The sequence below is a fragment of the Sycon ciliatum genome, chromosome 11 (genome assembly GCF_964019385.1).
Source record: "Sycon ciliatum chromosome 11, ocSycCili1.1, whole genome shotgun sequence".
Classification (NCBI taxonomy): domain Eukaryota; kingdom Metazoa; phylum Porifera; class Calcarea; order Leucosolenida; family Sycettidae; genus Sycon; species Sycon ciliatum.
In genome coordinates, this window is record NC_088653.1 from 28,894,278 (window position 1) to 28,956,429 (window position 62,152).

General features: G+C 45.8%; 2 protein-coding genes across 5 annotated transcripts; one reads left to right on the forward strand and one right to left on the reverse strand.

Annotated features, from left to right (window-relative positions):
• Window positions 1–27,444: 27,444 nt before the first annotated feature.
• On the forward strand, window positions 27,445–32,365 carry LOC135827423 (uncharacterized). Of its 3 annotated transcripts, XM_065339918.1 has the most exons (7): window positions 27,445–27,893; window positions 28,070–28,716; window positions 28,909–29,153; window positions 29,361–29,878; window positions 30,057–30,201; window positions 30,362–31,035; window positions 31,231–32,365. In XM_065339918.1, exons 2-7 carry the CDS (start codon window positions 28,532–28,534, stop codon window positions 31,990–31,992), a joined length of 2,529 nt encoding a protein of 842 aa, XP_065195990.1. In that variant the 5' UTR covers window positions 27,445–27,893; window positions 28,070–28,531; the 3' UTR covers window positions 31,993–32,365. The 3 variants fall into 3 exon arrangements, with proteins under 3 accessions (XP_065195990.1, XP_065195988.1, XP_065195991.1); XM_065339916.1 differs by having other exon boundaries at window positions 27,445–28,716; XM_065339919.1 differs by having other exon boundaries at window positions 27,445–28,716; window positions 28,938–29,153.
• Window positions 32,366–36,627: 4,262 nt separating this feature from the next.
• Window positions 36,628–41,637, reverse strand: LOC135827388 (uncharacterized). 2 transcript variants are annotated; one of them, XM_065339884.1, is made up of 7 exons: window positions 41,099–41,637; window positions 40,277–40,922; window positions 39,840–40,084; window positions 39,115–39,632; window positions 38,792–38,936; window positions 37,958–38,631; window positions 36,628–37,762 (listed from the first exon to the last, which is right to left on the reverse strand). In XM_065339884.1, the coding sequence occupies exons 1-7, from the start codon at window positions 41,580–41,582 to the stop codon at window positions 37,001–37,003; spliced, it is 3,474 nt and encodes a 1,157-aa protein (XP_065195956.1). In that variant the 5' UTR covers window positions 41,583–41,637; the 3' UTR covers window positions 36,628–37,000. The 2 variants fall into 2 exon arrangements, with proteins under 2 accessions (XP_065195956.1, XP_065195957.1); XM_065339885.1 differs by lacking the exon at window positions 41,099–41,637 and having other exon boundaries at window positions 39,840–40,055; window positions 40,277–40,453.
• Between the last annotated feature and the right edge of the window lie 20,515 nt (window positions 41,638–62,152).

Genomic DNA, 62,152 nt, shown 5'->3' on the forward strand with positions numbered 1-62,152 from the left:
TCTGAGCAGCTGGCTGACCTGACCACGCGTGACACAACTTCTGTCCACATCCGTGGCAATGAGGGAGTAGTAGGATTGGAACAGTGAGCTGGCTCTGCCATGAAGGCAGCGGAAGACGAAGAGAAGCAGACGTTGCACGTACAGCTGGTGGAGCTGAGGCATTGATAGTCTGGCAAATAGGGGAGCAGTGGGGGTCCTTCTGGGGAGTTGGAAGATGGCTCGTATGCCAGACTTAGCAATGCGTAGCAGTCGATATAGCAGCAGTTTGGATAGAGCGGGAAAGAAACAGTTCGAGGCATAGCAGAGAACAGACTGGATCATACTCATGTACCAGGCCCGGCGGGCATTGAGTGAAAGGCACCGTCCATGGCGCCAGAGCTGCCCGATTGTAGTAGCAGTCTTGCTGGCGATAAAGTCCACTTTGGGGCTTCCAGGACAGTTGGTCATCAAGCATGACACCGAGATACTTCGTGACTGGAGTAACATCAAGCACTGTGGTACCACACTTCACTTCAGATGGTCCATCCAGACACCCACGGGGTCTCACAAACATAACTTGGGTTTTACTGGCATTTAATAGCAGACCAATGTTGTCCAAGTACTCAGCGAGTCGTGTTACAGCATTAGAGAGAACAGAGCACACTAAATCAGGCTGATAGTCAGAGTAGTCCAGAGCCACATCATCAGCGAATTCCTGGTGGCATACACTACCTGGTAGAACTGACGACATATCACTGGTGTACAGTACAAAAAGAAGAGGGCCCAGAACGCTGACTTGAGGCACTCCTCGGGAGCATCCAACATATTGCGAAACTGAGTGTTCCACCCGTACACACTGCTGCCGCTCCGAGAGATAACTGAGGAACCATTCCAGTGGTGTGTCACAAATGCCAAGGTCAAACAGCACTTGCACAAGCCTGGCATGCTGGACTCTATCAAATGCCTTCGATAGATCTACCATTACTACCCCGGTGTGTTTTCGTTCCGATTTGGCCAATTTCCAGCGGTTGGAGGCAAGGATAAGAGCATCTTCTGTTGAGTGATTTCTTCGGTATGCAAATTGACTTGAAGGTAACAAGGAGTGATCATCTAGGAAAGTTGTCAGCTGTTTCTTGACAAAGTGTTCCAGTATGCGAGAAACAATAGGCAGTAGCGAGACGGGCCGATAGTTACGAGCTGACAGTGGGTCGCCATTCTTATACAATGGGCTGATAAGAGAATGTTTGAAAGTTGATGGCACTATACCAGACGCAAGAGATAAGTTGACGATCTTCATCAGGTATGGGGAGAGGGTGTCCGAGCAACGTTTCAACACAATACCTGGGATTCCATCACTTCCGGTAGCTTTATGTGGATCCACACATTGCAAACGCTTAGCTCTAGTCCATGGACCCCGTCTAAAAAGTAAGAAATTAACGAAATGTGATAGTAGCTCAAAATTAAAATTTCACACAAAACCTCACAATAATCACAACACTTGAAATGCTGCTTTCAACACTAAACTTGTATTGCACCAACAATTGGCAACATGCATGCATAGGAAAGAGGATCACGAGGGGAAAAAGATCTTCTACATGTAGCTTTTCATTCTGTGTGTGATTATTGTGAGGTTTTGTGTGAAATTTTAATTTTCAGCTATCACATTTCGTAGTATACTGGGATACTAAAATAGCTATTTCAGACCAGTATTTCAGGCCAAAAACGAAGCTAGGTATAAATAGAATAAACACCTCTGTCTTGTGTTTATGGGAATATAAACACTGTCTATAAAAACCTTGGCTACGCCTCGGTTTTTATAGCAGTGTTTATATTCCCATAAACACTACGACATCGGTGTTTATTCTATACGTAAATGATGGCCTCCACATCATAATTATCAATACCGTATTATACGCATTGATGTGCAAGCCTTTTCTTGCAGAAAATGGCACTAGCATATTGCATGTTCTTCTGCGGGGAAACATGTGAGTAGTGGTGGTGATACTTTTTTTTATACGGAGGTCATTCTGTGCATGTTGCTGTTGCAGAATTTCATGACTCAAATTGTCTTGCCTTTCAGATATTTCAGATTTCCCCACCCTCGATCAGATTTATTTGAGAAATGTAGCCATGCGCCAGGTGCGTGTCGCAGATGTTTTTGTTGATTTTGTGTTTATAATGGTTTATAATCATGGGTTATCGTGATAATAATAATAATAAGTGAGGATATGCACGGCCGGAGCATGTGTGGCCTGGCCCGCTACATGAGTACCAGCCCAATAGACAGAATAAGCCTGCTTTATCAGTATCATCAACAAAAACCTACAACAAAAAGCCACTCAATAACTGCAAAGGCCGCTAAGTTCCTGTCGAGTTTGGATCCGCCAGCAGCTGGACCAGCTTTACCCAATAAGCATACCATTAAACAAGCGTGCGCTGAGCGAAAATCCAAAACACTTTCCACTATGCCGCTGCATGGGAGATATTGGAGCCGATTGGAGGAGAATCACCTAGATAAGGAGCTTACCTTCATGTGGTTGAAATCAAGGACACTGAAACCTTCAACTGAAGGCATGATTATGGCAGCACAAGACCAATCCCTCAAAACGAAAAATTACCAATACGCCATAATGAAGTCAATTGCTCGAACTGATGCCAATTGCAGGCTTTGCAAGGGCAGCTTAGAAACAATTGACCACATTGTCAGTGCCTGCCCAGTTCTTGCTCGGACCAGTTACATCGAACGTCATAACCGGATAGTAAAGTATGTGCACTTCGAAATGTGTAGAGCACGAGATCTACCTACTGGTGCTTCACGATTCGGCCACCAGCTCAAGGCATTGGTCAAAAGTGATCGGTATCGCCTCTATTGGGAGTATTCGGTCCCAACTGACCTGAAACTATCAGCAAACAGGCCCGATCTGCTCCTTGTTGATGACAAGGAGCGCATCGCCTACATTATAGACATCAGCGTTCCTGGTGAGAACAACATCAATAAGAAAATGGCTGAAAAGCGCTCGAAATATTATGATTTGAAGCGGGAGATTTCGAGGATTTGGTCCCTCACCCAGGTTGACGTGGTCCCTGTGGTTGTCGGTGCCCTGGGAGGCTTGGTGGGGGAGACTCCTCAATGCCTTGGGACTGTGCAGGGAGGAGACCTGGCTATTGTGCAACAGGAGGCTATACAAGGTTCGATTAAAATACTAAGAACTATCCTTAACATGTAGATGCACCTCTGCTGCGTTTGCATGTTCAATAGCTAAGAGACTTGAATAACGACTGATAAAGACTGATATTTCCTTTGTTTAATACTCCCTTCATTGGTTGATGTATTTTGCCTGTCGCTGCAAATTCTTTATTGTTTTGATGTTGGAGTTCGGATTGAGTTTCTTTCCTTTCTTCCTCTTCCTTCAACTATTTCTTGTCCCTTTGGTTTTTAGGTTTTATTTTTTTTAATTTTTTTATTTGTTTATTTTTTTCACTTTCTTTTTGCTGTCCCACCCATGGAAATATTTCCCGGTGGGTCTGGCTTATCGCCTTCGAAAGAAGTGAATAAAGGAGAGATAATAATAATAATAATAATAATAATAATCAACGAAGTCTGAAGAAACTGTTGAACGGCCTCTGCTGGGATGACGACTACACCATAGCTCAGTGGTTAGAGCATCGCTGGCTACAAGCGAGGGTCCCTGGTTCGAGTCCTGGTGGTGACAGTCAATTTTTTCTTCAGACTTTTCCCGTTTGTCTCTTTCCCTCAAACCAGTTAAAATAATAATCAACGCAATAAATAGAGTAAGCTGCGCACTCAGTACAAACACCATAAGCAAAACTTGTTTTCATGTAAATAAAGAAGCTTGTTCCTAAACGTTTTCGTCGCCATCTCATCAGAGGATTACTGGCAAATCAACAATAGCTATTACTTGAAGAGTGTGAGTGATACAACGTTTTTTTGTTTTTGTTTTGACGATTCCTGGTTTAGTGTTATTCGTTGCGCACGTTTCTTCAAGCAATTGCAGGTGTTGGAAGCTGTGTATATTCGTACTCGTGACCCTGTGCTATGTAAACAGAAAGAAAACGTATCACTCACACTCTTCAAGTAATACACACGCACCATTACATTCATTCACACAGTATCACATTCATCATACTACCTTTCTCACATACACTATATTCACACATTGCAAAGGTGCAAACTTCGCTTTTTGTACTTGTAAGCTGCTGTATTTCTACCTGAAACCATATTAGCTACATGTATATAAGTGTGTGTGTTTTAGTTATTACATTTTTATGTGACGGCGTTCCACTGATGACAGTCACAAGAAAACGTTATGGAACTTGACTTTCTTCATTTTTGCTGTTGTTATGAGTGCACAATTTATCTTATTTATTGCCATTTTACGACTATTGTCTCCTCGTCGATTGTTTGAGTATTCGAATATTCGGTATAATTGTTTCACCCCTAATCGCAACCTACAATTGGAGAGTTCTTGTGCAAAACCTACAAAGAAGGGAGCAGAAATAGCAGAAGTGCAGCGCCAGCAAACTCGTACTTGTCAAGTACTCGTAGATCTGCACCCCTTCCTGTTGTGAACCACCACTTTACACAGTGCTAGTAGCCTGTTGCATGTATCCTACATGTACATGTTTATGTAGATCTACATGTACATGTACATCATTCCAGTGCAAGGAAAAGGGAATGCACATTAGAGAGGTTTAGCACAACGAAATTCGTTATTCATTTTCGTTGTGCCGCCGTACGAAAAAGCCGACCGAAATTCGCTGAATTTTTGTTTAGCAGAACATTCGCAACGAACTTCGGTGTTGCTACTGGATACCATGGATGTCGCGGAAATTCACGCGAAATACAAAATGGTAATCCTCGTCACATCCCGACTTTCGTAAACTGGTGGCCTCCGGCTCCCCACTCGAATGCTTCTTGAGCGGGAGATGAAGCCGATCCACAAGCCCTTTCTTTTTCAGCCCAGCAAATCTCCTATCGCTCTGGGAAAGCAGCTCTAGCGCAGCAGAGCTGCTTCTTCATTCGTGCGTGATTTCCGCAAGAAACATTTCGGCATCGACCTCACAAGGCGGAGCATCATGAGATCCATCTGCGTATCCCACGTAAGTTGTCGTCCCTCCTGATTACCAGAGGCAACAGCAGCAGCAGCAAAAACTGCAGGATTTCAGTTCGGCTCAGACATTCTGCTCGTGAAAACAAGGAACGAAAAGTCGACAGACCAAACTTCGTTCGATTGATGTTTTCCGCGAGTGTGTGTTCGGAAGTTCGTTGTAAGTTTCGTTACTCGTTCCCGGGCTTCAAAATATAACGAAAATTCAGACGAATTTCGTTATGCTAAACCTCTCTATTATCTGATCTACCGTTGATCTGCTGTTTCTCTGAAATCAGTCTGAAGGCAGGCGAGAAATGAGCGAGTACGAGTATGCATTTGTCCGACATGTACAGTAGTCTAGTCGGTTGTTGTTGTTGTTGTTGTTGTGTTTATTTTAATTCGCAAACCAAACGGGCAGATCTGCCCAATGAAAAGGTGGCGAATGCAGATAGAAAGCAGTAATAAATGAAATTGGGGACTGATGTAATTAGGATAGAGGTGGAGAAAAACTAAGCCAGCTGATCATCAAACAGGACGTCTGGTACTCTAGGTGCTAAGGCCAGTAAGTGTGTGCGGGATCATGCTGGCGCGGAACTGGCGGAGCGTGGAGATGGCACGTATATCGCTGGGTAATGTGTTCCACAGCTGGGCGCCCCGGAACGCGAGGCAACCCGGTGAGTCGGCGACTTGACCTTTTGACCCCATGCCATGGGGCCAATTGCACCAAGGTTGCGGAAAAGTTGGGAAATAGTTCGCGAACATGAAGAAAGTTGCGAAAGTTGCGATTTCTTCCTAAACAACGAACAGTTGCGAAAAAAGTGGCGAGCATCTTTGGGAAAGGGCTAGTCATGACATCTAGGTATATGTGCGTGCGTGCGTAAGGGTAATTCTGTTGGTGGACTCTCTCCAAGTGGCCACCACTGCACGGCTTTGTAATGTGAAAGTTTAGTACATGTAATAGTAAGTTAGTTCATGTCAGACCGCAGCCTTAGGGCCCAACCCCAGGCCGACCGGATACGACAGGGGTAAGCGGATTATGCTCGGGAAATGACCAGATTATGCTCTACGAGACTTAGTGTTGTAGAGGATGCTCGCCGGATGCTCGAGAAAGCAGCCAATTATTGTAAGTCGCACCTTTTTATACTAAACTTCAAGGGCAACTAATATTACTTGCAATCGAATGTGATTTCTTACTGATGTTAATGCATTGAGACGATTTCGTTCCGACGTGAGAATGGGCTGCGACTTATAATCAAGTGCGACTTATAATCGGGGAAATACGGTATGCTTTTGTATGCTTCACCAAAAAGACCAAATTAACAGATAACGGTGACTAACCGTCATGAAAAAAGGATTATAACCGGTTATTGGACTCCAGCACACAACAACAACATGTACACGAACATGAACTATCGCACCACACACCATTTTATTACACACAATTGAGACATATTGTCAAAACGAGGCTTCCTCAGCTTCTAGCTGAATCACTAGTTTGGCTATGAAGGCGTTTTCGTCTTCAGAGCCGAAGAAAAATTCTAGAATTTCCTTCCCACTAGATCAATAACATGACCGTAGCCTTCGCTACATCCCTCTCCAAATCCAAAGCTCCTGCCAATGCGTGAACAGAAAAATAGTCTTCAATGTAAGCATGTGCCAACGGTTGAGATTTGAGAGTGACCTGCTATCCTGCAAGTATGGTATATACAGAAGCCTTGCTTGGTAGTTTAAAGGGGAAGTGCATCGATTTTTCAAGTAGGGCTCAGATGAAAGACAATTGGATATCGGTTCCGATGGTATATCTCTCGCTTGCGTACGGCAAGGGAAACTTGCCATATCGCTGATTTCCTGATCCCGTTTCCATGGCGACTACAGGTGATGACGCACATTCTGCTTAGCTCCGTGAGAGAGAAGGTCGATCACTGCAGAATTGTGTCATTTTCAGTTGTCTTCTTGTATTCACGAAGTGAAAGAAGTACTGTGTTCAATGCTGTTAGTGCCGTGAACTGTTTATTAGTAGTCCTATCCGTTGTGTACTGGGACGTGACACCGACAGGGGAAAGCTGGAGTGCGGAGACGTTAGCTGGCAAGCGAAAATCGTGACGAACCAAGTGCTGAAATCTTGGTTGGGACAAATCAAACGTTCATCATTTACCTCAACCAAGGACCATGCCGTTTGCTCTTTCCACTTCCTGAAGATGGATGCGCTGCCTGCTGGAGACTCTCCTATCTCTCGTAACATCTTCTGAAGCCAGGTGAGACGACGAGTAGCGGAGATTAGCGAACGAAATAATGTCGTATGTTTTGAAATTTTTGCTGAACATTTCTAAGGAGAGATGGCGAATACCAAGCATCTTCTCCTAGTCTAGAGAAACCATTTCGTAGGCTACATTCCGCCTAGGGAAATGGCTGGGGAGGACACACTTGGAGGAGAACGAAGTATGTGATCTTGTTTATGTTGTTCTTTGGTATTTTGCAATCTTATGTTTGACGAACATACGGCATGGTGCATAGTTGGTCGTTGAGTGCCTGCATGTGCATGTATAAGTGTGTGCTGATAAACACTTCCTATGCAAGAATCTGACACGCATGCTCTCTTTCTTTCTTGCAGTATGTGCGCACGTGTGTGTGTGCGTGTGTGTGTGTGTGTGTGTGTGTGAGAGAGAGAGAGAGTGTGTGTGTGTGTGTGTGTGCAGGAGCAGCGTGGAGCATGCCAGTGTGATCGCTGTGGCGTTCTTGCCCGTCACAAGTGTGTGGCTCAGCCCCCAACGACAGTGGAGCCGTGTTGTGGTGAATACTGTGTGTCCCGCGACCGCTGCTTCCGTTCGGTCCAGGGCAGGAATAGACACCGCTGCCGAAGCTCTCCCCGGCCGTACGTCAGTCTCGTGGCAGATGACCCGAACTCTCATTTTGTGTGTGTGTGTGTGTGTGTGTGGTGTATTTATGTGTGTTGCTCCCTACGTAGCCGGACAAACTCTTGTTTTTGTGTCCCGGGCGCCATGGGGCGGCGTTCTCCCATTCTCTCTCCACTGCCCCTCCGGGCCCATGTGGCTGTGACTCGACAGGGCAGGGCAAGTGTGTGTATCGCGCATGGTGTGTGCTTGCATGTCTGTATAAATATGTTGGACAGGAATTTGTTCACCCACAACGTTGACGGAAAACCATGCTAGGTGTTGCTGGAATGTATGGAGTCTGCGAGCACTTACAATAACTTGCGTCATGTCACAACAAAGAACGGTGCAGTGTTTGACCCTCATGTAAACATGATGGTGATGGTACCTCACCTACGCTACCCATGAAGCTAGAGAGAACATCAGGTCAACAGAATTGTACCAGAGGAAAGCATCTATTGCCCGAACTTCTTCATATGAAATGAACAATACCCTTCTCCATAGAGACAACATGCAGATGAAGTGTATGGACAAATATTCAAATAATATATAAATAGGCCATTCACTGAGGGCATGGAATGATCTCTACGTGTAGATTGGATAGACACATGCACGTCTGCAAGGAAAGCATTTGTTCATGGGTTAGTTCATGGGCTGATTGAGTTCACATGGACTAAGTTCATAATTATAATGCCATCTCTCCTGAGCAGCAAAATTTCAAAACATACGACATTATTTCGTTCGCTAATCTCCGCTACTCGTCGTCTCACCTAGCTTCAGAAGATGTTACGAGAGATAGGAGAGTCTCCAGCAGGTAGCGCATCCATCTTCAGGAAGTGGAAAGAGCAAACGGCATGGTCCTTGGTTGAGGTAAATGATGAACGTTTGATTTGTCCCAACCAAGATTTCAGCACTTGGTTTGTCACGATTTTCGCTTGCCAGCTAACGTCTCCGCACTCCAGCTTTCCCCTGTCGGTGTCACGTCCCAGTACACAACGGATAGGACTACTAATAAACAGTTCACGGCACTAACAGCATTGAACACAGTACTTCTTTCACTTCGTGAATACAAGAAGACAACTGAAAATGACACAATTCTGCAGTGATCGACCTTCTCTCTCACGGAGCTAAGCAGAATGTGCGTCATCACCTGTAGTCGCCATGGAAACGGGATCAGGAAATCAGCGATATGGCAAGTTTCCCTTGCCGTACGCAAGCGAGAGATATACCATCGGAACCGATATCCAATTGTCTTTCATCTGAGCCCTACTTGAAAAATCGATGCACTTCCCCTTTAACATGTTTTTCGATTTTGGGTTTTCCCGGTTCAAATGGTCGCAAGACCGGGACTCTGCCAACCGGTTTATGGTTGTAGTCAGGAGCACTACGCGTCCTCGCCTTGTAACATGCTGTCAAAATCGAAAAACATGATATCCTACAAGTAGTATGTGACGAGCCGGTTCTGGAGTGTTTTTGACCTTTGACCTTTGTGTCAAATAAGGCGCGCTTGGTCTGGCCCCGCGGGCCCGGGACTAGTAGTATGTGACTTGCGCGACACAGAGAAGGCCTGATGTTAAAATCAACACCCCAATGTGATGGAGAATAGTCACGGAGTACCAGCAACTCCTGGGCGATCGTTCTCGAGTGCCTCCTGGCGGATTGAAATCACTGCAGTCGCTGTTTCCTTCGCAGAATTTCAGTAAACTCGTCATCCAGAAACTCGTGCAGAAAGCACCAGCATCGCGCCGTCCAGTTTGCTGATCTCTCTCGAAGTCGTTCACGATGTGGCGGTTCACGAATCAAGATTACAGAATAGATCGCCGAGAAGTAGTTGATCGAAACAAATAACCACCCCTAAAGTCGCCTTTCAGGCGACAACCTGGCTGGAAAACTGAAGCGCAGAAAGGGTGAATTGTTCTGCGGATACGGTGTGTGAATGGTGTGGAGTTCTCGGAGCCGCGATCGCGATGCGTCATCGCTACATCAAGCTTAGTTATGCTAAAGCTCCGTCACAAGATCTCCCGTCTCCGGCTCCGAGGCCAGTGGATTCGTAAAAGTAAGTTACTAAACAGAGAAGAGCATGCATGGATAGACATGTCGACACAGATCTGATTCAGTACGCGGTGATTAGAAGTGATTTTTTATGCGTGGTGGTGTCGCCTCATTTGAATTGAAGGTGTCGTGGGAGCGTCAGGCGAAAACACCTACAGCCACCATTCTGGCAGTTGTACTGCACGAGGAGGAGGCGAAGCCGATCGTCCAAATCGTGCCTATGGAGTGTAAAAATCAAGGAAGCGCAGCGTAGCTTGGAGGAGATTAAAAAAATGTCGACGTTTTGCAGGGGACGCACTTGCAGATGCGCCCTGGGACACCAGCAGCGATGAAAAACTAGAAGGTCAGACCAAGAAACGACACAGTAGTTATCTATCTACCGTCTCTTGGTTGATTTTTTTAGTACAGGTGCTCCTTTGTACATAATTATGCTTGAGTTTTGAAGTGAAGCGCACATTTTAATAAGTCGGACCATGTAGAATACTGGATATGGGGATCATAAACATAATGAAGATGTTGGTGTTTTTTTCGTGATGGTTGTCTTCACAACATCTTGTTGCATACTAGACTATTGTATACCCTTGGCTCGTTTGCCACTGCTGCTGCCTCCTGTACATTCATATGCGTACATTGTGCTGCAGAGTGCCACAAACTCACAGATCGGCTCACCACCCAACTCATTCTTGAACTTTCCGACTACCTTCTTGTTCGCAGTAGTGTATTGTGGATGATCCTCGGGATAGTTTGATGTCTTGTAGATGACAAGATCCTGCTTCGTGTCCGCGTACAGATCATCAGTTTCCACGGAGAGCACCAGACTATCGGTATCAGGATAGAGTATATAACCCCCCGAGAGTGTGCAACTCCTGACATCCTTTCTAAGGGGTACGCCGACGGTGAAATCTCACTTATTATGTGGTGAAGTGTCGCAGTACGGGTGGGCATAAGATTCCATTAAGAGTACATGAAAACCAGAGTGTGCAGCTCGGATGGGTTGCTGACACGGCGCCGGGAATTCCGTGATTACATCATTTTAGTGATGTAGTGCATACAAGCAGGATTCAAGCAGGTCTCTTTCTACACAACTGCCTCTCAGTTCTATGTACTACATCATTTCCCACCTCAGTTCTGAGCCAAATTTGATGCAATCACGGAATTCCACCGTGACAGACACCCATAATGCATAGCAGAAAAAGCCCCGAGCTGCACACTCTGGTTTTCATGTACTCTTGATGTCATCACTTACACTTTCCAGTAGGGGTCAAAGGGGTGTACCGGGTACCCGGGTACCCGACCGTTAATCTAAGGTACCGTTAGTAAAAGGGTACCCGTTTGGATATTGATGAAGCAGTCAGTACGGAGCAACACTGCTGGGATCGTGTATTCCAGGCGGGAGCCAATTATTTACAACTCCACGCTGGATGTCTGCATTGTTGTTGCATTTTCGCACCTAGTAGATCTACTCCTGCGACTATCAGACACCAATCGATTTGCGAATCACAATGTGATATCAAAATGCAACCCGAAAACATGAATTAAAATCTTGATTCATGTGAAAATTGCGCAAAAAATTAAACATGGCTGCTAAAGGGTACCCGTTAACCCGCCCGTTAAGAAAACTACCCGTTCGTTAGTTAAAGGTACACCTGTTTGACCCCTACTTTCCTGCCCTGGGTACCAATGAACGAGATTTCGGGGTCACAGCTTGCGCAATGGCTTTATATTTTTGGAATGGTCACTCGACATACTCATCACAAATTTTCTATTGCAATTGCATGCAAGTAGAATATGTTTTTACATTCAACATTTCTGAGACTTTTGAATAATTGAGTTTTCAATCATTCATTCTTCATTTCTTCATGTTCACTGCCTCGCTTACCTTCTGATCTGAAGAACGCGATCGAGGTGACCGATGGTTACTGCCTCGTATAGCGGGTGTCGTGCTGTTGCTGTATATCCGTCCTGCCCGCGTCGATGCAGATCACAAACAATTTGAAATCACATGAATTGTACTTACCGTCGTGCGTGCGGTAATAGGAACGTTGTGCAGATTGGATCGTCGCAATTTATCTATATATTTTATTTATCCCATGGTACGAAACGATTTGGGCCATTTCAGCCAATCAGCGACCGTTCTGAGCGGGGGAATATTTTTATTTTTATTTTATTTTATTTTTTATTTTTACTATGTTCACATAACCAGCTCGAAAAGAATAAGGAAAGACAATGGTACGGAGACTAGGACAAACTGACAAGTAATGAACAGGCGCTGTGCCTAGACGCATCAGTGATGGTGGGGCATTGATGACTCTGCCGACCTGAGGTCTCGGCGTCACGACCAAAAACACGCACCAAAACAAGGAAAAAAGAAGATAGAGCTGTACAGGTCAGAAAGATGCGAAAAACCCAAGTCTTAACACGAGTGAGTGTGGGGAGAAACTATCATAGCATCATACTATTCATAGGGAATCGACTGCCCAGAGCCAGTTTGTGCTGCGAAGATGGCGATAAACGTTCGTTTTGAATGATTGCATTCTCTTGCTCTGGGGAGGCTGGGACAGGAGAGCGGCAGAGAGGGAGTTCCAATTGCTGATGCTGCAGTGTGGGAACGAGCGCTTCAGCGCCAGCGGGGCAGATGCAGGCAGCTGGTGTTGGAGCTGGTGGTCATGGCCACTGACACTACCGTGCTCGCTGCGGGTTCTGGGGTTGGCAGAGGTGATATGGCGCGGTGGCAACACAGAGAGCAGCTGCGGTGGACCAGGCAAGTAGTGCAGCTTGTACAGGCAGGCAAGCGAGGCAACAGTATGGCGGATGGCCAAGCTGGGTAGGTGTGCCCCAGGGTCGATAGCATGGAGTGCCCGGCGCTGAACATTGTTCAGACGCTGGAGGTGACTCTGCGCAGCTCCCATCCATACAAGAGGCGCATACTCCATGACTGGTCGGACGAACGCCTTAATATAAAGCGATATTCCCCGCTGGGGTCAATAATATTCCCCGCTCGGGTCACGAATATTCCCCGGGTCACGCCAGAGAGTAAATAAGGGAGATTTTAGTGCTGGTCACCCTCTATTTGGGACAGTACATGGGATAAGTATGGATTATCCCATGAGTACGAGGGATAATCCACCAAATATTTTCACGAGTACGTCAGCACGAGGGAAAATATAAGGGACACGGTATACACAGAGTACGAATAGTATAATCCATATATCCCATGTATTGTCCCAAATAGAGCATGACTAGCACTAAAATCTCCCTTAGTGGCGTGATGGGGTATATTATTGACCCCGGCGGGCCGCTGGGTATCATATATATCGCTCTATGATACTCCCGCTCAGAACGGTCGCTGATTGGCTGAAATGGCCCAAATTGTTTCGTGTCATGGGGTAAATGGATTATACCATTCGTAGATGTACTCTGTGTATACCGCGTCCCTTATATTTTCCCTCCTGCTGACACACTCGTGAAAATTTCCGGCCGTATACCCCTCGTACTCATGGGATAATCCGTACATGTCTGGTCATCCTGTACCACACAAAAAATTCCAACCAGACTCATTAAATGTTTGGCCTCGGGCATCGGCCACGTTGATCGATTGTCCACTGCTTTTAGCTTTACGCCCATGTTTCTGTAGCTGTGCTGGAACTGCTTTATTTCGCCGCCACTATTTACCATTATCCATGTTCTCCCCTCCTTCACCCTATACCCCCCTACACAGTGGGTCCATTGTTATCAGGCATCTGCCTGTTTTGGTTTCGCCACTAGTATAAATAAAAGAATTCTTCTATATACTATTGAACTTTCCTTGAAGAATGATAGATCAAAAAAGAAGAAAAAAAAGAAAAAAAGAAAAAAAGGTAGTCAGAATGAGATTCGAGTACACAACCATGGTCCCAGCAGTTTATGTGGATGTCGCTCATACATGTACCGTAAAGTACCGCCAGAGCGCCCCACCATCTCGTCCTTTCGTGGCCGCCTTGTGGAGGTGGATTCCTGTCTGTAGGTCATACGACACGGACCTTGTACAAACATTGCACATTGTGCGGTCAATCCGTACCCAGTTTACCTTCAAGCGCGACATAAAAGCATACCAAGTGTGACCTAAGTACACGAAGGTTCTCACATCGTACAAACTTAGTAGCATCCTGCCATACGATTTTCTTCCCTTGGCTGTAAAATCAAGGTGGGGCGCTCTCGCGAGACGGGGCGCTCTGGCGGTACTTTACGGTACATGTAGATGTGGGATTTCGCCCAATGATGGGTTGTTGATTCGACGCTTCAGACAATCCCAGGACGGATACCCTGATATGCCGTCAATCCTTTTTCTGCACCTTGTCCTCACCCACTTACTGAGGTGCGGTGAGCCCGTAAGTGGGATCATTTTCAAGTCCGCCCATAGTAAGAAATGTTGTATGTCGAAAAGAATTATACGAGAGGAAAGCTAGAATAATTCTACACCTCATGGACCTTTCGATTACGGACATAGATGAAAAACTAATTGACTTATCCCAATCGAAAGATTCCGAATGCGAAAACCAAAAAAGACACGTCATGCCGCAAGCAACTTTTTGGTTTTGGCGCCCACCGTTTTCACCGTGTTCTCCAAGGTTGTCACCTACATTCAGGATGACCTTTAACCTCATAAATCTATTGACATTATAACTGAATACATAGAGGATTAGTCACTCATTCAACTGTAGTCTCTTTATCAACCAGTTTGAGTAGCTCCAGATGTAGCACACCAATCCGTTGGTTGACAGCTGACACGCCGTTTATCCCGCCGGTTGATGAGGAGGACCTGCCCTCACACCAACCCCAGCAGCCATTATACTGGAATGTATTCCTTTCATTCCGTGTGTCATCAGAGCGGCAGATTGAGATCAGGAAAATACAGTGCTTCACACCGGGGCACGAGTTGGAGGATATTCTTGACGATGGATTGGCTAGTCGTCGAGATATGACACCAAGCGCCATTGGGGAGTTTCTGATTCGAATCAGTAACGGCAAGTTTGGTGCTGGCCAATGTCCGATTCTCCTACCACAAGATGTTGATGTAACCGACTTCGGTGATCTCAGCGAAGCCGATGATTCTGTGCTATTGCATCTCATGCTGGAACCCAAGGAGAATTACGTCCGGGCCACCCAGTATGTTGATGAGAGAATTACGACACGCATCCAGAACGTATTTCAAGAAACAGAAGAAATCGACGTGCCTGAATTTATGAGAATCATCAACATGATCAACGTCTGCATCTGCATTCGTTTGTCGGATATAAAACTCGTGGAGTCGTCCCGATGAAACTGGAGGCCGTGCCCACAAGCATCACGAAGGTCAACGTCGAGATGAACACCATCAATATGGCCGCAGACGGCACCTGCACAGTGCGTGATCGCAGCTTTCGTGACGAGTCTAAGACCAAACACACGCGTCATGAGGCCGACTATGATGATTTGAACCCTATCGTCACCATTGCAATGGAGAAGAGGAAGGTAGTGTGCATGTAACATTTTTAGGTCAGAGTAACTCTGCTTACGTATCTGGAACCATTAGGGGCATTAGTGTATATCAGAGCGTCCAATAACTCCACCTCGTACTGTGTGTCACGGAAGAGGTCATGGGTTAATCCATCCTCACACGTACATTGTATTCGAAGAGTAAACTTTGTAGCCTCTCATCTGATACCAGCTTGATGAAATCATGATGATGTCAACAAGAACTAAATTTTCACTGGTTAAAGGGATAGACACTGAATTTTATAAAGTAAATACTACCTACGGCAACAAGAACATAATTTTCAATGGTTTGAGGGATAGACACTGAATTTTATAAAGTAAAATACTACCTTCCTCCTCCTCTCCATTGCGATCTTCAGTGTTCGTTCCATTATGATTATTCTTTGTAATATGTATCGTATCTATCAAGAATTGACCTTTGTGACGTGTGCAAGCATGCCCTTTTTCGAAAAAATTGCATGGGGAGGTGGAACGGGAGGAGGGGTGGGGTGGGTCACGGAAAAAACACCTACATCTTCATTATTATGTTTATGATCCCCATATCCAGTATTCTACTTGGTCCGACTTATTAAAATGTGCGCTTCACTTCAAAACTCAAGCATAATTATGTACAAAGGAGCACCTGTACTAAAAAATCAACCAAGAGACGGTAGATAGGTAACTACTGTGTCGTTTCTTGGTCTGACCTTCTAGTTGTCATCGCTGCTGGTGTCCCAGGGCGCATCTGCAAGTGCGTCCCCTGCAAAACGTCGACATTTTTTCATCTCCTCCCAGCTACGCTGCGCTTCCTTGATTTTTACACTCCATAGACACGATTTAGACGATCGGCTTCGCCTTCTCCTCGTGCAGTACGACTGCCCGAATGGTGGCTGTAGGTGTTTTCGCCTGACGCTCCCACGACACCTTCAATTCAAATGAGGCGACACCACCACGCATAAAAAATCACTTCTAATCACCGCGTACTGAATCAGATCTGTGTCGACATGATTGTCTATCCATGCATGCTCTTCCCTGTTTAGTAACTTACTTTTACGAATCCACTGGCCTCGGAGCCGGAGACGGGAGATCTTGTGACGGAGCTTTAGCATAACTAAGCTTGATGTAGCGATGACGCATCGCGATCGCGGCTCCGAGAACTCCGCACCATTCACGCACCGTATCCGCAGAACAGGGAGTTCACCCTTCCTGCGCTTCAGTTTTCCAGCCAGGTTTTCGCCTCTGAAAGGCGACCTTAGTTTTAGGGGTGGCGCGTACTAAATCAGATCTGTGTCGACATAGCACATGTCTAACCATGCGTGCTCTTCCCTGTTTAGTATCTAATTACTTTTACGAATCCACTGGCCCCGGAGCCGGAGACGGGAGATCTTGTGACGGAGCTTTCCCGTATGTCACGTGATTGTCGCATTGGAGTTGACCAATGACAGATCAAACAGCGCGGGCTGGAAAGCGCGGTCCTGCCTGCTCAAAGGTGATGGAACTGGATCCACTGCCCGTTGTCAAGTGACGACGGGCAGGAACGGATTCCACTGCCCGTCGTCAAGTGACGACGGGCAGGAACGGATTCCACTGCCCGTCGTCAAGTGACGACGGGCAGGAACGGATTCCACTGCCCGTCGTCACTTGACGACGGGCAGGAACGGATCCCACTGCCCGGCATGCCCGTTGTCACTGGACTGACTCTCTACTTCATGGTTTTTCATTGGTTACTAATAAAATAAAGAAAGCAGAAGAAGAGCGACTGTTTGCAACCACAACTGTCATCATGGCGCTCCAACATTTGATCTGGAACTGGGAGAAAAGAAGCCCCTTTGTTGAACGATATTGGTGATGTGAATGAGCTCCTCCGAAAGGTTGAGGTTGAGACTGAAACTTTTATTGCGGAGTCGCTCGCGAAGGAGATCTTGGACGAGCCGGATGAGCCTCAACCAAAGCGCGCAATGCTCAGCAACCTGCAGGATCCGCGCAATTTGCCGAGGTTTCCGATCAAGACGTGGGAAAAATCCGTAGGAACAGAACAGCCAGAATGCCCGATGCCCAGTCAATGGCACCGCGAGAAAAAAAGCACTATGGACTACTACAAAAAAACTGTACCAGAAAACAATCACAAAACACAATGCAGGTGTGTCTGTACTGTCATGTATCTCTTTATTTGGCTTGGCCGCTTGGGTGCACACGGGAAACACGTTCCAGTCACTCATACTCGGCCAGTACCGCTGTTCATCCAGCCCTTGCCGCTATCGCGGCGCGGGCTGGATTCCGCGGTACTGCCCTCCTACTCGTGCAGGAACCTGTACTTACTAGCATAAGCTTGATGTAGCGATGACGCATCGCGATCGCGGCTCCGAGAACTCCACACCATTCACACACCGTATCCGCAGAACATTAGGGCTTGAAGGTGCTACGTCACAGCATAGCAACAATTTCAAAAATTCAAAAACTGGATCCACTTGGATCCAGTTTTTGTATGGATCCAAGCACATTTCAAGCGGTCTTACCCACAGCATGGTGATGTAGCCAGTGAAACTGACCGATTTGGCTACTGGGGGCGGGGTTACAACTGGTGGCGAAATAAAAGTCACACCTGCATGCGACATGAGTGGGTTGCTATGCACCCACATACTTAGGCAATAGCAAAGTCACACCTTAGTGGATCCAAAAATAGAAATCTGATGTCAACTTACTACTCCCTGGCCGTTTTGACGTCATCACTTTCAAGCCCTATTCACCCTTTCTGCGCTTCAGTTTTCCAGCCGGGTTGTCGCCTGAAAGGCGACTTTAGGGGTGGTTATTTATTTCGATCAACTACTTCTCGGCGATCTATTCTGTAATCTTGATTCGTGAACCGCCACATCGTGAACGACTGCGAGAGAGATCAGCAAACTGGACGGCGCGATGCTGGTGCTTTCTGCACGAGTTTCTGGATGACGAGTTTACTGAAATTCTGCGAAGGAAACAGCGACTGCAGTGATTTCAATCCGCCAGGAGGCACTCGAGAACGATCACCCCGGAGTTGCTGGTACTCCATGACTCCATCGCATTGGGGTGTTGATTTCAGCATCAGGCCTTCTCTGTGTTGCGCAAGTCACATACTACTAGTCCTGGGGCCAGACCAAGCGCGCCCAACACAGTCTGCCCTTCGCAAACTGCGCGAGGCGATTGAGATTCATGATGCTAAGCCCCATGTCAACATAAGCACCGGATGGGATTTATTGTGAATTTTCTCAGCTTCTCCTGCTGCTACTCTTTTTTTCTTCAATATCACTGAATATAATATACGGCGGGTCACTCAAATCCATTCTATTCCTGATGCCTCATCGCGTCCAACAGTTGGGCATGGAAGTGTGGTGTATTGGCGCATGGGCCTCCTGTAATGTGCTGGAATTAACACCATAGTTATTTGGCCTGTACCCTCACTTCGCAGAGCACAATGGCGCGCTGTCTTCAGTTCTGCTGCTTCTTCTCCGTGATGTACACAGTTACACCTTCTCTCCTCCCTCTGCATAGAGGTGACATAACTCGCATCCTTTTTTTGGCGCTACACTCTGCGTAACGCCATGGCACTCGCCCTCACTTCACAGAGCACAGTGCAATGGTGCGCTACCTTCTGCTGCTTCTTCTGCGTGATGTGCTAGTTGCACCTTCTCTCTCTCTCTCTCTCTCTCTCTGCCCCCCTTCTGCATACTAGGTGACATAATTCGCATCTTTTTGGCGCTACACTCTGCCTATATATACTGCTCTTGTGTGGCTTCCACGGTATTCATTGTTATTACCTGACGAGGTGTGCCTGACGATGGCCAAATGCCGAAACGTTGTAAAAATTAACGGAACTTGTTCGGATGTGCAGCGCTATGGGAATGGGTGTGTCCACCCGAATTCCTTTCACAGGTGTGTACATGTACATGTATTACAACAGCCTCATTGGCATTGGGCATTTACCCTTGTTTTTCGGATGCCATTTTATGCTCCTTCTGAAAGAGGACCTGATGAGGCCAAAAATTATGCCGGCATAATCCGCTTACCTCTGAATGTTGTGATGCCAAAAAATGATGAGTCATGAGTTCGAGCCCAACGTTGGGCACCAATGTTGCAAAAGAAGGCTCCATGAGCGGGATTCAAACCCAGAACCCTGTCTTTCCGGGACAGTGCCCTGACCGATTAGGCTACCAGGGCACAGGGATTACACACGCCTGTACAAGCGTGGCCCAATTCTTTCTAAAGTCATGTGCTGTTGAATAGGTACAGGTACCAGTTATGTACTGGCGGATTATGCCGGCATACTTATTGGCATAATTTGGTGGTTGAAAATTTAGAGCATAATTTGGCATCCTTTCGGAGGTAGGAGCATAACTACAAGATTGTACCACAGTTCTACAAGTTGTTGTAGTATGTAGGCTACACAATTGTGTACAATGCACCTGATCAGTCCTGGTGGTCTGCATGGTTAAAGGCTTGAAGTTGGAGGCCATGCAGATAGTGTTTCCAAAGAAAAGCAGGGTAGAAATAATGGCAATACATTATTGTGTGGCCGAACTCGTCTTCTTCAAAGTTCTTTCTCACACTGATACAGTACATGTAGCAGAAGATGCGAGTGAATCAGCCTTTATTCCCGTAGCTATGCAAAAGACGTTACTTCAGTATCGTCTGGCGCTAGCCAGGGTCCACACAGCTTTAAGTTCGTGTTTGTTTGTGCCTGGCTCTATCCTGTACCTGTCCCGTACCGTGCCATCAATGTGTATGTCTGTTTGTTTGTGCTGTCGGCATGCCTGGCGCTATCCCGTACCTGTCCTGTACCGTACCATCAAAGACCATGGCCACAATATTCAAATAGGTCCGAATGCAAGATCATAACGTGAAGCAACTTGGAAAAATGAGTATGTGTGCGAAGTGTATCGGGGAATGCATGCAGGGCGATAGTGCGGGTTCGAATCCTAGGTTATGTCTTGAAAATTCAATAGGCGAAATGAAAAAAATATAACATCCCTATCCTTTTTTGACTAGGTCATCAAGGTGGTAGACGGTGTCGTAATACCCTCGAATGACAAGAGAAAGTTTATTTCTTTCGCTCAGGGCCCTACGCTATACTTTTTTGCCTAGTTCATCTTGCATGTTATTCGAACTGATGGAAACTTTTTGCAATACAATGATGTAGCCGATCAGTTCGTTGTGGTATAGTTGGACATTGTAGCCGTTATGGTCGACGTAAAACACTATAGCCAATCAATGGAAAAAAACATTTCCATCAGTTCTAATAACATTCATGATGAGCTAGGCAAAAAACCATAGCGTAGTATAGGGCCCTGAGCTTCCAAGCTCTCTCGTCAGGTATCCTGGGGCGGACGAGATAGTGATGTATGCGATGTGCTCCTTGTCATCAACAAGGAGCAGATCGGGCCTGTTTGCTGACAGTTTCAGGTCAGTTGGGACCGAATACTCCCAATAGAGCTGATACCAATCACTTTTGACCAATGCCTTGAGCTGGTGGTCGAATTATTATTATTATTATTATTATAATTTAAAAAAAAGCTTAAACACACGGCGAGGAGACAATAATTCGATAACCGCAATCAATAAAACTAGCTGAACCGACATTTGTGTACTTTATTCATGCAATGTAAAAACGGTGGAGACGATGTGCAATAAAACGATGAAAATATGAAGAAATGGTGTAGGGAAAAATATGGATTCAAACACGTTTTCGTACAACACTCATCAGGAATCGTCGTTGTACGAAAGGACACTGAAACAAAAATGGGTTGAAATTGTTCAAGTAACGTGCCGTGTTTAGTGCGGCCAAGCTTGGCCGTTAATGTTCGTGTACTGCTGTTATGTGTTATCACGTTGTCTTTCCTTCCTTTCTCCTTTGTTCATTTCTCGCTTTGATTGTTAAAATTCACACTTGTAAATTTCACTGCTGTTGCTCTTAGTGTTATTTCTCTAACTTAGATTTTCTATAATAGTTCAATTTTTGTTTCAGTGTCCTTTAGTACAACGACGATTCCTGATGAGTGTTGTACAAAACTTGTTTGAATCCATATTTTTCCCTACACCACTCCTTCATATTTTCATCGTTTTATTGCACATCGTCTCCACCGTTTTTACAGTGCATGAATAAAGTACACAAATGTCGGTTCAGCTAGTTTTATTCCCGTAGCTATGCAGAAGACGTTACTTCAGTAACGTCTGGCGCTAGCCAGGGTCCACACAGCTTTAATTTGGTATTTGTTTGTTTGTGTGTTTGTTTGTTTGTTTGTGTCACGCCTGGCGCTATCCCGTATCTGTCCCGTATCTGTCCCGTATCTGTCCCGTATCTATGACTACAAAGGCTCTACAGGATTGTACATAACAGCTGTCCACAATATTTGCGGGCTCCTGTATCTGTCCCGTACCGTACCAATATTCATCGTATTATGTATACGACTCCCTGATGTAGAGGGAGATTTGGAATGAAATAGGGAGACGAGGAGGAAATTAAATTAGAATAGACGCCGAATAGGTGTAGGATGCGTCAGCATAAACAGCGTCAGCATAAACATACATGTACTTTGGAAGAGAGATCGCATCGTCTCCAAAATAAGCGTGAACGAGCGATTCAGCGCCGGTCACAGGAAACGTCGGAAGAGAGATCCCGTCGACTCCAGAACGCCCGTAATCGGCAGAGTCCGCCGGTCCCAGGCAACGTCAGGACAGACATCCCGTTGAGTCCAGAACGCCCGTGATCGGCAGAGTCTAAGCCGGTCCCAGGAAACGTCAGGACAGACATCCTGTCGAGTCCAGAACGCCCGTGATCGGCAGAGTCAGCGCCGGTCCCATTGAACGTCAGGACAGACATCCCGTCGACGCGCAGAAAAACTAAATCTGCAGCCTCTTTTGCCGTCGGACAGGATACGTATTATAGGAGACTGTAAAGTTATGTAATGTCCAAATTTCCACGTGAGCAGCAGGTCACTCGCGTTGATTTTTCGACGTGCGAGCCAAATAACGCGAGCTGAACTTTCGCGTCGCAGACATCCCGTCGACGCGCAGAAAAACTAAATCTGCAGACTCTTTAGCCGTCGGACAGGATACGTATTTTAGGAGACTGCTAAGTTATGTAATGTGCTCCACAGGCAACCATGCATTCGGCGTCGTCATTGGCTCAACAGGTCAATGTACATGTATTACTACAAAAAGGCCAGAAAATCCGATTACTGTATTAAAATCAACTAATTTTCGCTGGCGATTTAATTTCGCTGATTTCGCCGCTTGGTACCAACCGGCCAAAGTAAATCACAGGCCAAAGTTTGTCATAATTATAGGAAATTAATGCATTATTGAGCAATGGATGCATGTGAGAGCAAAAATACCTATCGATTTCAAATTTGACGTGAAATTGCGCGTCACGTCGGAAATAACGTGCATCTTAACCTCTCTAATAGAGAGGTTTCTAATTTTCTCATCAGCCAAAATTTGTTGATTTACAGTATAAGGAGATAAAAAGAAAAAAAGGAGCAAACCAAAAGAAGATAATTATTAGAGAAATAACAATCCGCAATAAATTCTGCAAATACTTTTGCCTCAGTTCTTATAACATGTACGATGAGCTAGGCAAAAAAGCATAAAAGCATAGCGTAGGGCCCTGAGCTTCCAAGCTCTCTCGTTGATTGCGGTTAAAAAAAGCTTACGTGGAGATAAAAGTGTAATTAAGGCAATACATAGACTTCTCACTTTTGACTCTTGGCCCCGAGTACTTGGCTGACCTCGTAAAATCATCACGCCAGGATAGATAAAATTAATGATTGTGATGTTTTGCCACGTCGAGCGCCTCACCCAGCGTGGACTCGGCTCACCCTTACCGGTGCCATCTCCTTACGGAGCCACCAAACAACATTATCCATCTGGTCCTCGAGGAGAGAGCCTTTCCAACGTGCTCTTCTGAGGCAATTCAGAACATGCTGTTTAGAGGCCCTGAAATCGTACCCGCCCACGTATGCCTTTTCGTGGATCTGCAGATCAACGTCGAGAATCATTATTTCACGGTAGTAGCTGCAGTGTGCTGGTGCCACGGCCGCCATAAGGAGATTCGTCGTGTACCCAGATGCCCACCAGTGAGCGGCGTCAAGGTGTGCGTTGTAGGGCAGTAGAAACGGCGCGGCCGAACGATGGTAGGCCATGAATAAATGATCCACGTGGCAGCGCTGCATGCATCCCAGACAATGCCTGCTGGTCCACGGATACTCCGCGCTGGCCACGTCCTTGTAGGAAATGCTGGCGCGCATACGTCAATCTCATATCAACAGACTGTGCAGCCAGAGCAATTGTGCGTCGTCACTGGACTTCTTCGGTATCTCTTCCGCCGGATTCGATGCCGGACGTTGTGAGAAATACACATCCTCGTTGAAGTAGAGTAGAAACTCAAAACGCCAGCCCTGATCTTCTTCTAGCTGGTAGGCTACCTCCAACTGCTTGTTTCTGCCTGTGGTCCAGGTGGAATTGGGGTAAAACAGCGGTACAAACTTCTCACTTTTGACTCTTGGCCCCGAGTACTTGGCTGACCTCGTAAAATCATCACGCCAGGATAGATGATGGTGACGTTTTTCCACGTCGAGCGCCTCACCCAGTGTGGACTCGGCTCACCCTTACCGGTGCAACCCCCCCCCCCCCCCGGTGATCAGGTATACAAAGGTTTCTGTCTTAATAGCTGCTGACACATGTGTGGTCGACGGTGTTGTACCCAGTTCTGGATGATGTATACCGCTACTGGCACTAGAAGATGCTGTGGTCCCACCGTTATGCTTTATACTACTATTCTCTGCAATATGTGTGGTCGCCGGCGGTGTGCCCGGTCCCGGACGTGTACCAAGACTGGAAGATAGTGTAGCCTCTGGTAGTAGACTGTGCATATCACTGAAGAGGAAAGGGGAGAATGTTGTAGCCTCACCCTTCTGCGCTGCAACACTTTGTGTCGAAGGGGTTGCAGACTCCTCTCTCCTTAGCCCACCCTGTTCAAGGCGTGTCCCTAGGCTAGAACTAGTAGAAGATATTGTGACCCAACCGTCATGACATCCAGGCGTTATTTTTTTCGAGGTGTCCATTGCGAAATAAGCGAGCAGTGCTGACATCAGCAGGCAGCCCGTAATCACTTTCCTCCAACGCCGAAGAGAAGGCGGCAGCAGACTAAAATGACTCGACGCATTGCTCTCCTTGGAGAAACAGAGAACGGAATCAGGCATGACTAGCTGACGGGAGCCGCACAGCTACAACTTACAAGAAATATCCTTTGGGATATACGTATGTCGCGAATGGCACCACCCTTCCATAAATAGTAATAATAATTCGCGAATCTTTCTTGGACAGTACTATTGTTGGATTGTATTGAGTCGTTTATGTCTTAAAGGGGAAGTTAAGGCTAAAATCAAAATTTCACCAGTTGTAGTCTTCGGGGTGGTTGGTTGGTTGGTTGTGTTTATTTGAATTCGCAAACCGAACGGACTGAACATGTCCAATGACAAGGAAGCGAATGAAGTCCAAGTAACCCAGGAATGGGGATACAGATGAAAAGAAAATTTGGGATCAGAAGGCTCTCAGCAGAGGAAGAAGAGAAAAGAAGGAAAGAAAAAGAATAAAGGAGAAAAAGAAGGAAAATCGTGGTCACGGCGAGAAGAAAGCTTTTAGCAAAAAGATAAAGGAAAGGATGAAGGAGAAAAGGGGTGCTGAGTCGAATGGTCGTAGTCCGAGGAAGCTGAGACGCTCCCTTCCTACTTGAATCCCAATCGAACTCGCGCACTTCCACCGAAACTGGGTGACTGCGCCCTACTAGATGGGGATTTGTATTCAAAATGTCACTAAAAGCGCCATTTCGTTCTTATAAAAGCATGGATGACCGCGATTGGCCCATATGTTGTAGTCTTTTGGACGCTGAGTCGACTGGTTTTGGTCCGAAAAGGCTGCGATGCAGCGTTCCTCCTTTATTCCCAATCAAACATGGTTGAATAAGCGGTCACGTGCTCCTGCGTACACCAGTCACCTGGTCACCGTGCCTGCAGGGTACAACTTACTAGCCTGTTTGACCTTTTTTTGGGTGCAGTCCTGGCACTCGAGTGGAACTCGAGTTGAACCTTGGTGTGAAAATTGTCGCCTGCTGGCGTGGTGACCAGGTGATTTGGGCACCCCTGAGCACGTGACCTCTTGTTCAACCATGTTCGATTGGGAATAAAGGAGGAACGCTGCATCGCAGCCTTTTCGGACCAAAACCAGTCGACTCAGCGTCCAAAAGACTACAACATATGGGCCAATCGCGGTCATCCGTGCTTTTATAAGAACGAAATGGCGCTTTTAGTGACATTTTGCATACAAATCCCCATCTAGTAGGGCGCAGTAGTAGTTAGTGCGGGGCAGGTTCTGGTGCACTTTTTGACCTTTGACCTTTGGGCCAAATAAGGCACACTGTGTCGGTCGTGCTTGGTCTGGCCCCGGGACTCCCCCAGGGTTTGACCTTTGACCTTTAGGTTAAATAAGGCACACTGTGTCGGGCGCGCTTGGTCTGGCCCCGGGACTCCCCCAGGGTTTGACCTTTGGCCCTGCCATGCCATAAATGTCATCATGTTCTTTTCCGTGGCGTTTATTGCACCAGGGAGTAGTAAAATACGTACTACTCCCTGATTTGCACATTGTAGATGTGCAGTGAATGACATATTGCGCATGCGCGCATAAGTACGCGGAGCGTGCGACCTTTAGTGGTTTTGCGGAAAAGACGCAGTGCGACACAAGGTGTACTAGTACACGTGCCACTATACTAATGTGTGTTATACCATGGTACGGTACGGAGGGCCTGTTTTCAGCCAATCAGCGCTCGTCTAGCCATGGTTATATTGGCCAGTATAAATCCCGCGCGGGATTTATATAGAATATAAATCCCGGTGCACAGTGCGTACGCTAGGGCACTGCCACCGTACAAGTTCAATGCCTGAAAGGCAGTGAACTTGTACGGCGGCAGTACTCCAGCGCACGGACCATGCATACATAAACAGACACAACGGACACCACATGCGCGTGTACACTCCACACAGAACGGCACACTGACGAGGAACAGTACACAATGGAAAAGAAGAATGACCTGGAATTCGTCTACAGAGTATTCTGTTATACTGAATCTGAGGATAAAGAACGTCGAATAACCACGAAGTATCCCGAATGGGTCAGCAATGTACATTGTACTTCGAAGAGTTGAAGATCATCAACGGACTGTCTTCTTCGTAAATAAGTTTATAATACCAGTGTACATGTACTTCAACCCGATTGGAAAAGGCTACAATAGATTGGATTGAAATGTGATACAAAACAGTGTATGCAAATGCATCTACTTGCAAGCAAAACTGATTATGAGATGCCGCATGTGAAAATCAGCACTGTACCATAATTATAGTAACACTTACTCCCAAAGAGTCCAAGCTGTAATCTAACTAGTGACGGTAGTTTGATTCAACGACAAACTCCAGCACCGCAGCAATTCAGTAGACTTCCGCACCGCTCACGACTCAAGACAAGATCATGAAGATGCTACAATATGCACTGGAACTGAAAGGAAATCTTATGCCAAACATCCACGGAGGAATCTCCTTCTGACCTTGCTCGACCATTCTTTCAATTGACAACTGATAACCATCAGAAGATGTTCATGTACTGCATGATGTAGGAGATCTCCAAATAGGTTCGTTGTTCTGGAAATGCGTAGGGGTACCTGGCATAAGTAGGATATGACCCTCGTAGTCGGGTTATACCGTACCCTCATATAAATCCCTCCTGCTATCGCAGTCGGGATTTATATTCAGCCGGTATAACCCTCTGACTCGGGTTATATCCTCTACATAGCCGACCTCATATACGATGTACGGGGAGATTTTTCCTCAGTATGTTGTAGGCAGTGCTGGAGGTGACGTGACGATGGCGGAGCCAAGTGCAAAACGATCCAGGCAGCCCAGACAGCCCACCTCGAGTGCCGTGCGTGGTTTTTTGAAAAAGTTTTCTTTGCCAGGTTCAGGCACTGATCCTCTCGTCTTTTTCAGCAGCCATCATGACGAGCTCCGACAGGTTCTGCTCGAGGAGCTTCAGTCTCACCCTTTCAAGGTGGTTTTAGTTTTGAGGGTGGAGATGACACGAGAGTCGGCCACGGGTAGTACGTCTGCCGTCCCGTTTTTTAGAAGTAGACCGGCTCGGATCCTCAGCGAAGGGGACATTGATGGTGCAGTCAAGACGATGGTGGCGAGGATCACTGGTCTTATTGATAAGTGGATGCAGAACGGATCCAACTGGACCGTTTCTCGAGTGAGACAGCTGGATGTGTCGACAGCAAAGTACACTCCTCTTCGAGGTGAGTTTCTGTTCATCCGGCAATGTTTGTTCGAAGCCTGTCGAATTTCTTGTGGAAAGTTGTAGATGTATGTTTTGTACCAGATGTACAGTTTTTCGTGATTGTCGCGAGGGTGTAGTTGTGATGTGGTGTTACTCTGAGCAAAGCCTTCGGTGTATTTTTGTGGTGTTCTGTAGGTGGTGCAGCTGCTATCCCGCCGAAATTAGAAAAAAAGAAGGCCATCATTAACGTAAAGAACAACGATGACAGGTGTTTGATGTGGGCGTTGTTGTCAGCGCTGCACCCCGTCAAACAGAATGCTGAGCGTGCATCCAAGTACACCCAGTATCTTGAGGAGCTGCGGTTCGACGGTGTAATGTTCCCTGCAACGCTCCGTGATGTATCCAAAGTGGAGATACAGAATGGTCTTGCAATCAATGTGTTTGGGTACGAGGGGAATCTGTACCCACTCTATCTCAGCGAGCGACAGGAGACTCCCATCAACCTCCTTCTTCATGACAACCACTTCACATGGATAAAAAAACTTCAGTCGTGCATGCGAGAATAAGAACAGACATGCCACACACTATTGCTTCCGATGCCTCTCCGCACACAAAACAGCAGACTCCCTGCAGCATCACAGCGAGAGATGTCAGGTGATGAAGCCTGTGCCAGTAGTCATGCCCACAGCAAAGGACAGCATCCTCAAATATACAAATTTGAAGCACAGGATGGTGGCTCCATATATCATTTACGCTGATACGGAGGCCATCATTGAGCCGATGGAGGAACAGCATGGCAGCAGCACTGTACGCACAGCCCGTCATGTACCATGCAGCATCAGGTATGTTTTGTTGTTGGTGTTGTTTTTGACTAATGTTTGCTGTACTCATGCCTGCACAGTGCTTCCTGTTATTCCTTCTTGTCTTGTTCTCCCCTAATTGTGTTCGTGTTGTAGTATGTGCATTTTGTGTGATTCCATTTTTTCAAAAAAATCACTCATTCTTACTTTCCTTCTTCTTTTATGCTCTTGTAGATATGCTGCCATCCGATCCAACGGTGAAGTCCGTGGCGAGTTTGACGACTGCAGTGAGAATGCCATTCACAACTTTTTCGACAGTCTCAAAGAGTTGGAAGGCAGTATCCAGGAGGATTTGGCTGATATCAAGCCAATTCACATGACGGCAGAACTGGAGCTTGAGTTTCAGAACGCAGTCAACTGCTGGATATGTGATGAAGTACTTGGAGAAGATCGTGTTCGTGATCATGATCATCTCACTGGTAAGTATTATAATTTTTTGTTTATTTTTGTTGTTTTGCAGTTGTGTGTAGATATGCGCATGATGTGTATAGTGCATTTTCATGTCTTTGTAGCTGTTTGCATCTGTGTTTTATCATGGTGTATTGAATTGTATTGTCTGTGGTATCACCTTCACTGTAGATGTTTACTATGTTTGTGTATTCCCCTCTTTCTGAATATCTGCACAGGCAACTACCGTGGTGCTGCACACTACCAGTGTAATATTCAGCTAAGTATCTACCCAGATCGCCAGATCATTCCGGTTGTGTTTCACAACCTGAAAGGGTACGATGCTCACCACCTCATCGCCCACATTGGTATGACCGAGGTTGAAGAGGTGGAGTACGAGGACTCTAACCAGCGTAAGCGGATTAAGAAGGTTGGTGAGATCAGTGTCATCGCCAACAACATGGAGAAATATATTTCATTCAAGTGGCGTCAGTACCGCTTCATCGACTCCATGGCCTTCTTGAACTCCTCTCTTGACTCGTTGGTGAGCAACACCCCGGAAGATGCGCTCAAGCTTACTCGTACATTGGCCCATCATGACCTTCTCCTGCGTAAGGGTGTCTACCCCTACGAGTACATGGACTCCTTTGCTCGGTTTGATGAGACACAGCTGCCACCTAAATCAGCATTTGAGTCTAGTTTGACTGGAGAAGGTATCAGTGATGCCGACTATGCCCATGCTCAGAACGTATGGCAGGTAAGCAGCTTGTGCCTTCTGTATTGTGCTCTACTTATGACTTTGAATGCTTTTGTGATGTGCTCTACTCATTTTTTTTGTACTCATTGCTCTCTATCTGTGGATGCTTGTGTGCATGTGTGTATGGATGCTTGCGTGTGTGTGTGTGTGCGTTGTTTTTTTGTTTTTCGTTTTGCAGACATTTGAGTGCAGTACAATGGAGGCCTATCATGACCTCTATTTGCAAACAGATGTCTATCTTCTAGCAGATGTCTTTGAGCATTTCCGCAAGACGGCATACAAGACGTATGGGTTGGATCCAGCCCATTACCTTACTCTCCCAGGTATGTTCATCAGTCTTTGTTGTTGTCCAATGTATTCTCTCCTTTAGATGGTGTTCTCTGTTAGTATTCTTGTGCTTTCTTGTCGGTGTATTTATATACTTTTTGCATGGTGTATTGACTTTCGTGTTTGTGTTCTGGTGTGTTGTATGGTGTTATGTAGGATATGCATGGGATGCTCTACTACGGTTCACCCAGATTGAACTGCAGCTGCTCACGGATGTAGACATGCATCTGTTTGTCGAAGCCGGTCTACGTGGGGGCATCTCAATGGCGTCGCAGCGGTACGGCAAGGCCAACAACCCAACGATGGATCAGTACAATTCTGCCGAGCCCACATCATACCTGCTATACCTTGACGCCAACAACCTGTATGGCTGGGCCATGTGCCAGAGTATGCCGACATCCGAGTTTGCCTGGTGTGACAAGAACCTGTCCGAGATACTGGCACACCCTGTAGATTCGAGCTCTGGGTTCATTGTGGAGTGTGATCTTGAGGTACCCTCTTCGCTGCACCACTACTTCAATGATTATCCACTCGCACCGGAAGTGATGAGAACATTCTCAGATAAGCTATCACCATACCAACAAGCACTTGTGGAGGAGCTCAAAGTGTCAGCCGTAGATGGAGTCAAATTGACACCCAGTCTCCTACCCAAGTCCAAATATGTGTTACACTACCGTACACTGCAGCTGTATTCGCGTCTGGGCATGGTGGTGACCGCTGTTCACAAGGTGTTGGGATTTCAGCAGAGTGCCTGGATGGCTCCCTACATCAATCTGAACACTGCACTTCGCACGAGGGCTACAACCGACTTTGAGAAGAGCTTTTACAAGGTAAATGCAACCGTTGTGTGCAGTCTTGTATGTTGTTGTTGGTTGTTGTTGTTGTTGTTGTTGTTTTTGTTGTTGTTTTTGTCGCATGTATGGTGCAAGTGTGACGTGGAGTATGCTAATTGAAAAATATGCTGATGTGAAGGAATGGCATGATATGATTCTCATGTGTCATGTTTGCCTGTTTGTGTGCTGCAGCTGATGAACAACTCAGTCTTTGGCAAGACGATGGAGAACGTTCGTAATCGAATACGCATCGATCTCTTGCGAGAAGAAAGTGAGGAGCAGGTACTGAGGGCAGTGAGCAAGCCTACATATGTGCGGCACGACATTTTCCCGAACGGGCTTGTCGGAATAGAAAAGCAGCACACTGAGATCAAGCTCAACAAGCCGGTCTATGTGGGTATGTCGATACTAGACCTGTCAAAGGTGCACATGTACTCCTTCTACTACGATGTGCTGAAGGAGCAGTACGGTAGCAGAATCCAGCTGTTGTACACCGACACCGACTCTGTTATTGTGCACATAACCACCGGTGATGTTTATGCAGAGATGGATCTGTCTCTGTATGACACCAGCAACTTTCCCACTGACCATCCTCAGTACACTTCTGTCAATAAGAAAGTGGTTGGCAAATTCAAAGATGAGCTTGGTGGGAAATCCATGGTGGAGTTTGTAGGTCTAAGATCGAAGATGTACTCCTACATCGGGCAGGAATCAGCCAAACGGGCCAAGGGTGTGCGGAAGGCAGTCCTGGCAAATACCATCACCCACGAGGACTATGTAGATGCACTGCTCAGTCATCGTGTGTCTTCCAGGCCTATGACGGGTCTCCGATCACATTGCCACGCAGTGTATGAGGAGGTAACCACCAAGGTGGCATTGTCTCCATTCGACTGCAAGCGGTACATACTGGATGATGGCATGGCCACACTTGCATATGGTCACAAGGACATTTAATGGACAGGGCCCCACATTGAACATGTTTCATCATTTTCATACAAAACTCCCCGCCGTTCTTCTGTCATTAATTCCTCCTATCTTGGCGTGTGGGGCCGGTTCCAACAATATACATTTTTGTTAAATATTTCAGGCTTGTGCCTCAATCATATTGCAGGATATAGTGCATCGTGCGGTATAATAATCTTCATCGTATCATCAAATATTACCCTACACACTTTGGTTTGCAGTGTGTGCACAGCATAGTCCATATATCATCAAATTGATCAAGTTCAGTAACTGCGGGCATATATTTCCCTAGCTTGAGAAAATGCTTATATACTTGCGTAAATTTATGCTCACAATGATGACATTAAAATGAGATTAACTCTGCCACACATTATATTACCAGACACTGTTGTTGTTGTTGTCGTCATCGTTGCTGCTGTTGTTGTTGGTTGTTGTTGGCTGTTGTTGGCTGTTGTCGGTTGTTGATGGTTGTTGGTTGTTGTTGTTGGTTGTTGTTGTTGGTTGTTGTTGTTGGTTGTTGCTGTTGGTTGTTGTTGTTGGTTGTTGTTGTTGGTTGTTGTTTGTTGTTGTTATTGTTGGTTGTTGTTGTTGGTTGTTGTTGTTGGTTGTTGTTGTTGGTTGTTGTTGTTGGTTGTTGTTGTTGGTTGTTGTTGGTTGTTGTTGTTGGTTGTTGTTGTTGGTTGTTGTTGGTTGTTATTGGTTGTTGTTGGTTGTTGTTGGTTGTTGTTGGTTGTTGTTGGTTGTTGTTGTTGGTTGTTGTTTGTTGTTTGTTGTTGTTGGTTGTTGTTGTTGGTTGTTGTTGGTTGTTGTCGGTTGTTGTTGGTTGTTGTTGGTTGTTGTTGGTTGTTGTTGGCTGTTGTTGCTGGTTGTTGTTGTTGGTTGTTGTCGGTTGTTGTTGGTTGTTGTCGGTTGTTGTTAGTTGTTGTTGTTTGTTGTTGGTTGTTGTTGGTTGTTGTTGTTGGTTGTTGTCGGTTGTTGTCGGTTGTTGTTGGTTGTTGTTGTTGGCTGTTGTTGCTGGTTGTTGTTGGTTGCTGTTGTTGGTTGCTGTTGTTGGTTGTTGTCGGTTGTTGTCGGTTGTTGTTGGTTGTTGTTGGTTGTTGTTGGTTGTTGTTGGTTGTTGTTGGTTGTTGTTGTTTGTTGTCCCATGGGACAATGAAACTACAAAGGAAAGTGGCTACTGACGAGGCACCTGTGACCACGCCAATGCCTGAAACTGATGAAGCTGAGGAACGGAGGATACTTGAGTTGGCCCTTAGCCGACTTGAGCGTGATTAACAGCAGTGTTTACACTCCTCAGCAAATCCCATCAAATCGGAGCACATGTTGACGGGACCTTAGAGTTGGCACTGCTCAGTAATGGCAAAATATTTTAAATGGCCGCCAAGACCTTTCTCAATAGGCGGAAGAGTCACCTGTATGCAATACGTTGTATATGTCATGTGTGTGTATTGTATATGCATTGGGCTCGAGTAACTCAACAGCATTCGCTCAGTAACACTCAACACTTCCACCATCAAATGGGAATACACGTGTTGAAGCAAGCTTAGAATGAGCGTTACTTGGTAATAACAGAATGAACCCGATGACCTACATGTACGTAAACAGGTGGCTAAATCACTGGTACACAAACGCATTCGGCATGAGATAAGCATTTACTCACTCATCAACTGTAATATGCTCCATGCGGTCGCCAGGTGTGTGTCTCTGCTAGGTAAATGGACGGGATAAGGTATTATGTTCAGTTCATGTTCGAGTCCGTTGTAGTTTTGACAGAGATCGAGATGTCACGCTGGTTGCTGAATTTGATGACGGCAACTCAAACCAATAGTGGTCAGGAAGTTGGTCCACGAGCTGCTGTTGTCCAACGGAACGATGATAGTGACGAAGATGAAGCAGAAGAAAGTGTTAAATTTGTTCTCAGGAAGAGGAAGAGAGTGACGACATCATCCTTGCTCCTACCTGTCATGTTGAATCCAGGATTTCTGGGTTTTGTAGGATCGTTGCCACGCTGGTGCTGGTGCCGTCAACGGCACCAGCACAGTCAGGTAGGTGGCACAGAGATTTAAAGCCGGAGACGACGTCAGCTACATTGAGCTGGTCTTGGGGAAAGACAATGAACTTAGGGGCAAGTTGCCGGGATGCAGATACACACGCTTGCACGATGTTATGGACTGTAGAAGTACCAATGCGATACTCTTTTGCCAACTGCTGGAATTCCTCGGCATGAGCCATCCATTGGAGGAATATTGCAAGACGTTTTTTCCCAGAGATCACTTGCGCAAGTGCGTCGTCTGACAATCAATGGTATCTTTGACCAAATCGTGCACAGCAAGAAATGTGCATTTGGTCACTCGAAACTTTTCGATGAACCTCTCATCTTCGACACCTTGGAAGTCTTGTCCAAGTCTACTCCATGTCCCCAAGATCTCTTTTTCCCAAACACCATCATCGTCGCCATCAGCATGAGCCGACGGCGACGACGATGGTGTTTGGGAAAAAGAGATCTTGGGGACATGGAGTAGACTTGGACAAGACTTCCAAGGTGTCGAAGATGAGAGGTTCATCGAAAAGTTTCGAGTGACCAAATGCACATTTCTTGCTGTGCACGATTTGGTCAAAGATACCATTGATTGTCAGACGACGCACTTGCGCAAGTGATCTCTGGGAAAAAACGTCTTGCAATATTCCTCCAATGGATGGCTCATGCCGAGGAATTCCAGCAGTTGGCAAAAGAGTATCGCATTGGTACTTCTACAGTCCATAACATCGTGCAAGCGTGTGTATCTGCATCCCGGCAACTTGCCCCTAAGTTCATTGTCTTTCCCCAAGACCAGCTCAATGTAGCTGACGTCGTCTCCGGCTTTAAATCTCTGTGCCACCTACCTGACTGTGCTGGTGCCGTTGACGGCACCAGCACCAGCGTGGCAACGATCCTACAAAACCCAGAAATCCTGGATTCAACATGACAGGTAGGAGCAAGGATGATGTCGTCACTCTCTTCCTCTTCCTGAGAACAAATTTAACACTTTCTTCTGCTTCATCTTCGTCACTATCATCGTTCCGTTGGACAACAGCAGCTCGTGGACCAACTTCCTGACCACTATTGGTTTGAGTTGCCGTCATCAAATTCAGCAACCAGCGTGACATCTCGATCTCTGTCAAAACTACAACGGACTCGAACATGAACTGAACATAATACCTTATCCCGTCCATTTACCTAGCAGAGACACACACCTGGCGACCGCATGGAACATATTACAGTTGATGAGTGAGTAAATGCTTATCTCATGCCGAATGCGTTTGTGTACCAGTGATTTAGCCACCTGTTTACGTACATGTAGGTCATCGGGTTCATTCTGTTATTACCAAGTAACGCTCATTCTAAGCTTGCTTCAACACGTGTATTCCCATTTGATGGTGGAAGTGTTGAGTGTTACTGAGCGAATGCTGTTGAGTTACTCGAGCCCAATGCATATACAATACACACACATGACATATACAACGTATTGCATACAGGTGACTCTTCCGCCTATTGAGAAAGGTCTTGGCGGCCATTTAAAATATTTTGCCATTACTGAGCAGTGCCAACTCTAAGGTCCCGTCAACATGTGCTCCGATTTGATGGGATTTGCTGAGGAGTGTAAACACTGCTGTTAATCACGCTCAAGTCGGCTAAGGGCCAACTCAAGTATCCTCCGTTCCTCAGCTTCATCAGTTTCAGGCATTGGCGTGGTCACAGGTGCCTCGTCAGTAGCCACTTTCCTTTGTAGTTTCATTGTCCCATGGGACAACAAACAACAACAACCAACAACAACCAACAACAACCAACAACAACCAACAACAACCAACAACAACCGACAACAACCGACAACAACCAACAACAGCAACCAACAACAGCAACCAACAACAACCAGCAACAACAGCCAACAACAACAACCAACAACAACCGACAACAACCGACAACAACCAACAACAACAACCAACAACAACCAACAACAAACAACAACAACTAACAACAACCGACAACAACCAACAACAACCGACAACAACCAACAACAACAACCAGCAACAACAGCCAACAACAACCAACAACAACCAACAACAACCAACAACAACCGACAACAACCAACAACAACCAACAACAACAACCAACAACAACAAACAACAAACAACAACCAACAACAACAACCAACAACAACCAACAACAACCAACAACAACCAACAACAACCAATAACAACCAACAACAACCAACAACAACCAACAACAACAACCAACAACAACCAACAACAACAACCAACAACAACAACCAACAACAACAACCAACAACAACAACCAACAACAACAACCAACAATAACAACAACAAACAACAACCAACAACAACAACCAACAACAACAACCAACAACAACAACCAACAATAACAACAACAAACAACAACCAACAACAACAACCAACAACAACAACCAACAGCAACAACCAACAACAACAACCAACAACAACAACCAACAACAACAACCAACAACCATCAACAACCGACAACAGCCAACAACAGCCAACAACAACCAACAACAACAGCAGCAACGATGACGACAACAACAACAACAGTGTCTGGTAATATAATGTGTGGCAGAGTTAATCTCATTTTAATGTCATCATTGTGAGCATAAATTTACGCAAGTATATAAGCATTTTCTCAAGCTAGGGAAATATATGCCCGCAGTTACTGAACTTGATCAATTTGATGATATATGGACTATGCTGTGCACACACTGCAAACCAAAGTGTGTAGGGTAATATTTGATGATACGATGAAGATTATTATACCGCACGATGCACTATATCCTGCAATATGATTGAGGCACAAGCCTGAAATATTTAACAAAAATGTATATTGTTGGAACCGGCCCCACACGCCAAGATAGGAGGAATTAATGACAGAAGAACGGCGGGGAGTTTTGTATGAAAATGATGAAACATGTTCAATGTGGGGCCCTGTCCATTAAATGTCCTTGTGACCATATGCAAGTGTGGCCATGCCATCATCCAGTATGTACCGCTTGCAGTCGAATGGAGACAATGCCACCTTGGTGGTTACCTCCTCATACACTGCGTGGCAATGTGATCGGAGACCCGTCATAGGCCTGGAAGACACACGATGACTGAGCAGTGCATCTACATAGTCCTCGTGGGTGATGGTATTTGCCAGGACTGCCTTCCGCACACCCTTGGCCCGTTTGGCTGATTCCTGCCCGATGTAGGAGTACATCTTCGATCTTAGACCTACAAACTCCACCATGGATTTCCCACCAAGCTCATCTTTGAATTTGCCAACCACTTTCTTATTGACAGAAGTGTACTGAGGATGGTCAGTGGGAAAGTTGCTGGTGTCATACAGAGACAGATCCATCTCTGCATAAACATCACCGGTGGTTATGTGCACAATAACAGAGTCGGTGTCGGTGTACAACAGCCGGATTCTGCTACCGTACTGCTCCTTCAGCACATCGTAGTAGAAGGAGTACATGTGCACCTTTGACAGGTCTAGTATCGACATACCCACATAGACCGGCTTGTTGAGCTTGATCTCAGTGTGCTGCTTTTCTATTCCGACAAGCCCGTTCGGGAAAATGTCGTGCCGCACATATGTAGGCTTGCTCACTGCCCTCAGTACCTGCTCCTCACTTTCTTCTCGCAAGAGATCGATGCGTATTCGATTACGAACGTTCTCCATCGTCTTGCCAAAGACTGAGTTGTTCATCAGCTGCAGCACACAAACAGGCAAACATGACACATGAGAATCATATCATGCCATTCCTTCACATCAGCATATTTTTCAATTAGCATACTCCACGTCACACTTGCACCATACATGCGACAAAAACAACAACAAAAACAACAACAACAACAACAACAACCAACAACAACATACAAGACTGCACACAACGGTTGCATTTACCTTGTAAAAGCTCTTCTCAAAGTCGGTTGTAGCCCTCGTGCGAAGTGCAGTGTTCAGATTGATGTAGGGAGCCATCCAGGCACTCTGCTGAAATCCCAACACCTTGTGAACAGCGGTCACCACCATGCCCAGACGCGAATACAGCTGCAGTGTACGGTAGTGTAACACATATTTGGACTTGGGTAGGAGACTGGGTGTCAATTTGACTCCATCTACGGCTGACACTTTGAGCTCCTCCACAAGTGCTTGTTGGTATGGTGATAGCTTATCTGAGAATGTTCTCATCACTTCCGGTGCGAGTGGATAATCATTGAAGTAGTGGTGCAGCGAAGAGGGTACCTCAAGATCACACTCCACAATGAACCCAGAGCTCGAATCTACAGGGTGTGCCAGTATCTCGGACAGGTTCTTGTCACACCAGGCAAACTCGGATGTCGGCATACTCTGACACATGGCCCAGCCATACAGGTTGTTGGCGTCAAGGTATAGCAGGTATGATGTGGGCTCGGCAGAATTGTACTGATCCATCGTTGGGTTGTTGGCCTTGCCGTACCGCTGCGACGCCATTGAGATGCCCCCACGTAGACCGGCTTCGACAAACAGATGCATGTCTACATCCGTGAGCAGCTGCAGTTCAATCTGGGTGAACCGTAGTAGAGCATCCCATGCATATCCTACATAACACCATACAACACACCAGAACACAAACACGAAAGTCAATACACCATGCAAAAAGTATATAAATACACCGACAAGAAAGCACAAGAATACTAACAGAGAACACCATCTAAAGGAGAGAATACATTGGACAACAACAAAGACTGATGAACATACCTGGGAGAGTAAGGTAATGGGCTGGATCCAACCCATACGTCTTGTATGCCGTCTTGCGGAAATGCTCAAAGACATCTGCTAGAAGATAGACATCTGTTTGCAAATAGAGGTCATGATAGGCCTCCATTGTACTGCACTCAAATGTCTGCAAAACGAAAAACAAAAAAACAACGCACACACACACACACGCAAGCATCCATACACACATGCACACAAGCATCCACAGATAGAGAGCAATGAGTACAAAAAAAATGAGTAGAGCACATCACAAAAGCATTCAAAGTCATAAGTAGAGCACAATACAGAAGGCACAAGCTGCTTACCTGCCATACGTTCTGAGCATGGGCATAGTCGGCATCACTGATACCTTCTCCAGTCAAACTAGACTCAAATGCTGATTTAGGTGGCAGCTGTGTCTCATCAAACCGAGCAAAGGAGTCCATGTACTCGTAGGGGTAGACACCCTTACGCAGGAGAAGGTCATGATGGGCCAATGTACGAGTAAGCTTGAGCGCATCTTCCGGGGTGTTGCTCACCAACGAGTCAAGAGAGGAGTTCAAGAAGGCCATGGAGTCGATGAAGCGGTACTGACGCCACTTGAATGAAATATATTTCTCCATGTTGTTGGCGATGACACTGATCTCACCAACCTTCTTAATCCGCTTACGCTGGTTAGAGTCCTCGTACTCCACCTCTTCAACCTCGGTCATACCAATGTGGGCGATGAGGTGGTGAGCATCGTACCCTTTCAGGTTGTGAAACACAACCGGAATGATCTGGCGATCTGGGTAGATACTTAGCTGAATATTACACTGGTAGTGTGCAGCACCACGGTAGTTGCCTGTGCAGATATTCAGAAAGAGGGGAATACACAAACATAGTAAACATCTACAGTGAAGGTGATACCACAGACAATACAATTCAATACACCATGATAAAACACAGATGCAAACAGCTACAAAGACATGAAAATGCACTATACACATCATGCGCATATCTACACACAACTGCAAAACAACAAAAATAAACAAAAAATTATAATACTTACCAGTGAGATGATCATGATCACGAACACGATCTTCTCCAAGTACTTCATCACATATCCAGCAGTTGACTGCGTTCTGAAACTCAAGCTCCAGTTCTGCCGTCATGTGAATTGGCTTGATATCAGCCAAATCCTCCTGGATACTGCCTTCCAACTCTTTGAGACTGTCGAAAAAGTTGTGAATGGCATTCTCACTGCAGTCGTCAAACTCGCCACGGACTTCACCGTTGGATCGGATGGCAGCATATCTACAAGAGCATAAAAGAAGAAGGAAAGTAAGAATGAGTGATTTTTTTGAAAAAATGGAATCACACAAAATGCACATACTACAACACGAACACAATTAGGGGAGAACAAGACAAGAAGGAATAACAGGAAGCACTGTGCAGGCATGAGTACAGCAAACATTAGTCAAAAACAACACCAACAACAAAACATACCTGATGCTGCATGGTACATGACGGGCTGTGCGTACAGTGCTGCTGCCATGCTGTTCCTCCATCGGCTCAATGATGGCCTCCGTATCAGCGTAAATGATATATGGAGCCACCATCCTGTGCTTCAAATTTGTATATTTGAGGATGCTGTCCTTTGCTGTGGGCATGACTACTGGCACAGGCTTCATCACCTGACATCTCTCGCTGTGATGCTGCAGGGAGTCTGCTGTTTTGTGTGCGGAGAGGCATCGGAAGCAATAGTGTGTGGCATGTCTGTTCTTATTCTCGCATGCACGACTGAAGTTTTTTATCCATGTGAAGTGGTTGTCATGAAGAAGGAGGTTGATGGGAGTCTCCTGTCGCTCGCTGAGATAGAGTGGGTACAGATTCCCCTCGTACCCAAACACATTGATTGCAAGACCATTCTGTATCTCCACTTTGGATACATCACGGAGCGTTGCAGGGAACATTACACCGTCGAACCGCAGCTCCTCAAGATACTGGGTGTACTTGGATGCACGCTCAGCATTCTGTTTGACGGGGTGCAGCGCTGACAACAACGCCCACATCAAACACCTGTCATCGTTGTTCTTTACGTTAATGATGGCCTTCTTTTTTTCTAATTTCGGCGGGATAGCAGCTGCACCACCTACAGAACACCACAAAAATACACCGAAGGCTTTGCTCAGAGTAACACCACATCACAACTACACCCTCGCGACAATCACGAAAAACTGTACATCTGGTACAAAACATACATCTACAACTTTCCACAAGAAATTCGACAGGCTTCGAACAAACATTGCCGGATGAACAGAAACTCACCTCGAAGAGGAGTGTACTTTGCTGTCGACACATCCAGCTGTCTCACTCGAGAAACGGTCCAGTTGGATCCGTTCTGCATCCACTTATCAATAAGACCAGTGATCCTCGCCACCATCGTCTTGACTGCACCATCAATGTCCCCTTCGCTGAGGATCCGAGCCGGTCTACTTCTAAAAAACGGGACGGCAGACGTACTACCCGTGGCCGACTCTCGTGTCATCTCCACCCTCAAAACTAAAACCACCTTGAAAGGGTGAGACTGAAGCTCCTCGAGCAGAACCTGTCGGAGCTCGTCATGATGGCTGCTGAAAAAGACGAGAGGATCAGTGCCTGAACCTGGCAAAGAAAACTTTTTCAAAAAACCACGCACGGCACTCGAGGTGGGCTGTCTGGGCTGCCTGGATCGTTTTGCACTTGGCTCCGCCATCGTCACGTCACCTCCAGCACTGCCTACAACATACTGAGGAAAAATCTCCCCGTACATCGTATATGAGGTCGGCTATCACACATTAGTATAGTGGCACGTGTACTAGTACACCTTGTGTCGCACTGCGTCTTTTCCGCAAAACCACTAAAGGTCGCACGCTCCGCGTACTTATGCGCGCATGCGCAATATGTCATTCACTGCACATCTACAATGTGCAAATCAGGGAGTAGTACGTATTTTACTACTCCCTGGTGCAATAAACGCCACGGAAAAGAACATGATGACATTTATGGCATGGCAGGGCCAAAGGTCAAACCCTGGGGGAGTCCCGGGGCCAGACCAAGCGCGCCCGACACAGTGTGCCTTATTTAACCTAAAGGTCAAAGGTCAAACCCTGGGGGAGTCCCGGGGCCAGACCAAGCACGACCGACACAGTGTGCCTTATTTGGCCCAAAGGTCAAAGGTCAAAAAGTGCACCAGAACCTGCCCCGCACTAACTACTCGCAGTCACCCAGTTTCGGTGGAAGTGCGCGAGTTCGATTGGGATTCAAGTAGGAAGGGAGCGTCTCAGCTTTCTCCAACCAAGACCATTCGACTCAGCACCCCGAAGACTACAACTGCTGAAATTTTGATTTTAGCCTTAACTTCCCCTTTAAAAATAGTAGACTTTGTTTTTCTAATTCTTCCCGAAAATTTGATCTAATGTATATAAATTTGCAGTGTAGCCTAGAGACCGTTAGAGAGAGTGTGTACAAGGTGTGTGTACAGGATGTATGGATTCAAGTATTGGCTACAGTGGAGTCTCCAAACCTTGAGAAAAGCGTTTCTATAACATTAGGTTTCTTTGTGTTGCTGCTATGTCTTTTCATGTGTTTTACAGGAGGGCCATCTGTTGATGAATACAATTCTGAGGCACTCTCACGAGCGAAGGTGTTTGGTCTTTTTTTGCAATCGCGGGAAATTTGAGAGGTCTGGAGAAGAAAATTCTCAATGGGACTCAAAATTGACAAACAAGACGACAACCAGCGCTCGAGCATAGTACCTTTTCGCCATTCCTTCGTGCATGATACCCATTCTGATAAACACTACCCTCATGTTTCGTTTCATGCGCAAAGGATGAAGCGAAGTGTCTTTTTTCGTCCACGAAAGGAAGGTAAGGAAATTGTCGTCTTCGCGACACCCTTCGGATTATTTAGTGGGGCATTGTGGGCCAAGGGTGTTTTTTCTTTTCCTTTACAACTGTCCCCAGGTACTGAGACGGCGCTGATATCCTAGGAGTTCTGTTGGTGCAAAATGCCAGGTTACTGACTTACGGCGAGGTTTGTCCACCCAAAAATATGGGAGATTTCTTGGATAACATACACACATAATACAGTGAATGGTATTGCAGTGGGCATCCAAAACGGTTGAACCAAACAAATATGGTATGACACCTAGAGGCTAGGCACACAAAAATCACTCAGGAATTGGACACCAGTCCCGGGGCCTTGGTGCGTCATTACACCCGGACATTGAATGTTTGCTGGCGCACGGCTTTTGCTTCACCACTTCATACAAGTTTACGCACTCACTCAATTCGAAAGACTGGAACGAGACCAAACCGAGTGTGACAACTAAGAGCGAGTTGTGCATTTGTTGGAACAACGTTCGGGCATTGCGAGAAGGATATCAGCAGGGTTCAACAATGGCAGCAACAGCACCAGGTGATGATGGAGTACCAAGGAGCTTGTATCATGCACATTACAGTGAGCAAGAAGAGAAACTGTACTGTGGTACGTGAGATTAGAGCCTGGGCAGGATGATCGACACTGTACACTGTGCACTGTACACTGTACATTATACACTGTTTTTTTTATTATTATTATTTTTTACTATTATTCACAAACCCAACTCGTAAAATAAATAATTATGTGGACAAAAACAAACAGCTACTGAGCAGGGGCTCACTGTGGTACTGTGGTACGTGAGATCAGAGCCTGGGCAGGATGATCGACAATGTACACTGTGCTACAGCGCCTCAATTGTGCGAGAGAAAACAAACAGACTAGCAAGCACAGATCATGAACTGGTACACAGCATTGACAAAGCACAAACCGCACAGCAAAGTTACAGGGCATAGCCGAGCGTTTTGTTGCCAATGAATTGCTTGAGAAGGGAGCAGTATTCCTTGTAACATTGCATGGAGTATACGAGAACGCAGAGTCAGAACCAGGCTAACAAGGCAAGACGGCTACTGTACAGGGGACAGGCTTGACGATCACTTGCATACTCGCAACTTTGGTACAACCAGGAAATTAGGCATCACGTCATACCGAAGTGGCTTCGACACGCTACATTGCATTCATAGCTGTACGGTGAACCTGTTACACGAGCTTCTGTGAAACAGACAGCATGCCAATGACCTGCAAGCACCAACAAACGCAGCCGGTAAAACAAACGCTACATAACTGCCCAACATAAACTTGTTCATGCTGATGAGAAGCAAGAATGTGCTTGATGTTGGAAGTTATGCTCGTATATTCAAAAACATGCATGGAAAAGCATCAATGACATTGTTCACGAATACAACAGATACATCATACAGGGAGAGTAAGTAATCCTTTCTCCGTTTTGTATACGCGCGCGCGCGCGCGTGTGGTAGATAAATCCGTTTGGCATGACTTTCGATCGAGGTTGCGTTCACCGTAGACATAGGTGAACTCGAAGCCAACACCTCTCACTTTCGCTCTACTGCCCCTTTGGGGCCGATGCGATCCTTGTGCCAAGTTGTGGTAGTGGCTCAACAGAACAGGACAGGTGTGTGTGTGTGTGTGTGTGTGTGCGCGCATGTGTGTGCGTGTGTGCGTGTGTGTATGTATGTGTACGTGTGGTTTTTGAACTTTTCTCACAATCGTATAGGTTTCATTTTTTCGTGAAAACCCAGCTACACTGTGACCGGTACAATCGCATGTCGTTTACTAGTATCTGGCAGTCAGTCACATGGCATGTCGGGTATCCAACAGCACCGCACTGACAGCTTATAGACCTTGTATTTAGTATTTATAGTCCTACTTCAAGAAATGTAGACAGTCAGCATCATGAAAGTTGCCATTACGTAGAGTTCAATACAAGCCAGTCTCTAGAGATGAGCACGACTGTCTCAGGGTAATACTAGTGATAAATACAGGTACTTCGAAGTACTGTCTTTTTGATCTGTTAACACAAGATGGCTTTGTAGCTTCAGTCGTCCAGAATATTCATTTTATTCCGCGGGTGCGGCATAATTGACACGCAACTGTACTTGTGCAAGTCTCCAAACGCTACGTAATTGGCCGACATTTACTTGTCCACGGTGATGAGAAGCATGGCTCCTAATTTTTAAATCATGAAAGGATTACATACGCAGGTACATCCACACAATTTGCACTATCCTGAAGTCGTGCGCAAATATTCAAAATCATTCACCGAACACAGAGAGGCGCACATACCGTAAAGTACCGCGAGAGCGCCCCGCCTTGATTTTGTCGCGACAGATTTTACAGCCAGGGAAAGGAAAATCGTATGGCAGAGGGCAACGAAGTTCGTACGGTGTGAGCAACTTAGTGTACTAAGGTCACACTAAGCAGGTTTTTGTGTGGAGCTCGTGTCCGCTCGAAGGTACGGATTGTCTGCAGAACGTGCAATATGTGTACAAAGTTCGTGTCGTATAACCTACAGACAGGAGACCACCTCCACAATACGACCCCGAAAGGACGAGATGGTGGGGCGCTCTGGCGGTACTTTACGGTACATGTAAATACGAAGGAACCACATGCGCAGCAAGGAGATTAGTCATTACTTTACTTATGAGTTGATGGATAGAAGTTTCCTTTCAGCTGGCCATTACCACTCATGAAAGCAATAGTGAGTGCTGTTGTTCTGATTCACAGATATATATTCGGCCCTTAGCGCAATGTGTTTTCGAGCTAGGCACACGATTTGCATGAGGAAATCATGCAAAGATGTGGCATAAGGCCCTACAAACATGACCTAGGTAAAGGGATGCCATTATTTGCATTTGCAGCACGTTGGCATAGGATAATTTGTGGATGATTGTGTTGATCAATTTCACATAATTTCACGACAGGTCATAGTTTATTTAGTGGGGTGTTGTGGGCCAAGGATCTACGACCATCTCTTTTGCATTTCGAACAAGTAGACACTTTCAACAATTCATACAAAAAATGCCTTCAGTGCAAAACATACCGTTCGGACACACCAGGCAGTCCTTTCCAGCCTTGATTTTCAAGTGCAGACGTATCCACGATGACCTTCGAGTGAACTGCGGCTTGGAACACTTTGAATATGAACCAAACACTCAAACTAACTTGACCACCGCATAGCTAGTGTATTCACGGAACCAAAGAAGTCTGTCTCCTTCTGCCCCCACAGGGTCTTGGTTAGTTCTCTAGAAGGGACGAGAGCCATACCTAAATTCAATAAATTCTCCAATTCCAAAAGCCTCAAATGAAGGCGTCTTGGTGACTTCTTTTCCCGCGGTTGCAAATAAAATCAGCCCTTGACTTGAGTACGATCGAGGTGAATAGCAATTTCTGGACATGAAAATAAAATAGAAGCCCACCGGCTGTGCGTTTTACATTTTTCATATCTTTTTGTATCCTAATCCTTCATCTTTCCAAATATGACTTGCTCATGCTGTGATCCCAGAGACTTTATAGCAGGATGTTTTCGACAGGCCAATTTTTTGGCCTAAACAGTGTATGGAATTCTGGACATGAAAGTAAAATAGCGTCAATAGGCATCCTATACTGCACCATTTTTGTTATTTTTTCTATTGGTGGACTGCAGTTGGCCTCTTCACACTTCCAGCCAACAGGTCCAAGACTATACAGCGTCTGAAGTGGAGTGCACATGGGGAAGCCAACGATTCGTCCATTGGCATTACTTCTTATTTTACTCAAAATTCAAAATTCTCATGCGACATAGTACCACAAAACTCGTCGAAATGCCTCCCAAGAAGAGGCTATCAACAAGGCACCGACACGAGGAGAAACTACAACAGCCCAGCTGTCAACTACAACAAGAAAAAACTTCATCAACCTGACTGACTTGACTCTACACGCGTGGTCACAGTATTGCCTTCTCCCCCTGGCCCCGGTCCGACTCAACAACGCACCATTCAGTTAGCTTCAATACTAGTATTCACTTCTCAATAATAAACGGCGAGGGCACAGGAGGAGAAAGACGAAAAGACTAGACAGAAAACGACGACGGGAAAGACTCCTGGGAAAAGACTCAAAGAAAACAACCAAGAACAAGCAGTAATAAACCGAGGTCTGCGAGGACAAATCGTGACGACCAATCAGGGACTAATACGTACAGAACACATGACCAAGTCCAAGACAACCAGACCACGGACGAATCACACACGACTCTCATTCCCAGACCAAACTAGCACTGCGCATGTACAGCATTCACTTGACAGTCACTCTCACACAGACGGAAGCACATCCTCACACTCTGACAACGCGTACTCTTGCATGCACCACATACCATAAACGTCACACATCACACCATACTCGCGCGTACACCTAGACCATTATGACATCAGACACTGGACTCCACCAGACAAGAACCAAATGCAACAACATGCGTAAATCATAGTCGAACAGAAATCCGCAACACACGCGACGAAAAATTATTTTACTCGAAATGCAGTCCAGAAATGTACAATGTCCAGAAATAGCAATTCACCTCGTACCCCTTGGCGCACGGACCGTACTAGGGAGGTTTAGTTCCCACGTAACGGAAACGCGTAGATCTACGTGGGTGATCCACGTAAAGTGGATGAAGGGCATGCATGCGTTGATGTTTATTTCTTCTCTTCCTTCCTTTTTTGCTGCTTTTCGTGGCCCCTTTCTCGCTGATCCAGTGCCTGCACACTACTCTGCCTGGCAGCAGCTCCGATCTAACTTCTCCGTATTGCCCTCCCCCCCCCCCCCACTGAAAGCAACGCAGCTGTTGGTCCATTGCCATAGTTTCCTGAACTAATCTGGCACTCACTCACCCCCCCCCCCCATCTCCTCTCTCTCTCTCTCTCTCTCTCTCTCTCTCTCTCTCTCTCTCTCTCTCTCTCTCTCTCTCTCTCTCTCTCTCTCTCTCTCTCTCTCTCTCTCTCTCTCTCTCTCTCTCTCTCTCTCTCTCTCTCTCTCTCTCTCTCTCTCTCTCTCTCTCTCTCTCTCTCTCTCTCTCTCTCTCTCTCTCTCTCTCTCTCTCTCTCTCTCTCTCTCTCTCTCTCTCTCTCTCTCTCTCTCTCTCTCTCTCTCTCTCTCTCCATCATTGTCTGGCTCTCAGGTTCTCACTCTTCACACACAGTCTTTCTTCTCTCCCTTTCCCCCATGGTGCGTGATGTGCGCCTTGATCCCGAGACCATTGGTCGGGGGAGCGCACTTCACCTCACCGGCACAGCTCAATAGCACCTACACGCCCTTTGTAGTCTATGTTCTCTTGATGTTGTTGTTGTTTTTATCTTCCATTCTATGATCTATGTAGGCATATGTGCACTTTCATAAAATAAAATAAAATGCACCCATGTTGCAATGTTGTTTTAGTCATAGGGAACAAACAAAAGCATGAAGCGAAAGGCCCAAACCTGGTCAAAGACGAAGCTACCCGGGCCTAAGAAGCTCATTGAATATTTTGATTTCGTGCTTCAGAAACTTCTTCAGCTGAGCACCCTCACAGCTCGCACAATGCGCTCCATTCTGATTTTTACCCACGTTCTGGCGGAACGTGTAGGCGCCTCCATACACCGGCGGTATGTCGTTGTATGTCGTGAATCAGAAAACGTCTGTACGTGGGTCACTGAGTATCACGTATATCACGTGGTACACACACGTAAACCCACGGATTACGTGGGACTAAACCTCCCTAGCCCTACTAACGATGTACGTGTGCGTGTATATTATTTTTTATTCTATTTCAGTACGCTATTCTATTTCAGTATTAATTTTGTTTTCGATGTCAATTTTTTCTTCGGACTTTTCCCGTTTGTGTCTTTCCCTCAAGCCAGTGAATGCTTTCGATGTTGAATTTTTTATTCTATTTCTGATTTTCATTTTCTATTTTTCATTCGTGTCACTATTGATTTCTGCACCAGATCATTCCATGATCCACCCTCACAGTGTGGGCTAATTAGCGGTTCCGGGATTCTGGATTCAGATTCTTGACGTTTTGTTCTTTTTTTCTTTCTTTGTTGGTATTGAGATTTCTGTTGTTGTTGTTGTTGTTGTTGTTGTTGCTGCTGCTGCTGCTGCTGCTGCTGCTGCTGCTGTTGTTGTTGTTGTTGTTGTTGTTGTTGTTGTTGTTGTTGTTGTTGTTGTTTCTTTATTTTACTTGACCATATGAACAGGCAAGACTGCCTTCTCACCGGGGCTATTGGCCCACGGCTCTCACAATATGGTGAAGATGTTTAAAATGTGTATGAAGAAGAAATGTAAACAGTTTCCTCTGAGACAAAAATGCGATAATACTCATAAAAAGGACAAGGACAAGAAATGTCATAATAATTATTATGTTAAAGCAAATTTTCAAATAATCTACGTGGAGATAATAATTTTAATATAGCTATAAATAGCTGACTGTTTTGAACTGGCTCTAGACAAGAAAAAATGGCTGATGCTTGTGGAAAAATGTGCTGCGCTTGCGTAGTTGTTCTTACTGCGATACGTTCTAACAATATTTAGATGCCTTTTGTCGGCTCTTCTGCCTGGATTTCGTTGACAGATGCGTTAAGCCCATGGATCCTTCCATGAGTGACATGTGAACTGTAACTATTATTATTATTATTATTATTATGAATAGCGCGAGCTCCGGTGTGGGGAGCAAACCCTTTCTTACAAATAATCGCCGAGGTCGCAACCACTACTTCGTACTGTTGTGCCCAGCGCGGGCTTGCGACTAGTTGGTTTGGAGGTGACAGCGTTGCGAATGACCGAGGGTCCTCGACGTCTGTCTCACCGTCCAGGAGCGACACTGACTCACGCTGCTATCTGGTGTTCACGAGGTGTTTGTCGCGCTGGAAGCGGAGCGTCTCTGTAAGTTTGTATCCCTGGTGATGTTTGTGCCTGGAGAGCACTATATAAGTGGTGCTCTTCAGGCACAATCTTCCTCAGCCTACTCAAGCTCAACTGATGAGGGGTGAATTCCCCGAAACACTGTGTATTGAGCAGGGAGTGGTGCTTTCTTGCAGGTTTGCCGAGTCGAAGGTTCGATGGACTTCTCGTGTGCTCTGGATGGCAGTCGTGAGTCAGTCAAGTGAAGTAAAGTCGGCGGAATAGCGCGAGCTCCGGTGTGGGGAGCAAACCCTTTCTTATTATTATTATTATTATTATTATTATTATTCTTGAATTGTTTGCAGGCAACCTGCCTACACTCAAGAGAGCACTGCATTATTATTATTATTATTATTATTATTATTTAAAAATTCGACGAGGAGACAATAATTTTAATATGGCAATAAGTAGGACGAGCTGAAGCGACATGTGGACTACTTTATTAACAATGTAAGCGATGGAGACGATGCAAGAAACAACCTAAAGGGTAAGGAAAAATACATGTAAGAAGAAAAAGGGCAATGGAAAAAAAAGATGATTCGAACAAGTTTTCGTACAACACTCTTCAGGAATCACCGTTGTACTAAAGAACAAAATGAGAACAAAGGAAATAATATAGCAATCAAGGTAGGGTGACACGATACAATGACAGCACTAGAATATCGAGGTGCGATTTCTCACAAAAGTGTGCAGAAAACAAGGGTATACAAGTAAGAACTAAGCGTGACCCTCCTCCTTCGAGGTCTGTGTTGGTGGGGAGCACCCGTGGTGGTCGATTTGTCCCACCGGAACCAGAGCTGGATTCAACAGAAAGACCAACAACCATGGCGGCAACAACAACACCAGCTTCACATCCAACAACAACACCAGGTTCACATCCAACAACAACAACAACAACTAATCCACAAAACAAAGCAGCAAATGACAGACCACGGAGATCTACAGCAGATTACAACCGGACCTATGAATTCACGGTAAAAATACAAAGGAAACAATCGGAAAGGACGACGACTGACGTGAAGGCAACGGCATTCAGGGTTGGCGTGGGTGGTGAAGGTGAGACGCAGGACGATGCAAGTGAGGAGGAGAGTCAAACCGCGGTGGATGACGGAGCAGGTTCTGATTCGGACAGTGAGGGAGAAGGTGAGCTGAGTGAGGGTGAGAGGGAGTGTGAGGGTGTGCGCGTGAGTCGAGATTGTGTGCGTCCGTCTCGTAATAACAAGTCTTCAGTATACAATCATTTGGTTTCTAGTACTGACTGTTGTCGTACTTATTCTGATTCCTGTTTTTCTGTTTTGTGCCGTGCTCGTCATGGTTATCTTTTGCAGTTACAAGTTTTGGAAGCTGTTTGTCAGCGCATTCATAAGCCGAATTTGTGTGTCCAGAAAGATAGTGTTATTACCCTAAAATTGTTCAAATAATGTTCTGTTGTGTAGTGTGGCAACGTTGTTGCCACTTGTGCCTAAATGTGTTTTGTCACCTTCTTGTTTATTATTGTTATTATTATCATTCGTTCTCACTTTTTTTGTTTTTGTTTTTTGTTGCTGATACACACTTGTCACGCTTAGTTCTTACTTGTATACCCTTGTTTTCTGCACACTTTTGTGAGAAATCGCACCTCGATATTCTAGTGCTGTCATTGTATCGTGTCACCCTACCTTGATTGCTATATTATTTCCTTTGTTCTCATTTTGTTCTTTAGTACAACGGTGATTCCTGAAGAGTGTTGTACGAAAACTTGTTCGAATCATCTTTTTTTTCCATTGCCCTTTTTCTTCTTACATGTATTTTTCCTTACCCTTTAGGTTGTTTCTTGCATCGTCTCCATCGCTTACATTGTTAATAAAGTAGTCCACATGTCGCTTCAGCTCGTCCTACTTATTGCCATATTAAAATTATTGTCTCCTCGTCGAATTTTTAAATACTTCAGGTCGAGATATAGCCAGACTCAGATAGATATTCTGAACCATGCGCTGAAGTCACGATTTCATTATCGTAGTGTTGCATTTAACGTAGTGTTCCTTAGACGTTGTCTGGACAATGGTGTTTGTCCAGGTGGTGTAGAGAACCGTGTCCGCAGGACCAAAGCTTACCACACGTTAAACATCGAACGCGTATTCATGAAAGACGAGATTGCCCGGTCCTGCGACACTTTGTCAAAGTCACGTTCGCGGTTTAGGTATTTGTATGATCGTGCACGCTGCCTTCTCTCCTCTCACGACTTCTTGAGATTCTCTATGCTCCTTTCGGAAAATGACCAGAAACAACGTATCCATCTAATCACAAAACATGACAAGACCTACAATTGGCTAAGACAGAAACGATATGGACATGTCACCATCGATCCTGATACTACCATAATTAACATGACATCACTAGAGTTGACCACTCTTCAGAAAGAGCTCCTCTGTCGTGGAACCGATTTCGGGATTCCACCAAAATCAAACAAGAAGGAATTAATCATGACCGAGTTTGAGCTCTTTTACCGCAAGTTATTACGCTTCAGACCGGTGTCCGAGTCACAACAGTCCATTTGCGCCGCAAAGATCCGGGCAGAGGCCGAGGAACACGCTGATGCATTACCGGATAGAAGAACGTTTTCATTGAAACGCGAACATCTCAAAGCCCTGCATGAGCTACGCAATAACAAAGACATTATTGTCACGCGCCCTGATAAGGGTCGTGCAACTGTTTTAATGAATAAAACTGACTACATCGAGAAGATGTCCGTTATCCTAAATGACACATCAAAGTTCCGTACACTTGGTCCGGTCAAGACCTGTGATCGAACTGAAAAAGTAGAAAAGGATCTTGTAACTTACCTTAAGAAGCTAAAGAATGAAGAACAAATATCAAAACATGAATTCGATCGCATCAAACCGACTGGTACCCTTCGCCCTAGACTCTATGGCCTTCCTAAAATTCATAAACCTACATGCCCTGTTAGACCAATAGTATCCATGACCGCCTCCCCTCAATACTCTATCTCGAAATGGCTGTGCATCTACCTACAGCCTGTTCAAGATTTCTATTGCAAACGCACTGTGAAGGATAGCTTCGACTTTGTTGCGAGGCTTCGTGATAGTCCGGTCCCTCTCAATGCACACATGTGTTCCTTCGATGTTGTAAGTCTCTTTACGAATGTTCCTATTGATGAGACTGTTGACATCTGTATGGATGTATTGTACCGTAACGATGATGTTGATACTCCATGGGTATCGGAAGCGGCGTTTCGTCATTTGATGCTGTCAGTTACAACTGGTGTCGAATTTTCGTTCAACGATGTGATGTACAAGCAAGTAGATGGTGTGGCGATGGGATCTCCTCTTGGTCCCGTCCTCGCCAATATATTCGTTGGTTATTGTGAGTGCAAGATTGATGAGTCGCTTTGGCCCGCGTTCTACGTGCGTTTTGTTGACGATTCGTTCACGCATTTTGACAGTGTTGAGAGCAGTGAATTGTTTCTCGATGTGCTCAACAACCTACATCCTTCCCTCCGCTTTACTTGTGAGCACGAGCAGTCTAGTAAGTTGTCATTTCTAGACGTGCTTGTAGAGAAGACTGGCTGTGAAATGTTGACTTCTGTGTATCGTAAGCCTACGTTCACCGGTCAGTACATTGCCTTCGATTCATATTGTTCGTTTCAATACAAGGTCAACTTAGTTCGTAACCTCGTGGACCGTGCGAAACGTATTTGTTCGCCCAGTAAGCAGCAGGCCGAGCTCGATTTCCTTCGATCTGTTTTCTTGAAGAATGGCTACCCGGAATTCTTGTTGCGTAAGTTTCTGTCCATGGAGCAGAAACCGAAATCGGTGCTGATTGGTCCACCTCGCTGTCCCGTCTATCTATGTTTGCCATGGAAGGGGCAGGAATCGATCAAAGTGTGTCACGCAGTCAAGTCTATCGTCCGTCGTACTTATTACGCAGTACATTTTGTGCCAGTCTTCACAACAATGCGTGCGTTCACGGTGCGGAAGGACGTCCTACCAACCCTCCACCTCAGTCATGTTATCTACAACTTCGAATGCCGACATTGTGCTAGTCGGTATGTTGGTAGGACTGTTCAGCACCTGAACGCACGTATCAAACAACACACTCCACTTCACATCCTTCCACCCAGTGCGCAATCTGAGAGGCCCAAACGCGGGAGGCCTAGGAAAAACCCATCACCTAGACGGCAGGATAGTTCCCTGCCGCTGTCTGCCGCTCCCCCTCTGACATCTGTGTTGGACGGGCTGGAGCTTGGCAGCTCTTTGGAGGTGCGTGCGGAACCGCCACTGGTGCAGCCCTCGGGTGTGCCTAAGTCTGTGCCTCTGGGTGCTTTGCATGGGGCTGTGCCTCGAGTGGTGACAGCACCTCTGCCTCCCCCTGACCCTCCTCCTTCGAGGTCTGTGTTGGTGGGGAGCACCCGTGGTGGTCGATTTGTCCCACCGGAACCAGAGCTGGATTCAACAGAAAGACCAACAACCATGGCGGCAACAACAACACCAGCTTCACATCCAACAACAACACCAGGTTCACATCCAACAACAACAACAACAACTAATCCACAAAACAAAGCAGCAAATGACAGACCACGGAGATCTACAGCAGATTACAACCGGACCTATGAATTCACGGTAAAAATACAAAGGAAACAATCGGAAAGGACGACGACTGACGTGAAGGCAACGGCATTCAGGGTTGGCGTGGGTGGTGAAGGTGAGACGCAGGACGATGCAAGTGAGGAGGAGAGTCAAACCGCGGTGGATGACGGAGCAGGTTCTGATTCGGACAGTGAGGGAGAAGGTGAGCTGAGTGAGGGTGAGAGGGAGTGTGAGGGTGTGCGCGTGAGTCGAGATTGTGTGCGTCCGTCTCGTAATAACAAGTCTTCAGTATACAATCATTTGGTTTCTAGTACTGACTGTTGTCGTACTTATTCTGATTCCTGTTTTTCTGTTTTGTGCCGTGCTCGTCATGGTTATCTTTTGCAGTTACAAGTTTTGGAAGCTGTTTGTCAGCGCATTCATAAGCCGAATTTGTGTGTCCAGAAAGATAGTGTTATTACCCTAAAATTGTTCAAATAATGTTCTGTTGTGTAGTGTGGCAACGTTGTTGCCACTTGTGCCTAAATGTGTTTTGTCACCTTCTTGTTTATTATTGTTATTATTATCATTCGTTCTCACTTTTTTTGTTTTTGTTTTTTGTTGCTGATACACACTTGTCACGCTTAGTTCTTACTTGTATACCCTTGTTTTCTGCACACTTTTGTGAGAAATCGCACCTCGATATTCTAGTGCTGTCATTGTATCGTGTCACCCTACCTTGATTGCTATATTATTTCCTTTGTTCTCATTTTGTTCTTTAGTACAACGGTGATTCCTGAAGAGTGTTGTACGAAAACTTGTTCGAATCATCTTTTTTTTCCATTGCCCTTTTTCTTCTTACATGTATTTTTCCTTACCCTTTAGGTTGTTTCTTGCATCGTCTCCATCGCTTACATTGTTAATAAAGTAGTCCACATGTCGCTTCAGCTCGTCCTACTTATTGCCATATTAAAATTATTATTATTATTATTATTATTATTATTATTATTATTATTATTATTATTATTATTTGACGACTACACCATAGCTCAGTGGTTAGAGCATCGCTGGCTACAAGCGAGGGCCGAGGGTCCCTGGTTCGAGTCCTGGTGGTGACAGTCAATTTTTTCTTCAGACTTTTCCCGTTTGTCTCTTTCCCTCAAGCCAGTCAATATTATTATTATTATTATTATTATTATTATAAATAGCTACAGTGAGGGCTGCGTCCCACCCGCCTGTGTGGATTCACAGGAAGTGTGAGTTAGGAAGTCTGAAGAAAATGTTGAACGGCCTCTGCTGAGATGACGACTACACCATAGCTCAGTGGTTAGAGCATCGCTGGCTACAAGCGAGGGTCCCTGGTTCGAGTCCTGGTGGTGACAGTCAATTTTTTCTTCAGATTTTTCCCGTTTGTCTCTTTCCCTCAAACCAGTTAATAAATAGCTATGAATAGCTATGCATATATGAATGTGAATATTTTTGTTATAAAATACACAGTAATACATGTCACGTCAAACAAGTAACGTACATGTAGTTGCGTGATGTCTGCGGCCTTCATCCTATTGGGAAACACCCTAGTAAAATAAATATAATAATAATAATAATATCAAAGGGTTCGCTCCCCACACCGGAGCTCGCGCTATTCCGCCGACTTTACTTGACACGCGAACCCTTTCTTACAAATCATCGCCGAAGTCGCAACCACTACTTCGTAATAATAATATCCATAGCTATATTAAAGGGGAAGTGCATCGATTTTTCGAGTAGGGTCCAGAAGAAAGACAATTTGATATCGGTTCGAATGGCATATCTCTCGCTTCCATACGATAAGCCAAACTTGCCAAATCGCCAATTGTATGCTCACTTTGCCATAGCGACCAGAGCAGTGATGACGTATGAAAGGCTTAGCTCCTCCACAGAGAAGGTCGATCACTGCATAAATTGGTCATTTTTCAATTGTCTTATTGTATTCACGATGTGAAAGAAGTGCTGTGTTCAATGCTGTTAGTGCCGTGAACTATTTATCGCCCTTCTCATGCATTTCCCTAGGCTGACTGTGCCTAGGAAATGGTTTCCTCCAGGACAAGATGCTTGGAATTCGCCATCTCTCCTGAGACATTTTCAGCAAACTTTCAAACCTACGACATTATTTCATTCGTCAATCTCCACCACCCGTCGTCTCACCTGGCTTCAGAAGATGTTACGAGAGATAGGAGAGTCGCCAGGAACAATCTCATTCATCTTCAGGAAGTGGAAAGAGCAAACAGCATGGTCCTTGGTTGGGGGAAATGCTGAACGTCTGATTTGTCCCAACCAAGATTTCAGCATTTTGTTCGTCACTATTTTCGCTTGTCTGCTGGTGTCTCCGCACTCCAACTTTCTCCTGTCGGTGTCACGTCCCAGTACACAACCGAGAGGACTACTAACAAACAGTTCACTGCACTAACAGCATTGAACACAGCCCTTCTTTCACTTCGTGAATACAATAAACCAATTGAAAATGACCAAATTCTGCAGTGATCGACCATCTCTGTGGTGGAGCTAAGCCTTTCGTACGTCATCACTACGCTGGTCGCTATGGCAACGTGAGTATACAATTGGCGATTTGGCAAGTTTGGCTTATCGTATGAAAGCGAGAGATATGCCATTCGAACCGATATCGAATTGTCTTTCTTCTGGACCATACTCGAAAAATCGATGCACTTCCCCTTTAAAGGGGCACTCCGGCTTCATTTTCGACGCCGAGTTTTCGATGCCAAGACGAAGGTTGGTGAAAGAGAAGACCCCTCGAACAAGAACGAGTCTCCAGAAGCGATCGAGTCCAGCAGGAAGACGACTTTTGAATTTCGCCGAGCGAGCGCTGATGACGTAATGAGGGATTAGCTTGCCAGTGGAAATGCACCTGCGCACATACATTTCACACACTTTTTGGCCAATTTTCAATCGAAGAGGAGGTTGTTTTCTATGTTCTCTCAACGTCGTGAGCGATCCCGTCTTCTTTACCCTTCCAGGTGCCCTGAAGGTCCTCCAGAGGAGAATTTATCTCCAGCAAAGCGTTGTTGATCCGCTAAATTCGTCTCGAGACATATTCAACCAGTGCAGTGCTGATAAATGTAGAATATTGAATCTGTGATAATTGTCGACGATAGAGAGAGAGGTTGATAGCCGCTGTCGCAGGGAGAGTGAAGCTGCTGGAAGTAACGACGGGGAGCTTGTTAGCATCACATGAGCATCCAGACTTCAAAGAAGCTTGACGGAATCGGGGAGTACTGACTATTTGTCTCGCCCTCAGTTTAGTGAATGTTATGACCAGAAATTATTCGATCAGGATCCCTTCTCCAAGATGTGTAGTGTAGTAGTACAGGTGATTTCTGAACTTGATGATATGGAGACGGACCAGTAGACCTACCAACAACGTGTATCTGCAGGAAATTCACCCAAGACTATTGCTATCCTCTTCAGTGCAGTGGCTGTTGGTTTTAGTAAAAATATGTTCACTTCTCTCAACATACTCGAACTGCAGAATCAATTTTGTTGTATTTGGGCAACCATTTCTCTACAAACGCTCTATTTGGAAAATAGAATTTTTTATAAAAATGCATATCCAAATTCCACATCTACCCAAATCGGAATACTTGATCACGTATTCAGTACTACACGGAATGTTTAGAAAACGCCAGGGAACAGGAATTTGCTAACGAGAACTCCAGGCCAGGGTACTAGCATACGAACAAAACAAGATAAAAACTCACCAGTATACTTGTAATTGTAGTCATCCATGTCGGTGTAATAGTCACGATAAGCAACGAGGCACCCTCCGATTTGGTCAAGCTGCTTTGAAGTCTGGTTGTTCAGGTGATACAAACGGGCTCCCAGTTGTTACTTCCAGCAGCTTCACTCTCCCTGCGACACCGGCTATCAGCCTCTCTCTCCATTGTCGACAATTATCACAGATTCAATATTCTACATTTATCAGCACTGCACTGGGTGAATATGACTCGAGACGAATTTAGCGGATTCAACAACGCTTTTAGTGGAGGACCTTCAGGGTACCTGGAAGGGTATAGAAGACGGGATCGCTCACGACGTTGAAAGAACATAGCAAACAACCTCCTCTTCGATTGAAAATTGGCCAAAAAGTGTGTGAAATGTATGTGCGCAGGTGCATTTCCACTGGCAAGCTAATTCCTCATTACGTCATCAGCGCTCGCTCGGCGAAATTCAAAAGTCGTCTTCCTGCTCGACTCGATCGCTTCTGCCAAGTTCTGGAGACTCGTTCTTGTTCGAGGGGTCTTCTCTTTCACCTACCTTCGTCTTGGCATCGAAAACTCGGCGTCGAAAATGAAGCCGGAGTGCCCCTTTAGCCTTTAGGCAAATTTTCTTTGCCCGTACAAGAGGCTTGTTCCGGGATTCTGTTGAGTGTTGACTCATCATCCTCTAGCTCTGTGAGAGTGAGAGCTTGTACTGTTGTAGAGACCGCTGGCGTTGTTGTTGTTGTGTCAGTTCTTCTCCTCTGCTCTAGCTCTGACTCTGAGTCTGAGCATCAGCTGATTGTCAGATTGATTGACACCATGGCCTGACCCGGCCCTGAGCTGGGTGAGAACCGCGCGCCCCTGCTAGGCGTTTTGCACGCGACTTTCGACGGATCAGCGTGACTTTTCGCCTCATAGTCATACTGAACTGTCTGAAGTAACAGTTTCGGCACTTTTGCCTTATTAGGCTTAGCACGACATAACACTACTCACTAGCTGTAGATCTACGCAGTCGCGCTGACTGGTGACTCCTGGACCTATTGTCAGTAGTATTGACATAGTCATGTAGCCTTGTAGGACAATCATACATGACTGTGTCACCAGATCACGCTGAACCGGCCGAGAACGCTGAACAATCACTCCACGCCACCACGTACCAGTCACCAGTCCAGAGCCGCGCCAGGCAGAGGTGCTAGGAAGTGCAGCGCTGAGTGCATGCAGCTGGCGGAAGGCGCGACAACAGATCAGAAAATCAGGTACTGAGTGAGCTAGATCTACGGCGCAAGAAATAGTGTATCGTTTCGATTTCGCAAGGCGAAGCGCAGTCACTGCACCGAGTTATCTTTTGCGATACAAGCTACAGTAACCGTGTTTCCAAGTAATAGTTGTAATATCGCAAGCAAAGTAGTTTACTAGAATATTATGAAGTTCTTCTCCTGGACTTTTCACAGTACATTGACATTGTAGCATGCGTGTAGTACTGTGTGTGTGTGTGTGTGTGTGTGTGTGTGTCCGTGTGCATGTGTGTGTGTGTGGATTGGAATCAACGGCCGGTCGTGTGCGGGGCACTGGTCCGAGGTTCGACAGCATCGAATTAGCAAGGAGGTAAGGCGTTCGACCACTGTTCATGGTGTTACTATCTGTTAGACTCTTCGCTGTTCCGCTTGCTTAGCGCCGCGCGTAGACTAGACGTGATTACTAGTACTTGGGTGTGCATCCATGCGTGGCTTGCACTAGTAGTAGTAGTGCGTTCGTATCGACAGCAGCAATCCCTTTCCTGGTTATTCGGAGTTTACTACATAGTCTTGCGTGCCCTGAGTTCAATAGTCTTGGCCTGGGTGCTCTGTTCAATACGATCGTCTTCTTCGTCGTGTGTTCATCGTGGAGGACGTCTAAACGAAAGAAAATGCGAATCCAGTTGCTCGCATTCAGTTGCTCGCCGTTTTGTGTTTGTGCGAAAATGCGGGCAGTTGTTGTTTCCGTGTGTCTAGAGACCGTGCTACTAGTGGAGTGTAGACTGGGCTGTTTATCAACTAGGGTTTTCGGATTCGTGGCATGATTTCTTGGCCGCCACCAGGACTGCTTCTTACCATTCGTTATAGATTCTCGTTACTACGATAGCTGCGACCTGCGCAGAAGGAGCGGTGTTAGCATCTTCCGCCATAATGAACAATGCGCACACGCTGTGACTTGTGCCTGCTGTATGATGTACCGGGCGGTATGGGCAGTGCTGTCATGTAGTGCATGTAATGAGTTCGGCTGGCTTCTACGCTGCTGCTGCTGCTGCTGCTGCTGTGTACGTGTTGCTGGCGATCAGAATCAGATGCTGGTACGGCACTGGTTTCTGCTGTCAACGATGGATTGGCGTTGTGGACTGACTGTAGATCTACCACTACCACTACCAGAGATCTGTATCCGTTCTAAACTTCTACTAGTGGACCAGGCCTACCCAAGCCGCTTGTGCTCTCCTTGCATGAAGAGGCCCGTGCAGGCAACCTTAGTAACTCCCTTACTTACCCCCACTGCACAAGTGATTAGTTACCAGCGGCATTGCACTTTGCACTGCAGTGTTATGCCGAGTTGCGCGGCAGAACAGACACAGTCACACAGTCACGACTTTGTTGTAACTCCGTGAAAACTAGACCAGACCAGAGCACGCGCCGTCCAGAACTCTTTCTACCACATGTAACCAAGCAGCTAGTCATTACTCAGTAATTTCATTAGTGTCATTAGTGAAGGCCGGCACCACCCTCTGCTGGTGGTGGTGCTCAGGCGCTCACCAGTGCTTCGTCTTTTCAAGGATTGCGTAGACCTACACTGGACATGACAGTGGACGAAAAGAGTTAGGCGTCTTGTAGTTCCGTAACTACCCCGTGCATGTGTGTGTTTCTAATCTTACTTTTTACTAAGTTACTTAGTAGTTACATATACAGTCTGACCTCGTTTATCCCGTCCTCGTTTATCCCGTCCTCGTTTATCCCGTCCTCGTTTATCCGGATCCCTCGCCATCCGGAAGAAAATCGCTGGTTACCGATGTGCAGCATAATATGTTATGCATATAACGTAACCGGACCTCCCGATCCGCATACCGGTGCATGATATTGTGTACAAACTGGTTAAAATGTGTACAAAAAGATTTGTCATATCCTGTTGCACGTGGCTTGCAGAAGCAAGAATCAGGGAGTTGTGCAAGCAAATGAGGTCCTTGACCTGCTGGATGCATGCGGATAGCACTCAGTTGCATGCCCTTGTCATTTTTCTCCTTTGTTTTACATACTGTGCACGCTAGTTGTACTGCATAGGACCCGTACACATGTCTGTATGATGCCACTGCTTTTGACATGCCACATGCCTATCCAGTATGTGATTGCAGTTATCCGGTTCCCTCGCCTATCCGGATATTTTTTATGGAAAACAGATGTGTGCGGTTAAGCGAGGTCTGGCTGTAGGTAGTTTCTTGACTAAACTGTGACCAAACAAGTCAACTAACAATTACTACTACTAAAAGTCAATGTTCTAATCTTTCAAGTGACTTTTCCTTTTCTACCTGGACTCCTCCTTGGTTTCCCTTTTCTCTCTACCTCTTCTCTTGTACCTTCTTGCTATTGTTCACTTAAATGTGGGGCTTTGAATAAAACAGGTCGACTAAAAGTCAGAAATCATCATCACACTGAGAGTGTTGGACTACAAAGGAAAGATATTATTATGGGACCATAATGCTAAAAGCACTATCATTATTTTGTGGATTGAACAATAAAGATGACGTACTATCACTAGCGATCGGCGAGCACGTTTATTTGGAACACAAGTCGAAACCGGGGCAGGTGCATGCTCGATTGATATAATAATTAGACTTGGCTGTATACATGATGCGGCGGGCTGTGTGCATGTCTGTGTCCCGAGCCCTTTTGTTGCAAAGTCGGACGTAAAAACTAAAAAAAACGCCCATCATTCGTAACACGCGAGTCTAGCGTGGTCACATTCACACTGTGGGAGTGTGGTTGGGGTCAATGAAGCTGATTTTTAGATACACTGTGTAATCCTAAAATAATTAGTAGAGCGTCGTGGAACGACTGTTGTTGGAGAATTCGTTGTCGTGGGTGGTTGAGACAATCTAAACCTATCCGGATTTGCCCACTGCAAACGTCGTGATCATCTGAGAGTGAGAGAGAAGACAGATGTACTGTGTGTTATGTAGACTGTGTCAAGGTCTTGTG

Coding starts and splice junctions, on each gene's coding strand:
- LOC135827423 (XM_065339916.1), top strand. CDS start 28,532: ATGAAGCCTGTGCCAGTAGTCATGCCCACAGCAAAGGACAGCATCCTC. Junction 29,879..30,056: donor ATGCTCAGAACGTATGGCAG/GTAAGCAGCTTG, acceptor TTCGTTTTGCAG/ACATTTGAGTGCAGTACAAT. Junction 30,202..30,361: donor CCATTACCTTACTCTCCCAG/GTATGTTCATCA, acceptor GGTGTTATGTAG/GATATGCATGGGATGCTCTA.
- LOC135827388 (XM_065339884.1), bottom strand. CDS start 41,582: ATGTACGGGGAGATTTTTCCTCAGTATGTTGTAGGCAGTGCTGGAGGT. Junction 39,633..39,839: donor TGATCATGATCATCTCACTG/GTAAGTATTATA, acceptor ATATCTGCACAG/GCAACTACCGTGGTGCTGCA. Junction 38,937..39,114: donor ATGCTCAGAACGTATGGCAG/GTAAGCAGCTTG, acceptor TTCGTTTTGCAG/ACATTTGAGTGCAGTACAAT.